Here is a 71,417-nt window from a genome sequence, read left to right on the forward strand (position 1 = left end):
AAAAGATTTCCAGACTTTCTCTTAATATAAACATGTTTTAGGACAACAGTTTTAAAAATTATGACTAATGAATAAATACGTTCAGAATGTTATTTATTTCTATTTATTTACTTATGTTTACATATCAAACATCACAACTTACTGCCAAATGCTAGCATCCTCCTTTGCCATGTTTTTTATAAGATGCATTAGATAGGAAGAACACACCAGTAAATGGAGGAGATACTTCCCAAATTGCCTGATGAGATAACTAAGTTGAATAACCAAGGAACTCCAAAAAACAAAAAACAAACAAACAAAAAAAACTCATCTCAACTTTGTTCCACACCTGCGGCAGCCACATAAAATGGGGCTTGTCAGTGCGTGGGGCACAGGAATGGGTTTGAGATAAGCTAAAGAAGGTGGTGGCTGTGGTGAAAATGGCACAGGATATGGAGCCAGGAAGACTGGGCTCCAAATCTTGACTCTACCTCACTGGCCATCTGCCTTCTGAGCCTCAGTTTACTCACCTGAAAAACCATCATCTTAACCCCAACGTCACAGAGTCGCGGGGAGCATTCTAATATATAGTAGATGCTCCGTAACTAGCATTCTTATGATGGGGATAATTTTGGGATATTTGCATACAGATATAATTAGACAGTGCTCGTAGTGTACGGATATCTAAAAGGCATGTTAGCAGTCCTTACTCCACAAGGTTGCTACATGGGTTGAGGGAAGGCTGACACATTCTCCTGTTCCATAAAACTTTCTGTGGTACCTACTCCAAATCACACTGGAGAGACCATCACTCTCTGGGCATACTCAACAGATGATCATTGCTAATGAAGAGTAGAGCACTCGACTAGTTGTAGGGAGACCTGTGATTTAGTCCTGACTCCATCTTGGAAGGGCTCTATGACCTTGGCTCAGTTGCCTCCTCTCTCTGGACCTCAGTTTCCTAGTTTTAAGATGAGGAAGTCATCTTGAAATCTTTTAGTTCTAAAACCGTATTAGGTATTCAGATCTCTGATTTTCTGACTCAGGCAGAGGTTCAAAGGGAAGAAAACCTGTAGACGTGACTAAGGTGCTGGGAGAGATTGACCCTTCATCTTGTGTCTGAAAAAGTGTGATAGTGACCTGATTTTTACATGCTCTCTTAACAGCTAAAGTTAAAGTAGATCAGATCAAGTTCCTTTCCTTGTGACCAAGAATGACAGGGAAATGTTGAAAACGTTTCTCTAGTCTTAGCAATAGAGGTATACTACATGCAGTGTACAATTTTGTCTGTTCACAGTCCTAACCAAGGCCTTACATACGGGTTGGGATTTGGGGTATAGTCTGTGGTCATGGATCCACGGAGGTCACCAATCACACACAGCCCCAAATATCTTTGGTAAGTGCATTCTCGCTGTGGTGAATCCCTTCCTATAACTGGACCAGAAAATAAATCCAAGTTTAAACTATTCCTCTTTTCAAGCTAACCAACCATGGAATTGTCCACCTTGGGAGTCAGAGAGATCCCAGCCTAGAGCTATCAAAGAAGGAGTTCAGCAAAGAAGGAGTTCAATGGACACTTTGTTAGACGTGTTATCTTGGAGACTCAAGTATGGAGTGACCTCTAAAGAACCTGAACTCCAGACTTTATGACTCTTCTGGTTCTGTTCCCTCTTACCAGGCTGATTCTGAGCTGATTCTGGGTTTTACCTTTATATCAAAAAAGAGAGAGAAATGAGTTGTTCAAACCTGTTGAGGAAGAGGAAAAAACCAACTCTGCACATGAGCTAGTTGAGTCTTTTAATGCTAAAGGCATCAGTATTCCAGGATTCCGAGCCATGGGGTTCTGGGTAATAAAGGTCAACTAAATATGGATGACGGCATTGTGAAAAAAAAGTTCAGCTGAGGTGACTGACATGCCCAAACCTGGACCTGGCAAACAGGAGGGAGCAAGATCACCTTGCCAGTATTTGTTATGGTACCTGACAATTACCTGCCTGCTTACTTCTCACTGGATCCTCTGAGAATTCAGAGACCCAGTTTATACCTAGCTCAGTGCCCATCGCTCGAAGCATTGTTCTATAATTTAATCCGGTCCTTCTCATTTTGGCATACCGCCTGCTCCAGCTCAGAAGTTAAAAGGTTGCACTTCCTTAAAATTTAGCATTTCCCAACTGAGCCTGCATCAATCAACCGATTAGTACAATTATACATGTACTGCTCAAGACTAAACACCAGCTAATGATCGCTAGCTTTGTCTTATACCAGGATGGTCTCTCTTGATCCAGCTGGGAACTGACCACTTGAAAGGAGGCACATGGGAAGATCTGAAATGCAACTGGGAGAACACCGTGTCAAGCTGTCATAGTCGTTCGAGGGGCAACCTTGGCAGCGTCTGGCCAGATCTGGTAAGTTGGAGGAATTTTGAACTGCGGGGTATGCATAGTGACTCAAGATTTAAAGAGTGGCGTAGTAAAGGAGCTAGTGAGGTTTCCCACCTTAACTCTCTTGCTGGGCACCCGCACCCCCTCACTTCTCTGATTCCCACCACTCACTGGGGGTTTGTGTTGATTTGCTGGCTGGGTTAAGGAGTAGTGCTATCCAAAGCTGGTAGACATAGCAGCTTGGTGTGTGTGGATCCGAAGGGTTAAGAATGTTTTCAGGACTCACCCTGGCTTCAGGGAGAAGAACCCAAGGCCCCGAGGGAGGGAGGCCCATCCCTAGAAGGATTGTACCTGAAAGGCCGGGTCCATGCTTTTGTTATTGCAGGGCAGGGTGTTAAGTCCTGGCTCATCCCAGCATTCTCTTTAAAGAACCACAAATGGGTGGTTACGCCATTAGTTGGAAAGCAAGGCTCATGTTTCTCCTCCTGTCTGCTCCTGTCTGAGATTGCTGTGACCTCCTTTGTTTGAAGAAAACTATTTGGCTCTACACTAAAATATAAGTCTCGTTAACCATGCTCCTTCCAAAGAGTACAGTCCTAGCCTTCTCTTTCTGCCCTCTCTCCTCTTCCTTCGCCTCTGTCTTCCTTGCGGTTGTTTAGGTAATGGTACATGTTCAAGCAGGGGATTTGAATGTTTAACATGGTCACCAGAGAAGCCCACACATAAGGGTTTTGAGTCTGTTCGTGAAAGAAGGGGAAGTGATCCTGGCCATTGGGTGGGTGGTGACATCAAAGAGAAGCCTGTGCTGTTCCCTACAGTGTGGCTGGGATTTTTCACTCCAAGAAGAGGATTAAACAAGAGAGCTTTCCAGGAAAAGAGTGATGTTTCTTTTTTTGCTTCTTCTCCCTTCTTTTCCAAATCCATTCAGAAATATAAGTATTTGATACCCAGAGACCAAATTCATTACGTAAAGAGGTCTAATGCTATTATGGAAAGCTAACACGAAAACCACACTTAATGAAAATAGCAATATCCAAATATTTTTTTAATGTTTGTTTGTCTGCTTGTTTGTTTGGAGCGAGCATGTATACAAGGGATGTGGGGACAAGCAGAGACGGAAGGAAAAAGTCTCAAGCAGACTCCTTGCTATCAGCTCAGAGCCCAACCTGGGGCTCAATCCCATGAAACCATGAGATCATGACCTGAGCTGAAATCAAGAGTCGGATGCTTAACTGACTGAGCCCCCAGGTGCCCCAATATCCAAACATTTTCATATCCACTGTGTTGATCCTATGAACAACACGGTAGGGTTTAAGAGGGCAAGTATGGACAATATCCCGGTTTTTCATGGAGAAAATCAAGGTCAGAAACGGAAATTCCTTCCTTGCCCAGGGTCATACACCTGATAGACAGAAGCACCCAAACAGAATCATTTTTCTGACTTTAGGCTCATCATGGTTTTCTTCCTTTTTTTTTTTTTTTTTTTTTTTTTTTTTTTTTTGTACACCTTGCTGCCTCTTCCCACACAAGAATCTTTTAAGATTAAGTCTTTAGACTCGAGAGTTGGGTTTATGGTGTTACTCAAAGGACTAATAAAATGAAACTTTGAGAAGATTATACTCTCATCTTTCTTTCTCTGCACAGTGTCTGAATATCAAGGAAAAGGATTATTTGTTAAGGCTGCTTTGAAAATTCGCTGGCCCACAATTACTTGACTAATGCCAGTAGTAAAATCCTGTATATCAAAACCACACTCTCTTTTTGTTTTTTCTTGGCTCATTACTTGTCTTAGCTGAATGGCCAGCTATATGTGAGTTGACTGGTAGGAAGGTTTTCTGGGAGCAACGACTGGCTAGGAGGTTTCTGTTGAGATCCAGGTAGTAACTTTAGGCAAGTGCATACCTGTTATCAATGAGAAGGTGAGATATGGAACACACAATAAGCCTGTTGGCTCTGCCCATAAGCTTTGTCCAGCAGAGTCTAGACTGATGACCACCTGGATCGCCTCTGGAATCCTGGGAGAAGAAATAGTGACCGTTGATCAGAAGCTAGGTCTACTACTGTTGAAAGTCCAGGATCTTAAAGAAAACCAACCAATTTGTTGTTTTCTAGTTCCTACCAAAAAGACTGAGATTTGAGGACCCCCTCTTCCCCTCTCTTCTCCTCTCTCACTCATTATTAGCATCATAAAATCAACCATGGATGAGACCTCAGAGAGATCAAGATATGGTAGAAGGCATACTTGTCTGGGATTGTGAAGTCTCTGCTTTTCTCCAGGCTCTGTGTGGTCTCAGATGAGAGAGTTGACTTTGTAAGTGTCAGCACCTCCATCTCTCAAAAGGGGAGTTGAACTGCATGGTCTGTGACACTTCCAGGCCTGACATTCTAGGATTCTCTCTAGACTATCAGATTCTGGTCTAAACCTGCTTAACCAAGAATGTCAAAGGATGCCCAAGCTTCTCGTCTTTAATTTGCCTCTCTCTTGGCAGGATGGTGCAAGCAGGGGAGTTGCCCCTCTTCCCCATGGTATTTAGAGGTCTCACTGCGATCACCTAGCATCCAACCCAATCCTTCCCTCTGCCAATGACCTTGAGCAGTGGCAAATGAAACACGCAGACACAACAGGAAACCCTTGATATGGAGGGCTCTTATTTTAGAGAGGAGAAAAGCGAGACGAGGAGTATAAAACCCAGTCAGTCCCTGAGATGGGCCAGGACTCCAGCCCAGTTGAGTGCCTGTTCCATAGCACTACCATGCTGGAGATGGAGATAGATAGATAGATAGATAGATGATAGATAGATATATAGATAGATAGATAGATATTCAAGCTCTCACTTGGTAATACCTTTTGTTCATGACTCTCAGAGTCCAGAGTCCAGAGGACTGAGTTTACTAACTCAAATCCAGTGATTATCTACCTTGTGTTCTTATTCTATGTCCATTCTAACTCCTTCCACCTTGTTTTTTAGTGGGCGGGGGGGGGGGGGGGGGGGGGGGGGGGCAGGGAAAGCTGTCAGGTAAAGTAAGAAAGAAATGAGAAATAGACATTAACAAATAATTTCTGATTTGAATATCAGTGTAGTGTACAAAATCAGAAAGCAAATAAGTGAAGGTAAAAATAAAACCTCTCGTGATCCCATCGTTCAGCAATATCCACTGTGAACATTTTGGTGAGTTTCCCTCCAGTCCTTTTTTGTATACATATGCGAGTATATTCACTATCAATATTTTTTCATTGGTATTTCAAAGGGGTTTTAGGACTTACCACTTTACACCTTTGGTCTTCTATCAGTTGTATACAATCTCATTCCTATAATTCCATATCATTATGGTGGTTATCCTTCCTAGTTGAACCCTGATTGATAAGAGTATGTTGTTGAAACTCCTAACACATGTCAGGCCTGAATTTTGGAACTGGCTTCCCCACCTGGACATACTCCAAAAAGGAATTTTGAGGCATTTGACAGTATGTTCCAAAACAGCTCCAGGGTTTTTTAAAAGTCACCCATTGACTATCACATTTAACATTGATTGAACATCAGCTATGCATGTCAGACATTGTGCTAAGTGATTTACAGATATTATGTTACTTAATCCTAACTCCCCGGGGATAAGTAGATTATTGTTTCCATATTACAGATGAGGGACGTGGGGCTTAGGGAAGGTACATCACTCAGAGTTGCAGAGCTAATAAATGGTAGAGTCATGCTTCAAACCCAGGCAGTTGGTTCCAGAGTCCATACTCTGGGCTCAACGTTAAATTGCTCACTAACACACCAAGCTGGAGAGGACTCACCTATTGGCAGGGGGGCAGGGTCTTGGGGCAGCCACTTACACTGTGCGTAAACATAACCTGGCGAGATGAGCTCCGCTGAGGAAGGCAGCAGATGTGCTGGAGTGAGCACTGGACTCAAACAGACATGGGCTCCAATCCTACTCTTCCAACATGCCAGCTATGTGACCCTGGACACGTCACTGTCCTGTCTGAGCATCATTGTTCTTTCTCCTCTATGAAAGAGAGATAATAGTATTAGTCTTAAAGGTTGTGTCGAGGATTAAGAATGACAACACGTAAAAGCACCCGGTGTGTTTCCAGGCAAATAGCAAATGCTAGTAGAATTTAAGAGAGTCTGAATCTGAGCAGAAAGTTTCAAGTTGAGACCTGGTTCTTAGTCTCGGAGCAAACACACTTGCTGTGTGATTTTGAGCAAAGATCCTGGGGCCTTTCTAGGCCCAAGTTCCTCATCTAAGAGGTGGCTGGACTAGATGATCTCTATGACCCTGTCTAGGAGCTGGGCCTTCACTGGTCTTTAGAGGAAGGAATGTGGCACACAGTGCCTTCCTTTCTCGTATAAGTCGGAAATGAGGCCGAGGTTCTCTGAGTACAATGGGCTTCTGGACCCCTCTGCCCTGTTCTCGACCAGAGCCAGGCACTTGGAGCTTTCTGACATGTCTGAGACCTGACGAAAGTCACAAATATTTCTTAGAAAGAAGGGGTGAGGTAGCGACTGCCAGGATGTCGTTGCTTTTATTAGCCCTTCTAGGGAAGGAGGGCCACAGCTTTATAATGTTCTGAATGACGAGAGAAAATAACTCCTTGACTTGCTCCAAGGAATACAGTTGGGAAATCACAAAGCCGGACGATTCCTGGAGTTTCTTACACTGAATCATACAACGATTCAGTGTAAGACAACCACTTGGGTTTTCACTGGCAGGCTCCTAGAAGCTAAGCCCTGTGGGGAGTAGAGAACTGACAGTCTCACGCTAAAGATGCCTCTCGTCGGCCTCCATCAAGGAAACATAAACCAAGAGTTGAAGAGCGTAGACAAGTCTTGTTAGGATCCCACAGAAAGGATAACTGAGGGTTTTTTTTCCCCATTTCCCTGACCATGCCTCATTCATCTCTCCTCCTCTCCCAGATCTCTAACTGAGGAGGGTCCCAAGGCTCAGCCATCGGACTTCTTGTTCTGCGCTCACTTCCCTGGGGTTCTTAATTTCAGTTCCACAGTTTTAATAAAATCTTACCGCTGACAACTCGTGGATTTCTATCTCTGGCTTAGATTTCTCTCTGGGACTCCAGACTCAGGAATCCAGCTCCTGACCAGACCCCATTTTCTGACTGTCTATTTGGCTGCTCTAACTGAACCATCCAAATTCGAGTTCCTCATGTGCCACGAACTCCTTCAAATCTGCTCCACCTGCGGTCTTTCCCTTTTCGGTAAATAACGATTCCATCTGTTATAGTTGTTCAGACCAAAAAAAAAAAAAAAAAAAAAAAAAAAAAAAAAAAATGAAGCCGGGCTTGCTTCCTTTTTCTCCACAACCCACAAACTACCAGAAAATTATATACAGAACATTACATACAGAATATTCCTCACCATTTCCTAGTCCAAGCCGTCATCACCTCCCTCCAAGATTATTATAATAGCTCCCTAAATGGTCTCTATGTTCCTACCTTGCCCGTCGGCACAGAGAGGCTAGAGGGATTCTGTGACAATAAACTTGGGCTCCTGCCCAAGCCGTCAATGGTTTTCCATCTCCTCCAGAGGAATAGAAAGAGCTTCCAGTGCCCAATGGGGTGTATATAACATACTCCCCTTTCTTCTCTGTCCTCTGTCAGTGCCCTGCCCTCCTTCACTCTGCTCTGGTGGCATCTTCAGGAGCAGCCAACGGGCATGCACTGGCTCGTGGCCTTGGTGCCTACAGTTCCCACTGTCTGGTACCTCTTACCCCAGATAGCCAAATAGTTCCCTCCTTCACCTCTCATCAGTCTTTGGTGTAAGCTATCTGGTGGCACCTTCCCCAGCACCCCATCTCACACTGCACCCTGCTGCCTCTCTGCCCTGCTTTCCCCCCTTTGTAGTATTTATTATCGTCAAAGCCATTTCGTACTTACTATCCAGGGTATTGTCTGTTTCTCCCTGCTAGAAGGAAACTCCAAAGGACAGTGGAGCATACTGATGGGCGTTCAGTAAATATTGGTTGAAGAAATGGGTGGGGTGGTTGGCCAAAGGCTTTATGGAGAAGCCCAAGTTTGAGTGACCCTCTGAATCACAGGAGGATCTGAGCGACCAGAGGCTGAGAAAGGAGTGCTCAGGATAGAAGGACACTGGGCAGAGGCCAAGTGGGGTCTTCATGGGATGGATGAAGGGTCAGACTAACTGACTTACTCTTCTTCAGCCTTTACTTACCTGGTTTTATTTCTTCCAGAGCACCCAGCGTCTCTCTTTAAGTATATAGCAAAAATCCCATGGCTGCTTGATATAATAGAAAGCTCATGGATGGAATTCAGAGCCATAGCCCTAAGTCTAGAAGTGTGCCCCGGGACTAGGTGCTTGACCTCTCTAACCCTCTGCTTGTTCATCTGTCAAAGAAGGAAAACAACACGGACTTGGGTTCTCATGGGGCTGTTGTAAAGATCAAATGAGGTAACGGGTGAGAAAGTGCTTCACACTTCGAAAGCTGGACCATGTAGTGGGGATTAGTAAAATGCAAGTGTGTGTCACTGAAATAGTCACTCTGACTCTCATATAGATTATCTAACTCAGTGGCAAGGAAAGGAGGGGAGGGAGTTCCAAACTGGTGACTAATTCAAGATACGCTTCATCTGGGCTTTTGAATACAGGAGGGGCATGGGAGGAGGGATTGGAAGATGTGCCTTCCTGAGGACATGGCTAGTATCCAAATGAAGTGTTATTTGTTCCCCATGCACCAGGTTCTGGAGATTACTTCTCCTTTCATCCTTATGTACATTTGTGGGTTGGGTGTTATTACTGCCTTCTTTAGACATAAGAAAGCCGAGGTTCTGAGAGGTTAAGTAACTTGCCCAGGGTCACACAGGTATTTGTGTTAGGGTCCAAAGAAACCAGCTTTGTTTTAAGAGTCTTTGTGTCCTGTCCATAAACTGCCTTTTCAGAGACCTTGTTGCAATGAATTGAGCAGCTGACAGTGCTGCCTGAGTGGCCTGAATTTGGGCAAGTAAATAAATAAAACATTCGGGAGCCCACACAGATTAACAGGCTCTAAGCTATTAAACATAAAAAAGGTGAAAAGGAAGGTCCATGTGCCAGGCAAGTGTGAATCCAAACCCTTTTTTAGGGCACTGCCTTGTGCTGTGAGTGGTTTTGTCACAGCAGCACATGGTAACAATTTAGAAGAAACCTGGATTTTGAGCTAAACTTCCAGTAAGAGCATAAGAAAATATAGCTAGGGAACAATGCCTACTGGTTTTCCTAAACATCAGATTTTTTTTTTTTAATGGAGTGGGGCGCCTGGGTGGCTCCATCCCTTAGGAATCCTATTTCGGCTTCGGTCATGAGCTCTAGGCTCATGAATTCAAGCCCCACATCGGGTTCTGTGCTGACAGCTCAGAGCCTGGAACCTGCTTCTGATTCTGTCTCCGTCTCTCTCCGCTCCTCACCCACTTGTGTTCTGTCTGTCTGTCTCTCTCTCTCAAGAATGAATGAATGAATAAATAAATAAAAATGTAAAAACATAAAAAAAAAACAGTGGCATAAGCAATGGCATGACTTTGGGGATGATTAGCATCCTAGTCTAGGTTTATTTAGTTGTTTGCTTGTTTGTTCGTTAGAGTATAGGGGACACGTAGAGTATAGTATTGTGTAACTAATGTTACATTCGTTTCAGGTGTAGGACACAGCGATTGGACAAGTCTACACTACAAGTGTGCTATGCTCACTACACGTGTGGCTACTATCTGTCACCAGACAGGGTTCTTATAGTACCACTGGCTGTATTCCCTATGCTGCATTTTTCATCCCCATGACTTATTTCGTAACTGGAAGTCTGTATCTCCATTCCCTTTCACCCGTTTTGCCCATCCCCCTACCCCCTCCCGTCTGGCAACCATCAGTTTCTTCTCTGTATTTATGGGTCTGTTCCTGTGTTTTGTTTGCTTCTTCATGTGTTTTGATTTTAGGTTTCACATATAAGTGAAGTCATAGGGTATTGGATTTTCTCTGTCTGACTTAGCATAATGCCCTCTAGGTCTGTACCCATGTTGCAAATGGCAAGATCTCAGCCTTTTATGGCTGAGAGTTATTCCATTGTGTGTGTGTGTGTACAGATACATATACATATACATATACATATACATATACATACACACACACACGCACACACACATGCACACACACACACACACACACACATATATATATCACATCTCCTTTACCTAGTCATCTATCAGTGGATACTTGGGCTGCTTCCGTATCTTGATTATTGTAAATAATGCTGCAATAAACATAGGGGTGCCCGTATCTTTTCAAATTAGTGTTTTCATTTTCTTTGGGTAAATACCCAGTGGTAGAATTACTGCATGGCATGTTTGTTTGTTTGTTTCATTTTTAAACATGCAATGTAATTAACAAACAGTGTCATATATTAGTTTCAGGTGTACAAAAGAATGATTCAACAATTCTGTACAGTACACAGTGCTCATCATGATAAGTGTATTCTTAATCCCCTTCTCCTATTTTACCCACCCCCCACCCCCCTCCTCTCTGGTAACCATCAGTTTGTTCTCTAGAGGTAAGAGTCTGGTTTTTTTCTGTTTGTCTCTTTTTTTCTTTGTTTATTTGTTTTGTTTCTTAAATTCCAAATATGAGTGAGATCATATGGTATTTGTCTTTCTCTCTCTGACTTATTTCACTTAGCATTATGTCTTCTAGATCCATCCATGTTATTGCAAATGGCAAGATTTCATTCTTTTTATGGCTGAGTAATATCCCATTATCTATCTATCTATCTATCTATCTATACATCTTTAGAATTAAGTTTTGAGGAACCTCCATACTGTTTTCTTCCATCAAGGCTGCACCACTTTTCATTCCCACCAATAGTGCATGAGTGTTCTTTTTTCTCCACATCCTTGCCAACACCTATTATGTTTTGTCTTTTTGACTCTAGCCGTCCTGACAGATGCGATTTCATTGTAGTTTTGAATTACATTTCCCTGAATATGAATGGTGTTGAGCATCTTTTCATGCGCCAGTGGCCATCTGTATGTCTTCTTTGGAAAGATGTCTATACAAATCCTCTGCCCATTTTTTAATTGGATTCTTTGGGTTTGGGGTTGTTGAATTGTATAGGTTCTTCATATATTTTGGATATTAATCCCATATTGGATATATCATTTGCAAATACCTTCTCTCATTCAGTAGGTTGTATTTCCATTTTGTTGATGGTTTCCTTCACTGTTCAAAAGCTTTTTTAGTTTTCCTGTAATCCCAATAGTTTATTTCTGCTTTTGTTCCCCTGCTTGAGGAGACATCTGAAAAATATTGCCAAAAACGGATGTCAAAGTGATTACGGCCTATGTTTTTTTTCTAGGAGTTTTATGGTCTCCTTCTCACATAGGTCTTTAATTCCTTTTGAGTTTATTTTGGTTATGGTGTAAGAAAGTGGTCCATTTTCATTCTTTTGCATGTAGCTCTTCAGTTTTCCCAACACCATTTATTGAAGAGACTCTTCTCCATTGTGTATTCTTGCCTCCTTTATTGTAGATTAATTGACCATACAAGCACGGGTTGATTTCTCCCAGACTAGATTCTAACTGGTGACATTTTGCAGCAACTCACTTGTTGTCTGTCACATAGTGGGGTTTAATCAACATTCACTGAAGATATGCAGGTATCTCTCTATATATGTATGTATAACATGTGTGGTAACAGGTATGGTTTTTGGTAATTATGTATGTAAATTTATTGGGATCATTGGTGGTATACAGGTGGATGGATACTGGGCCGATAGGTTGAAGTAATGCAAAAAAAAAAAGAAAAAAGAAAAAGAAAAAAAACCCCACCTATAATGGTGTATAGGATGCTGACAGAATACTTTCTTTAAAAATTTGTGTACCAGAGGGGCGCCTGGGTGGTTCAGTTGGTTAAGCGTCCACTCTTGGTCTTGACTCAGGTCATGGTCTCACGGTTCTTGAGTTCGAGCTTTAGGTCAGACTGTCATCCAGTGCACTTAGCCATCGACTGCAAGATCGAGCTGCATAAAGGAGGCTTACACTGTGATTCATAGACCTACTTAAACAACAAAAACAAAACCAAAAACAACCCCTTCTCTAGCCACCACTGTTCTTGGTAGGTGCTATGGAAACCCTGAAAAGAGGGTCTTTGCAAAGAAGCAGAAAACTTGGTGAGATGGTGTCAGGTCAAGAGCATGAGCTTTGGATTTAACCCAACCAGGACTTGAATCCCCCTCATCTGTTTATTAGCTCTATGATCTCAGGGAGGCTATTTCCATTCGGGACCTCTGGCTCTTGATTTAGGAGATGAAGGCACCTGCCCATGTCTCCTGTCAGTAGGAAATAAAATTACATTTAGGGGGCTCAGCAGAGTAGCTAGCTCACAGCGGTTGTCAGTAACTCCCTCCTTCCCGCACCGGCAAACTCTCCATCAGCCTCGAACCTGACACCCTTGGGCAAAGACACTTACTGCCTTCTCCCTTCCCATCCTCTACCCCACTTAGGTGTTGGGTCAGATGATCTCTAAGGTTCTGTTAAACGATATTAACGATATTAACTGTTTAGTTCTATTTTTTACCGTAAAGCTGGGATAGCAGGAGAGTGCATGATACACAGCCTACATTCTACACATTTTATATTAATGAGCCAGTCACTGAGCTTTATTACATTGAATCCTCAAGAGAATACCTGGAGGGGACGGTTGCTCTCCCTTTTTACAAGTGAGCAAACCAAGGCAAGAGGCATAGAGAGAAATCGTACTAGGACTCCGGTAGCCACTTGCAGAGAAGACTCTTTTGAAAGGTTTGACAACAGCAAAACAACAAAGCCCTTTATTATAACCCCGGCCTTGAAAGTGGAAATTTCCCAATTTTCACTCCATCCATTCTCCTTCTTCTTGCACCGAAAGCATCAGTCATCTTCCCTCTCTTCTTTGCTGTCCCTTTTAAATGCTGCCATTCTAGGCTGAGATCATGACCCTCCTAAGAGCCTTCATCAAACCCCGGAAGGCAACAGGGCTGAACACAGAGACTTCCATAGCTGGTGCTCGGACAGCACATGCACAAACAAAGCTGATGCCTGGGAATCCAGCCTCTGCTGCCTCAGGCTATGGCGCTGGCTATGAATTTTTACTGGCTTTCGACTAATTGTCTTTCTTTGGCATTTGACATACTTGTCAATGGATCCCTGGTAAAGCTGGTCTATTTCTCTAGCCACTGATTTATATTCCCCCCAGAGGGGCTAGATTATGCCCTATACGGTGGGCACACAGCGAGCTGGAGACGGCCAGTCCAGTCCCAGATTGCATCGAGCCTGTCAGGAATTGCACTGAATTGCTGACCAGCCTGGAGTGTCTGGTCAGCCTTGTTCCCAGCCTTTCCCTCCTAGACGCACAAAGCCCAGTTTCAACCAATTCTTAATAATGCAATTAAATTTTTGGAAACCAAAGCTGAGTTTCATATTTAAATGTTGACTTTCAGCACGCAGGAAAGGTTGGCCAAATGCAGGAGTGACTGGAAGATTTTGGCAAAGAGATTAATTGGGATTTTCCATTCTCAGCGAAGCTGTGTGTGTTAATGCACAGGTAATACTCTCCTCAGGGGTTCCCAGGGACCAAAGAGTAGGCAAAGCATGAAACTGAAAACCAACATGCCTCATAAGAAATCACTAGTGTTCTCAAAAAGAAAAAGAAAAAAAAAGTCAAGTAGAGGCTGCATTGAACTGTTTCCTCTTTTGAAATGTAACAACACCTACCTCTCAGGGCTGTTGTGGGAATGAAATTAGAACATATATGAACAGGCTAGCACAGGGCCTTGCTCAGAGTAGGAGCAATGAACATATTTACTTGCTAACAATTCAACCCGGGAAAAGGCACTTGTCTGAGGTTAAATGACCAGGTTTTGAACCTTAAGCTCCAGCTAACTAGCCCAGCTGGTGTCTTCCCACTCTGGGTTCCAATTGACTCGTCTTTCTAATTAGAATAATAATCGTGGCTTCACAGGGTCATGACTAAAAGCACATTAAGGAATGGCGGAAAAAGTTCTTTGCAAACTAGACAGCTTTCTAGACAGAGCATACGGCTAAGGTCAAAGACTTAAATCGCTGGGGTTGAAATCCCAACTCTGTTGTTTGTGAGCTGTTCGAGCTGCAGTAAGTTGCCTAACCTTTCTGTGCTTCAGCGTCCTGTCCGTAAAGTGGGGATGAAAATACCACTCATTTCATATGGTTGTTGTAAGGATTAAATACGTTCACAAGTGTAAAGTACTTAAAATAGCACGTGCTAAGTACCATATATATGTTAGCTGTTAATTATTTCAAAGCTATGCTTATTATTTTGATGTTTATTTCAAGAATACGTTCATTCTTTTACATTCTTCTGTTACTGTGTTCAAAGTCAACCCCTCCAAGAAACTTTCCTGGATCTCTTGGCTTGAAGCAATCACCCGAAATATTCCCATATTCACCCAAAATATACCAGTTGTAGCTCGGTGATAGCCATTGTCTTTGCTTATGTGTTTGTTGATATCTCTCGCCTGCACTAGCCCTAGAGCCCTGAGTGACAGGGGTTTCCTCTTGTACCTCTGTACGCATGGTTGATGCCCATTAAATATTCACTGAATCGGGTGGAAGGAATGCAAATACACACACATGAATGAACCTAAATATATTGGACAATAGCTAATATCAACCGCTGCGTAACTGCATTTTAAAGACTGAACACAACGGCAACCTTTAGCACCATACCTGATACAGAGTATGTGCTCAGTAAATATCTTTACTTGGAAGGATGGAAAGGTAACTAAAGGTATGTTGAGTCCAATGAAAGGCTTCAATTTATTGAGTCCCTCTTACTGAAAACGTGTATCAGATGGGTAAGCCCCTTGTCCTAGGTGCCAGGGCCGGCTCAAGATAGCGAGAAGAAAAGTAGCTCCTGACTTTAGGTACTCATATTCCAGAGGAGATACAGGCAGTCCAGTTGCTAAATAATTACAGGGGCCATAGGTGGTAAGCTGAGAAGGATGGAGTGTTACAGAAACGTGCCTTCAGCCCCTCCGTCACTGCTCTGAGGCTTGCACTGCCTCGATATTAAAATGCACAGATATGTTCATTTGGGATGGCTACACCTTATCTCAAGAAGTAGGGCATGAGGAGAGAAGGTCCTACATCGAATAAAGGAAGAGGGGAGCAAATCACTAACCGGGGTGTGGCCGATTACATGCAGCAGGTGAGACCCTAAGCTAAGGGAGGTGGCACCATGAGCCGTCTATAGAGTGACCTAGATTTCTTAGCCTCAACCATTTTTATGTCAAATGTTGACAAAACAGTATATAAAACAACCAACCAACCTGAAGACCTGATCTCTCACCAACTCTCCTTCCACCAATAGCTTCACTTCATGAGGTCCCAGTTTTGCTATCAGTTGAGAAATGAGTTTGGACTGGACTAGTTCCAAGGATCATTCTGCCTTTACTATTTTTTTTTTAATTCTATTTTTTAATGCCTGGCTTGATGGGAAAACCAATCCTTTCTCCTAGCTTCAAATACTATGTCTATTTTGCTGAAGCCCAATTTATATCTCCAAACCAGACCTATCTTTTGGGTTCAGGTCTTGCAGAGTCAACTGTCTACTTTGACATCGGAGACATCTCAGACACATCGTGCGCAAAGCCAAGTTCTTGACTGCCGGCATCTGCCCCTCCTACAAACTTCTACTTTGAAGTGTTTCTAACTCAGTAGGTGGAAACACATCTACCCAATTGCCCAAATCAGAAACTTGGGATTCATTCTTAATATCCTTCTCTCTTTCACCACCCACTCCCGATCAATCCAATCTTGCTTTCAATCTTGTCAATTCTACCATCAAAGTATGCCTTAAATCTTTGCACACCTCCCCACCTGCACTCCTAGCTCCCTTCATCTCTCACCAGGACTCCTACCAGAGCCTCTTAAAGAATTTACTCTTGCCCATTTCTAATTATCTTCCACGTGATAGCTGGGGTGCTTTTCTTCAAACAAAAATCAGATCATGTCATCACCCAGCCTAAAATATCCTAAATGATTTCTCAGTAAACTTAGAACAAACTCTAAATTCCTGTCCATAGGCTACAAAGGCCTCCATTGTCTGGCTCCTGATTCTCCCCCCAAATTCATCTACCACCAGTCTCTGCTTGTGCCATACCGACCTCTTTCAAGTCTCTGACCATGCCATGGGTTTACAGGGTTGTCTGGCCTCTGGTCCCTCTGCCCCGCCACACTTCACCCCTCACCCTTGGCCTGGCTAATCCATCCTCCATTTTCACATCTCAGCTTAAAGCTTACTTTCATGGAGGGGCCTGTATCCTAAGTAAATTACATCCTTCCCCCATTTCACAGTACCTTACTTATTTTCTGCAGCTCCATTAACATAATTTATAATAAATAATACTCCTCTATGGATGTACTTGTGTAATGTCTGTGTCCTCAACTAAACAATGGGCTCCTCCAGGGACAAGTCTGTAATTGTTCTTTGTATATGCAAAGTCTAGCCCAGTGCTTAGCATATAGTAGGTGCTTAATAGATAATTTTTGTGGCTGCAAAGTAGTCAGACCTGAAGATATCAACATATGTGTATCCCATACTAAAAAAGTCTAACCCAGTGGGTGACAAAATAATGAAATACAGTCGACTGTGCCGTTTCTCCAAACTTTTTCGTTCCTGACCTCTAGAATCTTCCAGCACTCCTCCATTTTCTTACTGACACTTCCCAGTTTTCAGAGTTGAGAAGGGACGTATCTTGGTGTTATGTTCCCTCGCTCTGCTCCCCTTGGACACATTTAGCTTTGTGCAGGAATGTGGCTTCCACAGGTGTGGTTGGGTGAGAGGTGTTGGGAACAGGAGGGGTGGAGAGGGAAAAAAAAAATAAAGGAACCATATGGGGGAGGTGGCTGCCCTTGCACAGCTTGGACATCGTCCCAGCTCACCCACGTCGGAGTTTTTTTTTACTGCCGTATACATCCAGTATTCTCTCCTTCCCACCTCTAGGAATCTAAAAATAAGTGAGCTGTTGATCAAGGGCTTGGTGATGGCAAACCTGGCAAGTATGGGCAGACAGGCTTCCAATTCTAGAAGTTTCCTCTTGCCACTACCGCCTGCTGTCCCTGGCCCCTGTTGAGACTGTTATGCACCCATCTACTAAGTTTGCTGGGTACTTTGTCCCATTTAGGTCCCTACTGTGATAGATTGCAGGAAGTAGGATACAGGCTCTTGGGTTGTTTTTAATGTCAACAAAGCTCTGTTGCTTCATCCGCTGAATTATCGCTTTGTCCTGTTATTAAAGGTCTTCTCTCTAGCACCCGTACTCCTATTTTCTCTCTTCCTCCCTGTCGAGAACAACTTGCCCTAAATCCCTTTTATATTTACCTCAATATTCATGGGGTCCACTCGGCTCTGGTTGCAGAGACAGAAGGGATAAATGCAGGAATTCTCTTAGGAGGACAGCACTGGCCCATGGCTTTTCCTGTCACTCAGGTCAGGCCTTTGGTAGAAAGTTATCCAACCTCATTTTAGTAACTCACCCAGCAACTCAGTTCCTGGAAAAATTTGTAGAAATCCACCTCGCTGATCCTAGAAAACAGCCCTGATAAATTTGGACTTTGTTTATACCATTTGCTAAGACTGAAGTTAATTCAAAACAAATGATTTTTTTTTCCTTTTGGGTGCAGGGGAGGGCTAGGGAGGGGCTAAGGTAGAAAGAGGAGGAAGAAAGAGGAAGAAGGTACCAAAAAGGAGGATCTAACACTGGATTTCAGTTCCCACTACTGGGAAAAGGTTCATTTCCAATTCTGCATTTCAAGAACAAAAAGACTTTCTGATGATCTTTTTTATTCTCTTTGGATCAGTATGAATCCTTAGCAGTTAATTTATGTCTTCCTGTATTTAAAAGGTTAAAATATTTCAGGAAGTGAAATTAATATATTTAAGGATGGTTACAAAGTCAAGACAGGGCAGTCTACATCACCGTTCCCCAGATACAACCTGAGTCACAGAATCTGTTAGGGAATAACCTGGAAGCTTTCCTTAACTATGATAGTTCACTCATTAGTTTGTGTGTTCATTTGGCGTTCAACAACTACTTTGAACTGCATATTATAATACCCAAAGTGCTTTCTCTTGCACTGTCCTTGATTCTCCTGAGAACACTGAGAGGTAGTCTTTTAACAGAAATTACCATTTTAGAGAACAAGAAACTGAGACCCACAGAAGTTAGTCAGTTGTGGAACTTTAACTGGAACCCAGATCATCAGATTTCACATCAAAGTCTCTTTCAGTTCTACCTAACTTTAATTTCACCAACATTTCCTAAGTGAGCATTGTGTTGGGCACAAGTCTAAGAAGACAAAAATGAAGCACTCTTCTCCTTGAGAAACATCTAGCCTATGGAAGAAAGACAGAAATTGAGGCAGGGCTGTGGGGCGGAGGTAAGTGCATGGGTCCTCGGAGTCTGGTGTAGAAAACTGTTGTAGAGAGTCAAGACTGAAAAGAGCGGGAGGGCCTTGTTTCTCCGTTCTCACTGCCACCAAGTCTTAACATGCTTTCCCAAAGGGTGGCTTTTATTAATGTCAGAATTCATCTTTCTCCGTCTCATTTTCTTCTGAGCATTTTGCTGGCATTTTAGCGCCAGGGCCTCCAAAGGATGAGGGTGTTCTCGGCAACTTAATGTTTACACATTGAAAGTTGCCGGACTAAGTAATTGTTAAGATTTCGGAAATCTTGTCTGGTGGTATTGAGCACGCATCATTATCTCCAGTCCACCCTCTTGGCCGCAGAGAGGAAATGGTTATAACTGCTGGCAGATAAACCCAACGCTAGGTAGGCTGGGCCTTGCTGACTACGGTACTATGGAAACTAGTCTGGATACAGGGCTGGCACCTGGAGATATCATCTGCCAGTTTATTACCCACAGTGCCCAGAGGGTTGAGGTGAACTTGGGCTTAGTTAAGTAGGCATCAAGCTCTATTAGGTGTGCAGTTCCTGCCAGGGATGGTCTTAGGTTCTGACATCCAGACTGCGGATGTTACTGGAGGCTGTGTGCTCTCGGAGAGCATGAGGCTGGGTGACCTGACTGTTCCCGGTAGAACCTGTCAGGTACAAGAAGGTACAAAACCCAGGTCCAGGCAAAGCCCCAGCCTGCAGACTGAGCTAGCCTGGTGATCGTGGCTGGGAAGAGAGCTGAGACTCGTGGGGATCTTCCTGCACTGGATGTTGGGTATTACTGGATGGTACCTCGAGACGGCTGGGTTATATCTTGTTCTAATTGAGACTGGATGAAAAATTCGGAGACCGAACCCGCCCAAGGAGGGTGCCAATGCCTCAGAGTGACGTCAGAGTGGGAGGTAGGACACAGCATCTGAGAAGAAGCCATGTAGTTTTGCTTGGCTCAGAATCAGAACATTTGGGGCCCAGTCTTGACTCAGGGACTCTCTTCTGCCTGACCTAAAGCTAGTTTTAGCACCTTTCTGGGCCTTTGTTTCCTCAGCAGTTTGTGTGCTACCTGGGATCAGGATCCCCTATTGTATTCATATTTGTTTCCCGTCATCTAGCATGATGGCATCTCTTTCATAAAAGACTTTCATTGAGCTGTGTGCTGTGTGAATGAGTGAATAGAGTGAGCTGAGTGTGAAGAATTACATTAGTGGTTTCAGGGAAGAGGGGCCTATCAGAACCATGGTCCTCACCCTGGATGCCTAGATTCTGATGTCTACCCCCAGGCCATTTTTCAAAATCCAGTGGTTCAAATAATAGTATACTCCCCAAAGTTCCTAACAGCCTGTGATTCTCAGAAGAAAAAAAAAATTTTGAGGTTTATTTTTTTTTCCTTAGCATTCACTAGCCAAACATGTTATAAGAAACAAAAAATTGGGGCGCCTTGGTGACTCAGTCAGTTAAGCGGCCGACTTCGGCTCAGGTCATGATCTCGCGGTCCGGGAGTTCGAGCCCCGCGTCGGGCTCTGTGCTGACAGCTCAGAGCCTGGAGCCTGTTTCAGATTCTGTGTCTCCCTCTTTCTCTGACCCTCCCCTGTTCATGCTCTCTCTCTCTCTGTCTCAAAAATAAATAAATGTTAAAAAAAAAAAAAAAAAAAAAAAAAAACAAAAAATTAATGTCCTCTAGTTCCAGAAGAATCCCAAAGGCAGTCCATCTACCAGGAAAACTCCTGGGTGGCCTCACAGAGACAGCAAAGTAACAAGGAAACCCTTGACATTTGCAAATGCTATAAAACACCAACAAACAAGATAAGCACACTAAGACCAAGGGGGCAGAGGTAGATTAAAGATTTACAGATCTACCTAATTTGGGTCAATGTGCTCAGAAAGGGTGATGTTTTGTTATTGTGAAAACAAGTGTCTCCCAGAATGAAAAGTCTTCTCCAAGAGCGAGTGGGCCACTCTCACTTTTGCTAGAAGGTCCTAAAGATGAGGGCAGCATAAATTTTAGGCCAAACATTCAGAATTGTGAATTAGGGGACTGACTGCACTTAAAAGACTTCACCTAGGGCTTTTCAGTGTCTTCAGCTGTGCTTGTGAGACAGATATAGACAGATAGATAGATACATAGATAGATAAACAGATATCAAACTAATATATACACATTTATATAATTTGGAAGATAAAGAAAAAAATCAAGGGAGGAAAAAAGCATCTGTAATCCTATTACCCAAAGCAGCCAAAATGTTTTCTGTGTATTGTATACTCTTGTTTATATCTAGTCTATTTTTTATGAAGAGTATTTTTAAACATAGTTGTTAATCTACCATATATATATATAAAACTTCTTTTCACTTTACCTGTTACCATAGGTGTTTTTCAATTCTATTTTTTTTTTTAAATTAGTCATATTATACTTGATCATTCTCCATCCAACACCTTTTCCCTCAACCCAGTGATGATGGAACCTCACTTTTTTTGTTGTTAGACATAACACTTAGACACATATATTCATTCAAAGATTTTTTTGCCCTATATGTTTGAGTTTTTTCCCTGTACATTGTATGCGCCTCAAAGATAGGTTCCTAGAAGTACTGACTCAAAGGGCATGACTGTGTTTGTGATTCTTGAGCCATGTGACCAAACAGATCACTGAAAGAGTCATGCTAACCAAAATGTAGTATGACAGGATTCAATTATTTAAATGTCAGCCTCCATAGTGAACAGAAGGATTGGTTCAAAGATTTTACAAGCACTTGGCAGAGACGTTGATAGATGTGGGAAAAGACAGAAAAAAGGAAGAGACACTTAAGATTCAAGTACAGCATGGGAACTAGACATCGTTGGTAACTGACAATTGGTTAGAAATTAATGAGGCCTTCCCGAATACACATCAAAGTAATAGCGGCTTTTGGTTTACCAAAGTGGATACTGCAGCAAAGTAAGTGATTCAGGGTGGCCTGGGTTGATGGGAAGCAACTCTACCGCTAATTTTGGGGGGTGGTCTTTGCAAACCATTTCCCTCTCTGGATCTTTCTCAACTGTAGAACTAATAGGTTGAAGGCTGAGGAGAGTTTAGATTATAGTGTCAAATCCAGACGATGAAGACAAATTCACAGAGTCATGGGGTCCGGTAAGCTATTTGTCTCTAAACACCCAGAGTTACAACTCTGATGAGACCCACAGTTCTATCAGAGTTGTACAATGAAATAGCAGACATTCTAGGAAGCTCTCGGGACTCCCCCAACCTCAATTATGAAGCCTCAAGATCTGTATGCCCCATATGGACTGATGGCAAAGATTTTTCTGGGCCTTGTCTCCACAGAGAATCTCCTCAGAGAAATGTTGAATCAGCAGCTTGATGAGGTGGCTTGAATCATCTACTGCTATAATGACATTTGGCCCTTTGGTGCCTCCTTAGTGTTCTCCTGACCATTCTCTATCTAAATGATGGCATATAGAAATTAGCTAAATTGCTTTCAATTTAGGAAACTAAAAGAATAAATGCAGGTTCTCTCATGTTCTGGACTCTATTTTGGGGGCATTGTTGAGTGAAAGGCAGGATCTCTTCAGATTTCAAGAGAAGCCTGGGTCACCTTTTGGAGGATCCTAGTATGGGAAAATGAGATAGAGAGATGGTTATATATATATATATATATATATATATATATATATATATATGTAATTTGTGTTGTTGTTTTTTTAATTTTTTTTTAACGTTTTTATTCATTTTTGAGACAGAGAGAGACAGAGCATGAATGGGGGAGGGTCAGAGAGAGGGAGACACAGAATCTGAAACAGGCTCCGGGCTCTGAGCTGTCAGCACAGGGGCCCGATGCGGGGCTCAAACTCATGGACCGTGAGATCGTGACCTGAGCCGAAGTCGGCGCTCAACCGACTGAGCCACCCAGGCGCCCCTAATTTGTGTTTTTTAACAGAAAAATTGAGAATATAATATGGAGAACAACCCTATACCCAATTTCACCCATTATTAACATTTCATCTTAGTATGGTACACTTGTAACAATGGAGGAAACAACATTCACACAATATTATTAACTAACATCCATCACGTGCTCAGATTTGTTTAGATTTACCTTCTCTCTTTTTCTGTTCAATACTTGTTGACATGAAGTTATCGTGTCTCCTTAGGCTTCTCCTGGCTGTGGCAACTTGTCAGACTTTGTTTTTGATAACCTTGAAGGTTTTGAGGAATACTGGGCAAGCATTTTGTAGGATGCCCTTCTACTGGAATGTGTCTGATGTTTTCCTCATAAATAGACTGGGAAATGGGAGCGAGACCACAGAGGTAAAGAACCATTTTTTCACCTTCTGTCAAAGGTTCATACAGTCAACATGGTTTATCATTGTTGATGCTGACCTTGATGTCCTGGCTGATGTAGTGTTCGTCTGGTCTCTCCATGTAAAATCACCTCCCCCACCCCCTTCCCATACCACATTCTTTGGAAGGAAGTCACTATGCCCAGCTTATACTTAAGGAGAAAGGAATTATATTCTCCCTCCTTGAGGATAGAGTATCTACATAAATTATTTGGAATTCTGCCAGGGAAATTGGGCTCTTCTCTTCCATTTATTAATTTTCCCCATAATTTATTTATATCTGTGTGAACTTTGGGTACTTACTTTATACTTCAGGTTATAATCTAATATGACTCTACCTTGTTGCTCAAATTTTCCAGCTTTGGCCATTGGGAGCACTTCAGTAGCTCCAGTGGCTCTGAAATATCCCCCATCAATGTAGAGACTTTTTTTTGTCTTGATTTCCCTCCTTCTCCTTCCCCTTCTTCTCCTTCTTTTAGCAAATCTTTATTTTATGGTACAATCTGAGCACTAGGTGTGATCATTGCTACTGTGGCATCATTGCTTCTAGGCCAAATATATTTAACACTTGATATTGTAAATACCAACATGCATGCAATCACGATGCAACTGCACTATCCTTAAGACAATTCTAGACTTAGTAACAATATGAAGTCACGGCACTGTGGGAGATTATGAGGCTCCTACCCTGCATCCTGCAGTGAGACCTGCACGCAAAGCTTGTGCAGGACAGTCTTCTTTCCATCCTGTCAGTGTGCCCCTAAGACTGAACAGAACCTCCGTGGAGAGCACATCAAATGTCCAAATCTTCAGCGTTCTCTCAAAGTAAGGCCACAGCAAATGGCTCTTTTGCAGGGCTGCCCACCCTATATTCGCTTTCCATGATAAGCTATGGGAAAAACAACAACAACAACAACAACAGTGGATTTAGAACCAGGGCATCAAGGTTCAAGATCTGGCTCTGTCAGCCATTCAGTGTATGTGGAAAATGCCTTCTGTCTGGGCCTCAGTTTCCATTTATGTAACACCGGTAGCATTGGATTAATTTGTTGCTAAGGACCCTTTCAGTTCTAGCATATTGTAACCCAGTAGTTTGACATTGAGAGACTCTAATGGGCTCCATGTCTGCTCATCCATGGGCAATAATATTGCAGAAAGTCTAAGCCAAAGGAGAAATGGTGGTAATGGGGAGCTCACTGCTAATAAGTAGGAGCTGCTTTATCACTTCCTGAGGATGCTGAAGACTGTTAAAGACCCTATTTCGTCTAGACAATCAGGCCTGAGAAACTTTAGACCTTTCTTTTTAAAGAATGGAGATCAAAAAAGTATAGGAAATACTGAGTGAAAGTATGTCTTTTATTGCCTTCAAGTTTGTTCTGGAAGATCAAGGCTTTTTTTTTTTTTTTTTTTTTTTTGTAAGGGCAAACTCCTCATCTGTTATTTCCTCTCACTTCAAATAATTACCTTTAAGGCAGTGATAGCTGAGCTACCTCTAAGTTTCTTACCAGGAATCTCTCTCTAGGTTTTTTTTTTTCCTTCCTTCTTGTGTGTGGGGTGTGTGTGTGTGTGTGTGTGTGTGTGAATGTTATGACATATTTTTCACATCCACATGGAGCCCAGTGGCTTAAAGACTGCCCAGTTTACAAGTGTCATCTCCTTCCTATCATTGACTGGGACAGTTTCCAAAAACAAACAGAAGGAAAAAAAAAAAAAAAGAACTACAGTACTGAAAATACACTTGAGAATTGTCACAGCTGATTATGAATGCTGGAGATCAAAGGTACAAGGTCTCAGAACCTGTCTCCTCCAACTCAACTTTAAAAATCTTCAATTGGTTTTTGAACCCACTCAGCATAACCCCAGACTTTGGTCTACAATTGGTTAAAAATTGATAGAGGGGAGGATTCTAGGACTGCCTTCTTTACTTAGAAGTTTAAATTTTAACCCCTTCCCCCACGCCAGGTACACACATAGATATAGCTCCTCTTCCGTTCCCCCATCTTAAAGTCATGTAAATATGTATCTGGATATAAAGGTATAGAATTTAGAAGAGATAGCTACCATGCAAATCACCCGGTTATTTCTTCACACGGTTGAGGAAACTGAGTCCTGACAAGTGGTTTTGCTCCAGGTTCTAGAACAGAGTTCCGGGCAGCACTGTAATTAGAAACCCAGGGTTTTTTGGCAACGAATCCAGGTTGTTGTTGTTTTTTTCTTCCTACCTCGCACCATGCCCCTGAGGAGGTAACGTGTTTTTGTGTGTGCGTCTGTATGTACATATGTTACACAGTCACAGACATGTAGAAAACATGCACCAAGCATCTGTAGTCTGACCTCAGGGAACAGTTTAATGACTCGAATTTCAGGCAGCTGAAAGGTTTCTGCGGGTGGAGGTTGAAATAAACAAGAAAAGCCACTGTGGAGATGTGAATGGAAAAGTACCGAAAGCACTCCCTCCCTCCGCACATTCTTCCGCTCTCCAGCTCTGCCTGCCATCAAGCCGGGCTTCAGATAGGCTTCTGCATAGCCAGGTGTACAGAGGGTGGTGTGGAGAAGAAGGGAAAAAAAAAAAAATGCAGGCACAACACGCAAATCAAGTTTTTCCACTTCTGGCCTTAGGTAGTAAAGACAGCTCAGCCGCAGGCAGGGTGGGCCAGCTACCCAGAGTTTACAAACACTCAAGTGCTTTCCTCTCTTCATCCCTTCCTGGTCCAGCTGCTGCTTTCCTTCATGCTAAAGTTTCATAGGAAGTGAAAACCCTGCTATTCAAAACAGTGATCCAGTGCAATCCAGTGCAATAAACAAATGATTAGGTGCCCCGCCCCACCATCACTTCTCTATTTTAAGCTCCCGATATTTATTTCCATTTTAAATAAGTGAGAAAAGTGTGGAAAATCAGTGTTGTTGGGGGGGGGGGGACTCTGAGCTAGGCTGAAAAGGTTTCTAAAGAAAAAAAAATCTCAGAATAAAACAGGCTGAAAGCAGGCAGCATATGGATCAAAATTAAACGTTGACACTTCTTTTTCAGAAGGTAGTAGCTGGAAATCATCTTCTGGTTTTTTTTTTAATGTCTCAAAACTTTCTACTCAATTTCTCTAAAACATACCAAGAAAACTCCTTTCTTTCTCCAAGAATACACGGAGCTCGTTTACAATAGGTCTAAATGAAGAATTTGAAAGAAAAGGAATAGGTAAAATGTTATGCATCAGGTGGAGAGTATCTCCCACACCCACCAGAAGTCACCTAGAATAGCACAGCGCCAGAGACAAACGTAACCAAACCCAATGCCCATCAAAATGCAGTATCGTCAGGACTTGGATTTCGTTCTGAGAAACAATTTACAGATTATAAGGAGCCCAAAGCAGTCTTGCTTTCCTCAATTCTGCCAGAAAACAGGATACTCTCCTCCAAAGCCAGGTAGTCAGATCACCCTCATTCTCCTGAAATGATGCAGGACCCTCAAAGGAATACCCATTTTCAGTTTTGTCCTGGCGTCATGCATGCCTCTGGTGAGGGCCACCTCCCCTCTTCAAAGAGTGAAACCTGGGGGGAGGTGAGTGATTGATCTGCAACGTTCCCTCCAGTTCTAAAATCTCTAATTCTGAGATGTGAAACCTTAGAGACCTACCAAGGTGTCAGAAGTTCCTGACAGGTGAAATCAACTTCCTGTTTGGAGCCTCCTTAAAAAGAGGACAAGAAGGTGTTTATTCCAAGGATAGCTTTCTTTTCAGCTATGACTGAATTGTGGGGAACTGGATGCAAAATCTGTTCGTTAATTAAATGTAATATTAGGACCAGGCTATTTGATTTGTAACAAACCTTATATTTACGCAGCAGTTGTGTTTAGGAACCTATTACTATGCCCATCCCCTGGGCAAAGGGCCTGACCTGGTCTTCTGAGTATTAATAGCCAGGGACAATTAAATGATAAGACTGGTGGATACTTAGTCCCTCCAAGTCGACAGGAATCACTCATAAGACCCCAGACATGGAATCTCTCCTTAGAGCTTCTTAAGGATGATTTAAAATAATTTGAATACATTCTTTCTTTAATCCTATATAACATAGCACTGCTGGAGTGAGGGAGCCCACACAGTGATGCCAACTGGCTACTGATGGGGAGAGATCAAGAATGCGGGAAAGAAGGACATTCTGGAAGAAATTCAACTGGTATAAAATCTGACAGTTACGCTCCCAGGAATTGAAAAGAGATTGAGGAGTGGGTGCACAATTTTCCTCATTGTTCACTCAGTAGAGAGAAAGGGATCTATCCGAACATAGTCTCTATCTTTAGAATATTTTCAATATTTTTTTTTCTTTTAATGGTGTCCTTCCGATCAATTTCTTTCAGTGTAAACACTGATTTGGCAAAAAAACAAAGCCAAAAACAAACCAAAACAAACAGAAAAACAAAACAGTCGTAGAAATGTGGGACTCTGGCACTTGGTCCCAGAAATAATGTGCTGAAAAGGTTCGAGGTCCCTTGTGGTGGGGTTAACTATCTATAAACCAGGCCTGGTAAGTTTTCCCTGTAAGGGCTCCCTGCAAAGAATTAAAAAGGGCTGAGGTACAAGAAGGGTGAATTCCTTCCCAGCCCCCATTTTGGCTGGTTCTATAGCCAGTGGGAGCAGATTTCCCTCTGCTCTGCAGCGCCCCCATGGGGCTAAGATTGGAGTGGCAAAGAGAACGCAGCAGGGACAAACGGTGTTTAAGGTTTGGGTTGGTCAGGGGCGCTGGCAGGGGACCAGTGACACAGGATGGCAACTTTGATTAGAAAAGCCATGAAAAATCATACAAGTAATGTCCATCATAGGATCAGTAATAGGGCAGAGGCGTACATCTCACATTCCAAACCATACAGATACACCTGGGAAACCCTGAAACTCTTGCTGCTCGTAAAGATAGAAAAAATATAACACATATAAATGCACAGAGAAAATCACTTCAGCAAAATCGGGGTATCATTTTGAATCCAGTGGAATTCATTTAAAACTCTGAAAAGGAAGGGGAAGGAGACAATAAAAAAGCAGATAGTCCGCCTTCTGGCAGAATGAATCTGCACTTGACAGTCTTTGGGGGTAAAATGTTCATTTCAACAACAGTGACAGGATTAGGCCTATGTATATTTTTCAAAAATCCTTTACAAGACAGGCTCTTCTGCAGAGGCTGCAGTAATCCATCTGTCAATAAGTATTAAAATATTCAGATTTCATAGAAACAGATACTTACATAGAAACAGATACCAACCCCTTTGGACCTCTCCTGGTTCTAAAATTCCCAACACAGCCTTTTAAAGGTGGTGGTGGGGCGGGGGTGCATTGACAACAGCATTTTCAGCAATAGATCTGAACTTCCCGTGGACTTTTCCTGGGAAAAGGAACCCAAATATCCCAGGAAACAGCCCGCAATCTTTCAGAGCTCTGCTCACTGCTCCATTATAAACTCAAATTTGAGGTTGGGAGAGGTAGATTATTTTGGGACATATCTTTTTTGGAAATTAACATGTGCAGAAATTTTGTGGAACCTTTAAGAACTCATCTGTAATTTAATGAGTCGCCTGAAGGACTCTCCTAGCCAAGGCTCAGAACAGCCTGACCTTTGAAAGCTGCTTCTGGTCCAAACATTTTGGGTTAATTCTTGAGGAATCTGAAATATTATTTTCCCCTCACACCCTTCTTTTAAGAGAGAGACATAAAAGAAACAAGAGTCTCCCTCATTCGGGGATGAGTAGGAGGGGAAAAAACCCCAACCAACATTTAAATAGGGAAACTGGCAGTTCTGAATAAACAAACCAAGGCCCACAGTGAAATGATTCTGCACTGCATTTGCCTTTAAAAAGAAAGGAAAAAAGAAAGAAAGAAAGAAAGATTTCCCCCTTCTCCTCCTCCTCCCAACTAGGCTAGAAAGCTAAGACTGTGCTGCGTGCAGAGCGCTGTAGTTGTAGCACAGTCTGTTCTAAATACACGCAGTATCTGTGATACTGGCACCGCAGGCCTTTAGAATTCCCTCCGGCTGATCTCTTAAACACAGACAGAAGAGATTTTTTACAACGACCTTGAAACAAGCCGGGGCGGGGGGGGGGGGGGGGATCAAGACCTTAAGAAAAAGGAAAACACAAACCTGTATTTGGTTCACATAATTTTGTAGGACACATGCATACACATACCCAAATACACACACGTTCCTTTCAACAAGAAATTTCCTAACAGTCAACAATAACAGAAAGAGTAAACCCACCACTTGCTGTCCTGGAAAGAAACAAACCAAACCAAAACAAATCCTTTGAACATGTCCCTCAAGCGCTGGAGTGCCTCCTCTCAGTAAAAGTCCAAGGGAAAGAAGAAAATTGCAGCCTCCCCCCCGCCCCGCGCCCGCCCCCCAAAAAGTGGGGGTTGGGTTTGTTACATGCGATCAAAGATTTAAGCTGCTTTCAATAGTATCAATATTAAAATAACACATCTTCTTTAAAACGCATGAGAGATTAGATGGGGAAAAAAAATCACACACACACACACACACACACACACACACACACACACCAAAATCAAACCGATGCGGGATCCTACTATTTACGTAACACCACAAACTTGAAAAAGGCAAAAATCAGAAGCAAAAAAATCCGAAAATCGTCAAAATACAACAACCAAAAAATCCCAAGCCACCACATCAACAAGGAAACAAAACAAAACAAAACCAAAAAAATCCGACCCAAATAAAATAAAGCAAATGAACCCACCGAAAACTGCTTGGCAAATATTTTTCTCGTGGTGCCTAATATTCTAGCTGGAAAGAGCTGTGGTGTTTATTGTTTTTTTCTCTTACTCGCCTCTAAAGCTACTATACAGAACAGACTTTTTCCAACGGGTCGAACCTCTCGCTCCCTTTTGTGTATTTAGCTCGAGGAGCCGAGTTTAAGGGTAAGAGACGAGGAATTAGCCCCAGACCCCGGGAAAGCAAAGCGCACTCCCCCTCTTATGTCACCGAATAGCAAATTAGTTCTCAGAATTCCAGAGGCCGAGCTTTGCTACAGCGAAGACGCCGACGTCACAGAGGGGGCGCCCACGTGACGCTGGCGGAGCAGGCTGTACCAACGCGCAGGGTCCGGGGAGGGAGGGACGCCGTCTGGCCCCTCCAGCCTCCAACAGGAACCCCCAAATCTGAGACGTCCAGACGCTGAAGAATTCGAAATCTTCCTGGAACTGGAAAAATACTGTGGCTTTGAGGGCTTTCCATGGGCCAGGAGAGGCAAAAGTCCCGGAGAGCTGACACCGAGTCCTCCCCTGCCACGTAGCAGTGGTAAAGTCCGCAGCTCAAATTCCGAGAATTGAGCTCTGTTGATTCTTAGAACTGGGGTTCTTAGAAGTGGTGATGCAAGAAGTTTCTAGGAAAGGCCGGACACCAGGTGATTATTGCTGTTGCTGCTGCCGCTGCTGCTGCTGCCGCCGCCGCCGCTGGTGCCGCTGGTGCCGCTGCCGCCGCCGCTGCTCATGATCATTATTTTACCTTTTAATTCTTTTTTTTCCGCTCTTGCCAAATGCTTTGGCTCCAAGTTTCCTATGTGTATCTATTGATATAAATGTATATATTTATTTATTCTAGCTGTCAGGTGTTAAAATAAATGCCGAAGATTAGTCCCACGTCTCTCCCACTCTAGGATATAGATTTTTATATATTTATTATTTTATTCTTGTTGTCTTTGAGTGAATCGGCCGGTTTGGGGAGGCTTTTGCCACCCTCCCTGGTGTTGTTTTGGTTTTGGAAAAGGAGGTGGAGGAGAGGAAGGAGGGGAATTAGGGGGCGGCCGGAGCCGAGAGGACGAGACAGTGTTTTGGGGGGGTGCTCCGGGCAAGTCTGGGGGCTGTCTGGCCCCAGACGACGGAGAGGACGCGCGCTCGCGCTCTCGCTCTTTCTGCTGCTGCTTGCGTACGGCTTGTGATCTCGCTGGATTCGGGCGGCTGTGTTTTTTCCCTCTTCTCTAGCTTGCAAACTGCCTTCCTCGCTCCCTCGCTCCTGCCTCCCCTTCCCTCCCTCCCTCCTCCTCTCCCTCGCCTCTCCTTCCTTCTCCGCTCCCGTCCTTCTGGGTGACTCCGGGAGACGGGGAGGGAGGCTGCCCGCTCGCTCGCCCCGCTGGCTCCCTTCCATCGGCCTCGCTCCTCTAGATTCCCTGCCTCCGAGCCGAGATCTGGGAGGAAAAATGCAAGCGAACTCCTCGGGTTTTGTTTTTCTCTCCCCCCACCTCCCCATAAACCCAGTTGAAGTATCGTTTCTACTATTTCCTTTTAGAGCCGCGATCTTCCTAACGAGATCCGAGTGTTTTGGTGTCCCCTTACCCTGTGTTTTGGGGGAGGTTTAGCTTGCCTGGGGGCGGGGATGTTGAATACTTTGAAAATTATTCTTTCATGTTGCAGTCGAGGGAGTCAGGAACCCCGCTCACTCCCTCTCCCCATCCCGAGGAGAGCGGCTGGTGGCGGGACAGGGATTTGGGGGGTGGGTGGCAAAGGGGTGCGCGTTTGCACCTGCGGTGCCGTTTAGCGTGCGGGGACTGCGGGAACCTTCACCGGACGGCCCAGACGAGCGGGAAGGTGGCGGGATTTCTGGCGGTCGCGGTGTTTGTGTTTTGGGCGCTGCGTGACTCGGTGTTAGCTCCCAATGGCTGTTCCCCGCCTCTCCTAAATTTTGTCTTATTTTTTCCCATCGTGCGAGCTTTGTAAAAAGACAACTGCCAGCCGGAGAGTAGCCGACATCAGGCTTCAGATTCTCGAGGTCCTTGCACTGGGCGAGGGGAAAAACAAACAGCCCCAGCCCGCGTTCCTACGTGCAAGACCCGGGAGGAGAGAAGGGCACTCTGTGGCTCTGGGTGGGGGGCCTGGCGCGGGAGAAGGGGGCGCGGGCGCGAAAGGGAGATCTTTGTGAGTGATTTTGCAAAAACGGATTGCGAGGTTGGTTGGATTTGCAACCTGTGGCTCTCCTGGAGGGAGTAGGAATGGGGGAAGGCGGCGGCGGCGGCGGCCCGGGGCGGGAGCGGGTGGGGAGTTGGAGCCTCGGAAATCGGCTGGGCTCTTGGGCAGCGGGAGCTAGGGGCCACCCCGCTGCGGGATGTAGTGACCGTGGTCAGTGTCTTGAGAACTGTGGATTGCGTTGCCTTTATGATGCTGTGTTATTGGAACTCTGGCGAAAAATGGAACTAGTGTTACAATAATGAGTTTTAAAACTCTCCCATGGAAAACAAAAACACAACCCAATAGATTTTAAAAAGAAAGAAAGAAAGAAAGAAAGAAAGAAAGAAAGAAAGAAAGAAAAGACCTTTCTATAGGGTGCCCCTTTTTGCAATGGTTAAGACTTGGTGGTGAGGGTCCAGACTGCTGAACAGGGAGAAAAACCCCAAACAGGATACCCAAAGTCCAGAGCTGTTACTGGGTCCCTCACAGATGATCACAGAAAGCTGGACATCCCCATCACCACCACCACCAGCTACAGGAAACTAATTTAATTTTTTAATGGATTTTTTTTTCCATTCAGGTTATAGTTTCCAGGAGGAAAATCTTGTCACTCTTTACTTTTTCTAAGTGTCAATACATGCATTTTTTTTCTGTCAAAAAAAAAAAAAAAAAAGTGGGGCAGGACAGAGGGAACCAGGGAAAGGGCTGTTTAGAAATACAGTTTGTGGCTCTGAGCGATGCCACTGGCTTCCTCTACAGAGACTGTCAGTTTCCCTTTTTCTTTGCAAGGTGTGTGTGGTTTTAATAAATAACTTTAAAAAATAAGAGGGGGGCCGGCAAGATCTGTCAGGAGACAGGTATCTATTTTGCTCACTATTTACTACCAAGAGCCTTTGGCACTGGAACAGAACCTCGTAAATCTGCAGCCCAAGTTGAAGTTCATCTGGCCCTAGTCCACACGCTATTCCTGGAGGTAGCAAACATGAGCTCAAAGGAATGAGGTGAAATCACATTCTTGCTTTAAAATATATACCTTTTTTTTCTTTTTAAGGAGAAAGGATATTGTCTCAGAGGGGAGGAGGAAATGGAAAGAGTGTGCCAGAAGATGGGCATTCCCTTGCTACATGGCTGCAGTTGAGTCCTCAGGCTGAAATAGAAACCTGTAGATGGGAAATATTTCCCCCTCCCCCCACTTATAAATAGAAGTTTCCAATATCCTATTTGGAAGACTCTCCAATACTGCAGGCCCAAGCACTGGCTGGTTTTAAGGGTCTGTTGATAGTGACAATAAGGCCAGAAGCTGTTGGTAAACGGGGCAGCTTGAAGGAGAAGGAAGCCAGAAGAGGGAATTCTCCAATTGGCCTTTTCGTCTGTGCTGTTCTGAAGGGTTTTACCCCATGCTTTCTTGAAAAGACTCTCCAATTTATTCTGGGTTTGGTGGACAGGAATGGGACTCAAAACTCTTAAGCTGTCGTTTGCTGAGCCCTGAAGAGTTCCAGTTATTGGTTGAGTAAAAGGGTAGCCAGGACTAGATGTCAAAATCCTTCCTTCCCTCTCTCCCCTGCCCGGTAGCCACACTCACAACCCACTTTATTGTGAAAAACTTAGAGATTCGGAGGTGGTGGTGCGGCAGCGCCACCCCTCGGTGGGTGAAACTCTATTTGCGAAAGTCAAATATTTGAAAAACATTGTGAAATGACCTTATGAGGATTTTTTTCTTTAGAAAAAGGAGATAAAACTACCTTTAAAAACAAAAAGGACTTTATAGTAGATCTCTCAAATGGGGAGGAAAAGAGTTGCTTTCCAGCTAGGATAGTGTCATAACAGGCAAAGAAGTTCCGAGTGTGTTGTGTGTGTGTGTGTGTGTGTGTGTGTGTGTGTGTACGCGCGCCCGCGGAGGGTCGCCTAGTTGGCTTTTAGGTGAGTTCTCCAGACGGAGGTAGCCTCCTTCCTCCTTGGACTTGACTTCTCAGAGCACCTGAATTCTGTTGCCAGTCTGACACTGACAGAAGGAGGAATGTGTTGGTGTAAAAACAAACCAGTGATTGGAAGTCCTGCAGTTTTGCTGGCAGTGATGGTGGTGGTGTATATGGGGGCTGGGCTGGGGACGCAGGTTTGTGGACGGCGTGGGGGCAATGGTAAGCCAGTCTAGCAGGGTTTGGAGCTCTCTGGGAGTTGAAATAGTGTGGCGCGTGCCGGTTTCCTGCACTGCGCAACAAGTGGGAATGCCGCCGCAGTGATCCGGCCGAGGGTGCCGTGTTGTGGTGAAGCTGGCCCTTTTCTCTTCTACCCACTCACTGGAAGCCAGGAATGGCTCTTCCCAGTCCTCCCAGCCTCCCAGCCTCCCAGCCTGTGACCAGCAGCCCCACCAAAAGACCATAATTCGGTGGGGTCTTTGGCCGAGAGCTGTAAGCCTGGGTGGAGCCCGGTCCTTGGCCTCCAGGGCCCCTTTTCTCCGTGGGGATCAGGAGTTGATTCCCGGGTCGACCAGTATTTGGCAAGAAACTCTACTAATACCTTCGAGTTCCACTCTGCTTTTTGAAGACAAGCGCTCCCTTTCCTCCCTTCTAATATATTCAGCCCTTCCGGCTGGAAAAAAATCACCGTATAATTTGTGAACGCAGCTCCAGATACCGTGTTGTGGCTGCTAGAGGAGTGCGCATCGGGAAGAACGGAATTACATCCAGTAAATTAAACGTTTTGCAGAGTTGCTTACAGAGGCAACTTCCTCCCCCTAACAGATCATAAAAGAAAGAAAGGAAAGGAAAGAAAGAAAGAAAAAAAAAAAAAGAAAAGAAAAGCCGGGGACAGTCGGTTGTGGAAGGCTGCGGAGGCGCGGTAATTTTCGAACGTACTGAGTCTGCCACCTAGTGGTAGATCGTAGCCGAGTTCCCCGTCTGGGGCGGCGGGCAGCCCCTGTCACCTTCGGGTCTCCCAAGTATCCCCATCAGGTACTAGGACTGACAGAGGAGGAGACCATCCAGTGAGGATGACATCCGGCCTCCAAAGTTTTGGTAAGATGGATGGAGATTAGGAATCCTCCAGATGCTTGTCCTGTCCACGGTCCCCCAGCGAGGGGCATCAGCCTCCACTAAGAGAACCTTAAGATAACCCGTATTGAATACACTATCTCTCTGTCTCCGTGGCTTCTCCCTGGGTGAAGTGTGGGGGGTGGCGGGAAGCCTTGGGGACTCTAGGACATAAAGCTCTTGACAACTGAGGAAACAGGCCTCATGAGGGTGGTCTGTTACCGGTGAGTTAGTACCCTAACTGGGACAGATTTTTTACTTTCTGAATTCCAGGTCAGTGACTTAAATAAAGTCAAAGACGAGTTTATCTCTGCTCCTTTGGAGTACCTAAGAGAAAGCAGCAGCAGTGAGATCCATGGTTTTAATGTCTCAGGTCAGCGTAGCTGGAAACAGTTACCCAGGTGCTTTGGAAGAGTTTCAGAAAGTATGGCATAAGATTTTCAGTGACAGGTACGGACAGCCTAATGTACTGATGAGGGTGGCGGTCTCAGATCTTGAGGAGGGTGCTTGTGTTAGCGGGTGATTAGGTCCCAGTCCCTAGACTTGCAGAGATGTACCTCGCTTCGCCCCAGGCTCGCATTTGGATGGATACTGAAATAACTGTCTTCCCCTTCCTTCCACGCTGCTTAGTGACTTGACCAGAAATCAGTTATGGAGGGGGGTGAGGAAGATGGCAGGGGGGTCATATGGACAAGCAGGGGGTAATCCCTGTAGAATTTTGGCCACAATAGTTTCTTCTTAAGCAAAGTTTTATTTTCTTGGAGCTGAAAACTTAAGATGGCAAAGCGCGCGTACGGGTGCCGGCGACCCCTAGCGACGGCCGCCGGCGACGCACACCCGCGGGAGGTGCTGCCGTTTCCACCTCCCTAGTCCTAGGAAATCGAGTTCAGCCTCTCCCACTGCGGGAACTGTCGGAGGCCGCGTCGGAGAAACGCGCCTCTGTTCGGGTTGGAAACGAATCTGGGGATGTGTTTGAAGAGCGGTCAAGTTTGACTCATCGCTTTCCAAGGACAGTTAGTGCCTTCCATCTTCATTAAGGTGAATAAAGACCTTGGCTGACTTCTGTCCAGATCGGATTTTTAAAGGCATTGTTTGCTTGGGGACATCATGCCGCTCCCCTCCCCCGGCAGCCTTTTTGCAAAGGCAGAGCCCAGTCCAGCCTGGATGACCGAGATATCTCTGCTTAGGGACGTAGTTTGTTGGCATTGTCTGCCGGCTCTTTCTGGAAGGCTGTCGCGAGCTGGGCGCATGGGGAGCGTCCCTTCTGCAGCTCCTCTTCAGATCTTGATGATAAAACACATCCCTCTATTTTATTGCATTTCCTAGAAGCTTGCAGGCTTCAAAGAGCGCTGTTGGCAGGAAACGTGATAGAAATAAAGTCAGGACATAATGTCCCCGAACACCTCGGTCATCCAAAGCGCCTGCCGAGGCTACCGCGTTATCAAATTCGCTTTCATTTATTGTCTACTCCACTCTCCCGCCCCCCCAGTCAAGAGAGCGAACAGTGTTTCTCCCTTAAAACGAAAACAAGCGCGCGGTTTAACCCCACCCCCTATCGCTGGACCACTGTGGCTAAACTGGAGCAGCCAGTTAGCTGAGAAGCTGCGCGGAAAGGGAGCGCTTGGGCAAGAGCCCTGATGCTGGTTTCACTACGGCAGCTCCAGCTTTAATTAAAATTCCTCGTCCCCCCCCCCCCCCGCCCCAAACAGTGCATTGCACTTCCAGATTCTCCTTTGGATTTCTCAGAGAGTTATTGGTGTTATTAGATTACCAATAATCCAAAGGCCGGCCGGGATAGAGAAAGGTGGGGGTGGGGTGGGGATGTGAAAGGCATTCTCCAAATCTGGAGCCTGTGTCTAAAGTAGGTCAATGGGAAGGAGAGGCGGGGCTACATGGATATTGTCGGTTTCTAGCCTTGATGGAGGGCTCTCTCTAGTGTCAAGCAGCGGTAAAACATGATTAGGTTTTAGCTCCCGGAACCACGGGACTCCTAATTTCCAATAAGTGCATGTACTTAATTTTAACTTCCCTTCCTAGATACTCACCCCACTCCATGTTAAATTTCAACCTTCGCTTTCACCTTTATTCCACCGGGCGAAGGGATGAGAAAGCCTCCAAGTAAGATTTTATGAGGCGGACGAGGCCCAGTCTTTACCTACCGCCCAGACCCCGCCTCCGCCGCTGATGGGATGCGCGACGCAGTGAGAGACCACCCGCGGGTTTTAGGAGAGGACTATGGCCTCAGGGGCTACGTCTTTCGTGCCCCTCGCCCCGGAAAATTATTCTCGGAGCCCACTACTAGGACCAGTTAGGAGAGGGCGCCCAGGGGTTATAATTCCGAGGAAGGCCATGAGAAAGCTAGGCAATCCAGGAGCGCGCCCATGCGCGCGCTGGGGTCAGCGCCCCGGTCCCTGCGCAATCCTAACCGCGTCTCTACGTGTTTCGGAGAAATCGGATTCCGAAATCCCGAAACCTAGCCAGGTTTGGCCTGGCAGCTCCTATTCTAAAGACTTTGGGCGGAAACCGAGCTGAGTAGGGTTCCCCTACTTGCCAACGTAGGCGGAAGGGGCTTTCGGTTTGGTTTTGCTCCAGGTAGGCTGGTGCGCACTGGCTGGAGACCCTCAGTCCTAGGGACTCCCATCTTTCTACTTTGACGCCTGGCCTATAACCAGCCCCTTAAGGGGAGTGGGGGGGTGGAGCAAGCAAAAAGAGAGAAAGGGAAAAAAAAAAAAAAAAAAGAGAGAAAAATAAATAAATAAATGACGCACCAGGCAAACAAACACCAGAATTAGGCAATTCTAAGTCCTGAAATGAGTTTCGGATTGGACCCGAATTCCTGGGTTCTGGACCGGCTCTGCTACTCACTTGTGCGACTTTTCCCATGTATAAAATTTTTGTGGGGGAAGGGTTGGACCGCGTGAACTCAGAATCCTGGATCGGGCGCCGGCGAGGGATTTAGGGGAAAGTGTGCCTATTCCCCGCGAGCCTCCCTGGGCGGCCCCCCCTCCCCGGGTGAATCCCCGGCGGCCCTCGCGCCGCAGGCAGCGATCCTGGCGGCCGTCGGGGGCCGGCAGCTTCCTGGAAAGTTACTTCTCGTTGGAGCCGGCGATAGGCAGAGAGTGTTCTGTGAAATCCGCTGAGCTGAGATCGACTACTTTCCGGGAATGAGAGGGCTGTGCCATTCCCCTCACTGCCCACTGCCTTGACGGCGTAACAGGAAAAAAAAAAAAAAAAAAAAAAAGGCACACACAATGTTAGCTACCGAAGTGTACGAAACGTTTTATTTGAATGTAACCAAATTAAAGGTTGCCACGATCTCACCACGGGGCCTCCGACGCGCCTGCGGGGGCTTCGAGGCAGATGGGCCGCGGCGCCCACAGAACGCCCGGGGGTGGGCGGTCCCTGGCGGGCAGGTACGGTAAGGTCGGGGTGGGCGCATCTGCCCGGGCTTGCTGTGGCGCGCAGGGCTCCGGTTTGTGCCCGTGTGAGCCTGTGAGAGGAAGCGCAGTGCCCGCCGAGCGGGAGAGACAGGGAAAGGGTGGATGGGGGCTTTCGTGTTGGCTCACTCTCTCTCTTAACCTGGCTCTCGTTCTTTTCTGCCCTCCTCTCTTGTCTCTCTGCCTTCTCCTTCGGCTGCCTTCTCTTCCCTCTCTGCCTTTTGTACAGGGAGAGGGTCCCTCGTTTTTCTTCTCCAGCTCCTCTAAAAGATCTGCCTTCTCAAGGTGCCGAATTGAAAATCCCGAGGGAAAAGGCAGAGGAGAGAAAGTGTGTGGGTGGAAAGACAATATTTAGGTCTCACTTCGTGGTTACTGCGGCTGGGGCGGGGTAGGGGTGGGGGGAGCCCACGTCTGGGCCCTTGCAGTTGTCAGTTTCCCTTTGACAGCCCTGTTCTTTTGGCGGTTGTTTCTGTGTAATGAGTATTGTGTGTGGCATCCATGGGATTCCGGCTGAAGCTTAGTAAGACAGAGTTTGTCCAGGACTTTGCTGGAGATTAGCTTTCAGTCTTGGGCAAGGCTTATCCCATGAAGCGTTGGTGGCCTCCCCAGTAAATCAGGGCTGTTATAAAGATCACATACGATGATGGATGGGGAAGGCCTGAGTGGTCTGTAGGAAACAAAGCAGCTGCTAGGGGTCCTTCCACACTTGTGGCAAATAGAGGGAGGCATTGCTTCCCACATCCACCGTAACACGCACTCACTAGCTGTGAGGCCCCCTAAGATAGACCCAGCTGAAGAAGAGGTGGGCTTAATAAGGATGTGAGCCTCAGTGTATGTGCGTTTGTTTTTGACCAAGCCAGGCAGAGGTTTAGGATGAAAAGTGCCCAGCCCCAGGGCCTGGCTGACAGACCCACCCCCACCCCCACCCCACCCGCAGGGGGCAGGAGGTGGGAACGTGTTGTTTGTTTGCTTCGATCTGCATATGGAGTGAGTCATTGCCACTTGTCAAGGTGAAATGGCAGATCTGGGCTTCCTGTGGTTCCAAAAATCTGTGAGTGGAAATCCACAAGCGAGCTGGTGGTTGAAGCTGGCTAAAGGAGAACCTTAGATATTCCAGAAGTGTTCGGATGTTTTGCACCGGGGGAAGAGAAGACGGTTTGTAAATGAACCTCTCACGTGTCTCCACTGTTCTTTTTCAACAGACACAATCCTTGAACTTTGGTTAGGACAGTTCAGCGTATTTCTCTTTGCCCGTCTTGAGTTAGGATGGGGAGAGGAGGAAATAGGTTCTTTCCTCTCCTTCTTTTCCTCTCCCTTCCCCCACTCCCTTCCCTTATCCTCACTCACTCACATGCACACACTAACCTTGAAGCCGATGGGATTGAGTGACTGGCACTTGGGACCACAGAGAAATGTCAGAGTGTTTGGTTACAGACTCAAGGAAACCTCTCATTTTAGAGTGCTCATTTGGTAAGATTCAGCAGCCTGGAATGGGGGCAAAGTGTTTGTGTGGGGGAAGGAACTTAAGAATGAGATTCACCCACATTAGGGTGCTGTCTTGCATGTTCTACAGCACGTAGGCTGATTTGGAAAAGGGACAGGAACTTGAGCCAGAAGACCTAGGGCCGGGCCACTAACCATCTACGTGGCCCAACATGACCTCCCTGGCCTCAGGCCCCTTTACCCGGAAAATAGCTCTAAAGGGCTATGATTTTGAAAGGGGGGGGGGGGGAGCTGAAAAGGATTCAGATACTGTTTTATTTTGCAGCCCACATGTGATCATAAATAAGAGTCCTACACCTGTGCTTTAAAATTATTTTGTTTCAGAGAAACCAGTTTGGAGCGGGTACATATTCCATGAGTCCTCCCTGGCCAGTTCTCAGTCAAAGCACACAATTAAATCTTTCACCAGCAGAGGGAGCACAAGCTTGGAAGTTTGTAGTACTATGGTCTCAGACCCAGGAGGGAAAGAAGACACTTTGAAAAAGACAAAGATTCTCAAGGAAAGCATAGCTAAGCCATCTCGGGGTGTATTCTGCAGATCCTGTGGTTATTAAGTGTTTCTTAATACCTTTTTTGTCCTAAGCAAACCACTTGAACTCCTGGGCCTCAGTTTTGTCAGCAGCGAAATGGGGATAAACGATATTGACCCAGTAGATGTTGAGAAATCATTTTAAGACTTGAAAGATAATATATTAGCAGGTTTTGAAAACTGTCCACATCTTTAAGGCCCCCCTGAAGGATCATTCTCATTGATATTGAAAGAACCACTTTTCTTGTATTTTTCTTTCGCATAAACTCGGGCGGGGGGGGCGGGCTTTGGTTGGTATACATTTTTTACTTTGAGACAGGAACGGTGTGTGTATATGTACGTGTATTTAATGTGTGCAATTGCGTTCCCGGTAGTCAGGATAAAAACATTATTATTGCATAGCTTTGGGTGCTTTGTTTCCGCAAGCGCAGACCTGGAAAAATGTTTGCTGGCTTGTGGTAAAACCGCTCCAGCTGGCAGGCTGCAGCTATCAAAGTAGAACCAAATACGTGTGTCCTAAAATAAGACTGTAGTGGACAATCTAACATTCATGAAATCAATTTCTCTTTGCTTTTTTCTCTTCCCTGCAGATTTTAAGCAACACTTTGGACTGTGAATCAAGGCATTGGGTAAGTAAATCTAATTATATGCTTTAAAACTTTGTGGACAAACTGTTTCTTTTGAAATTTGCCAATGCATGTGTTGCTGTGAACTTGGCCACTTTTCATTAGATGAGATAAAGAATAGCCAGTTCCCTTCTGCATCGTTCCCAGGCCTCACCCACTCACCCCCGTGTTAGACTGTCTTCACCGTTGTGTGATCATTCACACCCTCTCTCATTTCTTGGTTCGGATCCAATGTAGCCACCTACTATGCTCCAGCAGCACGCTGGGTGCTTGAAGTACATTCAGACAATTCTAAAGCCTAAAAGAGGAGAGAACAGATGGTGGCTGGGATAAGGAAATGAGATTCGGACAAGAATAGCTGTGATTTTTGAGAACCTACTATAGCCCAGGCACATATCTCTAAATTTTACAAACACATAGGTATTACTTCCCCCCATTTGGGGAAACCAAAGCCCAGAAACAATAAACAGTCTGCCCCATGTCACACAGCTAGCAAAAGGTAAAGCTGGCTTGCTAACCTTCCAAGTGTGGTTTCTCTCCCCTGTCACACACTTACTGCCTCTCAGTGCCCGGCCGAGTATTTGGTATGTGGGAAAAGCGCTCCACGGATATTCATTCACGTCCGCTTTCCCCGAAAGGCTTTTTTCTAGTCCCACTTGTTAGATAAACATGATTTTTCTCATCTTACAGATGCCCAGAGATGGGCCACAAATTGGTCGAAGACCAAACCCGAGGGACCTCGGTTTACATCCCACATGTTAGCAGGCCGAGGCTCCTGTTCTCACACTCCTGGCAAACAGGAGTCGGGTGCTGGGGAACCAACAAGGTTCTGACCCTTTGCTTTCCAGGTGAAGACAAAATGGCCTCGCCGGCTGACAGCTGTATCCAGTTCACTCGCCATGCCAGCGACGTTCTTCTCAACCTTAACCGCCTGCGGAGCCGTGACATCTTGACCGATGTTGTCATCGTGGTGAGCCGCGAGCAGTTCAGAGCCCATAAGACAGTCCTCATGGCCTGCAGGTGAGGGGTCTGGAGGGGAAAGACGGATGTATAAAGGGGAGCCGACAGGGTGGGCGGGCAGCGAGGCAGAACAGGCGGGCCTTTGGCTGTGTTCGGAATTACATGGCACTTGTCTCCAGACCTCAGCCCGTGGCCTGGCAGAGTAGGTTCCCAGGGAGTGAATGAATGCACGCGCTTCTGGGGAAGAAAGAGTTTCTGTTCTGTGGGAATAGAGGGAGAAGAAATCGTATACTATCCCAAGAAAGGATGTGTTTGGACAATAACATGGAGAATAACTCCAGTTAGAAGAAGTCAGAGGGGGGTTGACAATATTGTAAGCAAGTGAATTTGATATCTTTTGCCCTTTTATTCTGTAACTACGTGCGGTTAATCCTGTGGCTGTATTTCCATGGGTGTTTCAGGGTGTATATGTGTAAGTTAGGAAGAGTGAGCCGGCCGATTCTTCATATTTGCCAAGTATTTCACGTACACAGAACTATGTTTTTTAAGTTTATTTATTTATTTTGAGAGAGAGAGAGAGAGAGAGAGAGAGAGAGAGAGGAGGGCCCGAGAGAGAGGGAGATAGAGAATCCTAGGCAGTTTCCATCCACACTGTCAGCACAGAGCCTGACACAGGGCTTGAACTCACAAACTGTGAAATCATGACCTGAGCCAAAATCAAGAGTCAGACGCTTAACTGACGAAGCCACCCAGTGGCCCCCCAGAGCGATTCTATATTACATCTTCTCCCTGGATCTTTGCAGTGGCCTTCTGTGGTATGGAGGCATTACCTCCATTTTATAGACAGTGAAACAAAGACGCAGATAGGTGAGCCGATATAAAGTCAGGGATCTCTATTGCTAGCCGAGAGCTCACTCAACATCTACAGCAAACACCTGTTTTTGGTTTTTGTTGTTGTTTTTATTTTTAATGTTTAATTTTTGAGAGGGGGGGCAGAGAGAAGGAGACAGAGGATCTGAAGTGGGCTCTGCGCTGACAGCAGAGAGCCCGACGCGGGGCTCGAACCCACGAACCGTGAGGTCATGCCCTGAGCCGAAGGCAGACGCTTAACCGACTGAGCCATGCAGGCGTCCCAAGCACCTATTTTTTAACAGTGGCAAAACCAGAGATTTATAGAGAAATAAAAGTAATAGAAAATACTCACCAAGTGCTTACTGTGTGCCAGGCATCATTCTATGTACCCTTTATGTTTTCGTCCTTGCCGCAACCCTGTCGGGTAGACACTGTGGCTCCTGGTTTGCAGATAAGGAAAGCAGGGTGCAGAGAAGTTAAGTATCTCACCCAAGGTTGCACAGCTACTTCCTGGTAAAAGTCTGGCTCGCTTCCAGCAACCCATTAAGAAAGAGCAGAATCCAGACGACAGCCCAGAATCCTGACTTGTGATTGAGTACTCTTTCCTCCATCAGACAGCATGGTAGCTGGAGTCATGGCCTGAAGTTTCACTTGTGTCTTCGAGGACTATTGACCTTACGGAAGTCTATAGACTTTTAGCAGATCAGTAGACTGTACACGTAGGCATCATTTTATTTATTTCTCATCGACACGCAACTTGTTTCTAAAAACATACAATGGCATTTTAAAAATAAGGATCATAGGAAGAGAAATGTTTATCTCAAAGCTAGAGACTAAAAATGGTAACGGCAAATGAGCGCCGAATTTCACTCTGATGATCCATGCATTTAAGACCATAAGGAAAATAGCTTCTGTGACTTTGAGAAAATCATTTAACTTCTGATCTTTGTCCCCCCATTCGTAAAGGGGAGAATGATAATATCTACCTTGCAAGGTTGTGAGGAACACAGGATAATGTATGTAAAGTGCTTAATGACTGTCTGGCATTTAGTTAGCTCTCCATAAATGGCAGTTATTATTAATTGCCACAGAAATTCTGGAGCAAGGCCCAGGGGAGAGAGCGGAGCCCTGACACTGACTGTAACTGATGGCAAATTCTGTCTGTGATAGTGAGACGTTTGTTTGTTTTATAGCGGCCTGTTCTATAGCATCTTCACAGACCAGTTGAAATGTAACCTTAGCGTGATCAACCTGGATCCTGAGATCAACCCCGAGGGGTTCTGCATCCTCCTGGACTTCATGTACACGTCTCGGCTCAATCTGCGGGAGGGCAACATCATGGCCGTGATGGCTACGGCTATGTACCTGCAGATGGAGCACGTTGTGGACACTTGCCGGAAGTTTATCAAGGCCAGGTGAGCTGGCGCGGGGTTGGAGGCCTTCAGAGAGCCTTGGTAACGCTTGCATACAGGATCCTCTGTGATATGCACAACCTACATTTCCACAATTTTTGGCACACTTCCGCCTTCTTAATTCTTGGGCTCCAGGCAGGTGGTGCTCTCCAGAGAAGCCCTGTGCTTTCCCTCCTGCTTTCTTCTATTCGTTTGACATGTCCTCTCCTCCCGCCCGTCCTGTCAGGCTTAGCTTGGATGCCAGCCCCCACCCACGGATGTTTTTGCAATGGCTACTCTTCCTCCCCCAGCTCTTCCTCTGTGTTCCTAAGCCTTTGGCCTGTCCTTCAGACCTTCCTTCTGTTTTAACTATTTGCATATGTAGTTGAGTTCTCCTTTAGACTTCCGTCACAATGATTTACATAGGCGCCTTAGTTCCCCTACCAGACCGTGGGCTGCTTTACTCACCTTTTACCTTGCCGTTGCCGGGCTCCTACTGGAGAGGACCATTTACTGAATCACCCTGAGTTCACTGGGTCTAATCCCCTACCTGAGGGCCGGTCAGACATGACCGTCCTTTAAAGGTGAGGAACCTGAGAGCCAATCAAGTGAAGGGCTTGGCTAAGTGGAGCAGAGACTCAGGGCTTGACTTTTTTAGAAGCATTTGATTCAGCTGTTCTAGGGTGATTGCACCCCTTATCGCACAGAAGGGTTGCTAGCCTCTGTTTGAACACCTCCAGGAGCCAGGAACCCAGTGTTCTCAGAGCCACACGGTCTCCCCTGGCCGGTTAGAAAGCTCCGCTTTATGGCGAGCCGGAATGTGGCTCCCTTAACCTTTGCTCATTGGTTCTAGCTCTGTTAACTATGAGCATGTTGAGCTGGCCTATTTTTCGCCCACATAATGTCCCTTCAAGTACGGGCAGTGAGAGCTCATTGTCTCCTGTGGGTAATCATGGTCGCAGGAGCATCATTGCTGTCCTTTGCCAGTGCTTTCACTGGGTCAGGCCTCGTGCTCGGAGTGGTTAAATAACTCGCTCCAGCTCACGGAGCTGCTGAGTGGCACAGCAGAATTGGAAAGCAGGTCTGGCCGCTTCAGAGCCACGGCCTCCAGGACGGGCATCCGCCACCCGTCCTCCAAAGTCAACTTGCCCAGGACTCTAGCCAGCACAGAGGCTGAGGCCTGTCTTCAACAGGGCACCAGTTTTTCCCGGACCCTCAGAACACGTGGCACCAGGATTGCTTGAATCCTTCCCTCCCTGAGCCTCGGTTTCTGTGTGTGTAAAATGGGCACGATAATACCTTTCTCCCTTTGCAGGATTTTGCCTGGGTGAGACGAGATAAGGGCTGCCAAAGCTGCTTTCCCTTCTAGGATATCTGAGGACTTACAGATGCACACGCATGTATACTGGTGTGACTAGACATGAGATGTCACGCCTAAGCAGGCACAGACTGTGTGGCTAACTCGCTGCCCTTCTGTGGGTCTCGTCGCCCCCGCTGCGGGCTAGATTGCTGGGTTCCTAGCATAAAGGCCTTGTAACTGAAGTCCTTCCCCCCTCCAGAGCCACATCCCTTACGTCTAAGCTGCCCAAGCACAAATGGGGTTACAGACGCCGGGGTCACTGGGAAAGCCCTCTGTTCAACGGCTCTGATTTGGAGGCCCATGTCCCCTCTCTGTTTTCTCCTGCAGTGAAGCCGAGATGGTTCCTGCCATCAAGCCTCCCCGTGACGAGTTTCTGAATAGCCGGATGCTGATGCCCCAAGACATCATGGCCTATCGGGGTCGTGAGGTGATGGAGAATAACCTGCCTCTGAGGAACGCCCCTGGGTGTGAGAGCAGGGCGTTTGCCCCCAGCCTGTACAGCGGCCTGTCCACCCCGCCAGCCTCTTACCCCGTGTACAGCCACCTCCCAGTCAGCAGCTTCCTTTTCTCCGATGAGGAGCTGCGCGATGCCCGGATGCCCGTGGCCAACCCCTTCCCCAAGGAGCGGGCCCTCCCCTGTGATAGTGCCAGGCCCGTACCTGGCGAGTACAGCCGGCCGGCCATGGAGATGCCCCCCAGCGTGTGCCACAGCAGCATCTACTCGCCCAAGGAGGCCGCCCCGGAGGAGGCACGCAGTGACATGCACTACGGCGTGGCCGAGGGCCCCAAGCCGGCCGCCCCCTCGGCCCGGAATGCCCCATACTTCCCCTGTGACAAGGCCGGCAAGGAGGAAGAGAGGCCCTCCTCCGAGGATGAGATCGCCCTGCATTTCGAGCCCCCCAGTGCACCCCTGAACCGGAAGGGTCTGGTGAGTCCGCAGAGCCCGCAGAAGTCTGACTGCCAGCCCAACTCGCCCACGGAGTCCTGCAGCAGCAAGAACGCCTGCATTCTCCAGACCTCCGGTTCGCCGCCGGCCAAGAGCCCCACCGACCCCAAAGCCTGCAACTGGAAGAAGTACAAGTTCATTGTGCTCAACAGCCTCAACCAGAATGCCAAACCAGAGGGGCCCGAGCAGGCGGAGCTGGGCCGCCTTTCCCCTCGAGCCTACACCGCCCCGCCGGCCTGCCAGCCGCCCATGGAGCCCGAGAGCCTTGACCTCCAGTCCCCAACCAAGCTTAGCGCCAGCGGGGAGGACTCCACCATCCCACAGGCCAGCCGGCTCAATAACATCGTCAACAGGTGCTTTCCCAGGCAGTCCGGGCCTGGGGTCAGGGCTTCCCACGCGGTCACTTCTTCTGATGGAGGCGGGGCTGTGTTCTTTTCTTGCCTGAATACTGAGTATGTTAGAGGTGTGCAGTAAGCACCCACTGATTGAATTCGCCTAAGTAAGGAAGCATATTAAGCTTTGATCTATTTTGTCATAGCAAGAGTGGGAAAATCCCCTCGGCAGCAGAAGAGCATTTCATGAATCCCCAGGGCAGCTTCTATGGTCTTGGCAGGGCAGGGCGATCTCGCCCCCGCTTTGGACTGAGCTAGCCTGCAGACTGGGACTGGCCTGGGTCGGGGTGTTGGCCCACTGTGACCCTGTCAGGGATCTCAGGGCGTACGTTGTTTAGAGGTAGGCTTGAGGATAACTCTCGTGGCCCTGCATCCAGAGCGAGGCAGCCCAGCTCTGGGCTCACCTGAGCACAGGAAGGGAGGGGGCAGCGTCCAGGCCAAGTGGGGTGCTTTACGCTGCCCAGCTGCTGAGGCTCTCTTTCCTCCTGCTCACAGGTCCCTGACCGGCTCCCCCCGCAGCAGCAGCGAGAGCCACTCGCCTCTCTACTTGCATCCCCCCAAGTGCACATCCTGCGGCTCTCAGTCCCCGCAGCATGCAGAGATGTGCCTCCACACCGCCGGCCCCACATTCCCCGAGGAGATGGGAGAGACCCAGTCTGAGTACTCGGATTCCAGCTGTGGTGAGTCCCCTTCCCTCCTTCCCTTCCCTTGCTGGGAAGAAGGAAGGCCCCTGCCTCTGCCCGTGGGGTTCGCGTTTCCATTTCACGTATGCTGTTGTTACCGACTGGGAGAAGTCCCCGATTGGAAGGTCACTGGCACTTGACAATCACCAGTCCATCACCCCACTCTTGGCCTCTTGAACCAGGCAGACCGGAGCAATGGATAGGGTGTTTGAGTTCATCTGGGCTAGGAGAGAATGACCAAATAGCCTTTTCAGCTGCATTCCAGCTAAGGTAACCTGTGGGGCTGGCTATAGCTCCCAGAGCTTCCTCGGCTGCTGGGGACCCAACGGCCTGACCTGTGTTAGTTCCCCCCTGCTGGGCCGTGCATTCTGTAAGGACAAGCAGCCGACCGTAATCATTCCTGCGTCTCCCACAGATCCCAGAGAATTTCTAGCATGGAGTAGGCAACTCGGCTAATGTTAGCGGAATTAGATTAGTGGAACTGAATTATTAAATCGAAGTGTTGGATACTTTGTGATTGGCATCCCCAGTTTTTATCAGATAAAAGCCCATCTCTTCCCTCAAGCTCTGGCTGGAGTAGGATAGCCCAGTAATACCTACTCGGGGGTGAACCGCCTGCCATGACACGTCATTTTCAAAACGTTAGCACAAAAGGAAAAGAAATCAGTCCCTCACACTGAGGGATTTGGCACAGGGTCATGGATGTATAGCTGGGAGAGCAGGGGCTGTCCCCATCTGTCCCCCTGGCCACTTGCCTTTTCTCTGCATCCTGTCCCTTCTCTCTAGGCCGCTGTTTCTACTTCCCGTCCTTGTTGGCTCTCCCAATCTCACAGAAGTGTTTGGGGGACATGAAATCCAGAGAGAGATACAGGGTGACCCTATTCACCATTACTTCCTCATTTAATGACCTCCAAGTGTCATTGGATTTTATATCTTACATTCCTAGAATGCTTTGCGTGATACAGTATGCTCCTGTGAGATAGGCCAAGGGGGGTTGCTCTCCTGACTTTGGAGATGGAGACACAGACAGGCTCAGAGAGGTGAAGGGTTTTGCTCGAGGGCTCCTGTGTATGAATGTCAAGAAAACTATGCAGTGATAAGAAAAGTCAGTTGTCAGAGCTCTCTAGACAGGAAGAGCCCGCTGAGCTTTCCTGAAGCTGGCACAGGCCGTGTAGATACCCGTTGGTTTGTTTCCCTCCTGTACCTTAATACTCAAATCTGTCTCCTTTGTCCTCCACTACTGGGACTCTAAATGCTAAGAAAAAGAAAACGCCACAGGCCCCTGGCTCTGGGTTCTTGGGAGCGTCGGGTGGATGGAGGTTGGGAATCAATTTGAGTGCAGCCGCAGAGGGAAGAAGTGACCTCGGAGCCCTGCCTCCCTTCCTCATTGTGACTTTGGTGTCCCCGTCCCCGCCTCCCAACAGAGAATGGGGCCTTCTTCTGTAACGAGTGTGACTGCCGCTTCTCTGAGGAGGCCTCGCTCAAGAGACACACGCTGCAGACCCACAGCGACAAACCCTACAAGTGTGACCGCTGCCAGGCCTCTTTCCGCTACAAGGGCAACCTCGCCAGCCACAAGACTGTGCATACGGGTATGGCCCTGCCCCGCGCCCCCCCAACCCCACCTCGGCTGGTCAGGGTTACTGGGACCAGGATGGGGAGAGAACCGTAGAGAAAGCAGAGTGGGGCCCTGGTCCCCGGCGGGCTGAGGCAGGGAGCAGGCCCCGTCCTGACCCGAATGTGGGCCTAGACCTGTCACGTCTTTGCTTGGTGACTCATTCCACTCCCTGTATTGTTTGTCTTTTCTCTGAGAAGCTCTGTCCTGTGTCTCTCCCTTCACTGGAGTCAGAAAAGTTAATCCCAATGTACAAACGAAGAAACTAAGGCTGAGAGAGGCAAAGGAGGTTTGGCTTTTGTAAAGCCGGGAAAAAACTTAAAAAGCCTCGTGATTTCCTCCAAGGGCTTGTTCCTGATCGACTTCCATTCCTTTACCACGTAGCTTCCAGTGACCTGATTGTCGTCCAGAGTTGATTCTCCCTTGGTACTTTAAATGTGTCCGTCATCCCAGCAACTTCCCATGAAGGAAGGCTCAGCCCTTCTGTCGGCTTCCTCCACCTGAGCATCTACTCTGACTCAGGCCCCGGCCCTCTCGCACATGGAGTCCAGCTGTAGTTGCCATAAGCAGAAAAGCATGTCTTCTCCAAAAGACAAACTACAGCAGTCTGATTGTATCTTCCTGGCGAATGGTTTGGTTCCTGTATCCGTCTTAGCCAAGGCGAGAGCTAGAAGAGCCTTCCTACATCGTCTAAATTCACCCCTCAGGTTCCAGAGAGGGAAACTGAGGTCCAGAGGAGGAGAGTGACTCCTCTGAGTCGGCAGTTAGATAATCCTCATGACATGGCCGGTTTCAAGGCCTCCCAGGAGGAACCCCCTCCCTCCCTCCCTCTCCCACCGCCTGTGTTGTTTCTGCTCTGTCCCTGCCTGCTTCTTGACCCTGGCCGCCCGCAGCCTGTGCCGGTGTGTGTGCGCGTGTTGGGGATGGTGGCCAGGAAGCAGGCCCCTGGATCCTCTCTCAGACATCTCCAAGTGAGATAACGCTGAGGGTGGCCCCCGGAAGGGCAGTTTGCTTTGAGATCCAGGGACCCGGGACTGCGGGGACCTCTGTCCAATATGGCTTTCTTTATCCCCTTCCTTTCGGTAATAGGTGAGAAACCCTATCGCTGTAACATCTGTGGAGCCCAGTTCAACCGGCCAGCCAACCTGAAAACCCATACTCGAATCCACTCTGGAGAGAAGCCCTACAAATGCGAAACCTGTGGAGCCAGATTCGTACAAGTGAGCAGGGCCATGGGGAAAGGACCCCTCCGCCTCCGCGTGCTGACGAGGGGCTCCCGGGGGCAGGGGCCGCGGCCCGCCCCAGCGGAGCCTTTCATGCTTTGCCCTTCCGTTCAGGTGGCCCACCTCCGTGCCCACGTGCTCATCCACACTGGAGAGAAGCCCTATCCCTGTGAAATCTGTGGCACCCGTTTCCGGCACCTTCAGACTCTGAAGAGCCACTTACGAATCCACACGGGAGAGAAACCTTACCATGTATGTGAGCCTCTTGTCACCCCCGTGGGCTGGCCTGGGAGGGGTTGAGGGTAAAGGTGCAGCCAGCAGAGCTGTTAGTGTCAATCTCAGGCACACGGTGGGATGACCACTGAACTAAAGGTCACGAGACCTGGTTTGGGCCTAACTGTCAAAGACACCCTGCTTGACATTGGCTATGTCTCAGTTTGCTTGTCTTTAAAGTGAGGGTAATGGGCTAGGTGATCTGGGCCTTAGGACAGAGGTCCAGACTAGAGATCCATTGATTTTGGAGTCATTCATTCATTCCATGCTAACTGGCTTCTTACAATTTGCGTCTATGTTGGGCTGGCTACCTGTCTACCTAAGAGGACCTAAGGTGTTTGAGAAAGAACAGCTATAGGAGTGAGAAGAGAATCAGAAAAGTGTGGTGATGGGGCCCCTGGGTGGCTCAGTCGGTTAAGCATCCGACTCTTGATTTCGGCTCAGGTCATGATCTCACTCACGGTTTGTGGGTTTGAGCCCCGCTTCAGGCTCTGTGCTGACAGTGCAGAGCCTGCTGGTGATTCCCTCTCTCTCTCTCTGCCCCTCCTCTGTTTGCGCTGTCCCTCTCTCAAAAGAAACAAATAAACAAACAAACAAAAAAAATGTGGTGACAGAAGGAAAAAAAAAAAGAGAAAAGGCCACTTTAAGAAAGAGCAGGTGGCCAGCTACACAACACGATGCCGTGAACGGGCCACTGGAATCATAGTGTTCTGGAGCAAGGTTTCAGCCAACCATGGCTTGCGGGCTTATTACTGAACATTTCGTGAGCTAAAAATGGTTTTAATATTTTCAAATGGCTAAAAAATTAAGAAATAATATTTTGTGGCCCGTGCAAATTATATAAAATTTAATTTTCAACGTCCATAAAGAAAGTGTTACTGGGACACGGCCGTGCTCCTTTGTTTACGTACTGTCCTTGGGTACTTTCCTACTACAGGGGCAGTCTTGTCATCGCGATGTATTTACCATCTGGCTCTTCACCAGTTAGAAATCATTTTGCCAATCTCTGCCACCGACGGGGGAGATACTGGCTGGGCAGCTGGGGTGTCTGGTTCTTATTCTGACTTTGACACCAACCTTTTTGGGGCCATAGGCAAGCCCAGACCCTCGCTATGGACCACAATTTTCTTTCCTGAGAAGGATGCTGTAGATGAGCAGTTTCCAAAGCATCCCCTTACAACACTGAGGTTCTTGAATCCTGCCGTCCCTTTTGCCTTTTGAGTTTCTATTTAATTTGAAAAGAGAGTCCCACGGCTTACAAGTGTGGAAACTACTCCGATAGGTGATGCTGACTTTGGTGGCTTTGTGGCGTCACTGTAGGTAGGGCTGGGCACAAGAACGAACCAATGAGTGCTTAACCCGAGTCACAAATGTGAGCCGGCAACATGTGGTTATTTTCACCCACTGTTTATCAGTCCCAGAGTGAGAATCTTCTTACTTGCATTTTGTTCTTGGGCAAATTAGTTCATCCTCTCGGTGCCTCTGGTTCCTCATCTGCAAAATGAGCCTGGACGTAGCTGTGTTCCTGGGGCTGTTGTGCTCAGTTACCAGATCCACTCAAGGGTCGGGATGGTGCTGGTACACAGGAAGAATACAATAAATATGTGCTAGCAGTTTAGATGCACAGATGTCGAGGTAACAGTGACCTTCAGAGTGCACTGCCTCAGTCCTTTACAGAAACGATGTGCTTGGGTGGGGAAAAGCGCGCGCGGCATCGGAACACGTTAGAAGACAGGGAAGGGCCATTTGCACAAAGCTTATGTGTCCCTTAGCTGGAGCCAGAATTCTCCACCTGGCCTTGGAGGGGGATGAGCTACCCAGATCTCTCAGAGGGAGACCCTCCTTCTCTGGGTCTCTGAGCAATGACACGTTCCCTGGGTTGATGACAGCTAACAGTCTGCCTCCGGTTTTCCTTCAGTGCGAGAAGTGTAACCTGCATTTCCGTCACAAAAGCCAGCTGCGTCTTCACTTGCGCCAGAAGCACGGCGCCATCACCAACACCAAGGTGCAGTACCGTGTGTCCGCCACTGACCTGCCCCCGGAGCTCCCCAAGGCCTGCTGAAGCATGGAGTGTTGATGCTTTCCATTCGAGTCCCTTCTCAGAAATCTACCCAAAGGATACTGTAACACTTTACGATGTTCATCCCATGATGTAGTGCCTCTTTCATCCACTAGTGCAAATCATAGCTGGGCTGGGGTGGGGGGGGAGGGGCGGGGGGACCGGGAGCCAAGGCAGCTCCCCTTCCCCTACTGCCATAAAACATTAAGAAAATAATATTGCTTCTTCTCCTATGTGTAAGGCAAACCACGTCAGCAAAAGGCGAAATCATTTTATATATCAGAGCGGGGGGAGTATGCAAAAGTTCTGACTTGACTTGGTCTGCAAAATGAGGAATGTATATGTTTTGTGGGAACAGATGTTTCTTTTGTATGTAAATGTGCATTCTTTTAAAAGAAGAGACTTCGGTATGTTATCAAAGAGAGGGCTTTAATTTTTTTAACCAAAGGTGAAGGAATATATGGCAGAGTTGTAAATATATAAATATATATATATATAAAATAAATATATATAAACCTAAAAAAGATATATTAAAAATATAAAACTGTGTTAAAGGCTCGATTTTGTATCTGCAGGCAGACACGGATCTGAGAATCTTTATTGAGAAAGAGCACTTAAGAGAATATTTTAAGTATTGCATCTGTATAAGTAAGAAAATATTTTGTCTAAAATGCCTCAGTGTATTTGTATTTTTTTGCAAGTGAAGGTTTACAATTTACAAAGTGTGTATTAAAAAAAAAAAAAACAACAAAAAGAACAAAAAAAGCTACCGAAGGAAAAATGTGTAGTTTTGTTCTAGTTCTCGGTTTGTATATACCTGTACAACGTGTCCTACGGTGCCTTTTTTCATGGAAGTTTTCAGTGATGGACGAGCACGCCATCCCTTCTGAAGTGTAGGCAGACACAGGGACTTGAAGTCGTCGCTAACTAAGCTCTCTTTGGGAATGTTTGTCTCATCACATTCTGCGTCATGCTTGTGTTAGAACTACTCCGGAGACAGGGTTTGGCTGTGTCTAAACTGCATTACCGCGTTGTAAAATATAGCTGTACAAATACAAGAATAAAACGTTGAAAAGTCAAGTTGGCTCCGTTCCGGAGGTCTTTCCTTGTGTTGGAATCAGGACTCAGGACTCAAATGGGTCTGGTGTCCTCAGCTCGTAACCTAGTGGGAGATGCTCAAGGACAGGAGTGGCTGCTGGCCATGGGGGGCCTCAGAGGGGCCGAGGCTGGGGCTGGTTCCTGGAAGCTGGGCCCGGAGCCGCTGTTGGCCCCCAGACCAGGATGGACTGAGGACCGCAGGCTCCAGACCCGGGCCGTGAGGAGCTCAGGCAGGGGAGGTGAGATGGGTCTCTCACCTCTCTTTCTGGCTGGTTCTCTTGTGTTTCTTCACTCAGCCCTCTAGGCCGAGTTCTAATGACTTCAGTTCTAGCCCTGCTGACACAAAGGTACGGGCGTCCCTGCTTTCCCTGTGTCTTAGAGAATTTGCCCATCCTGTGAAGGCTCATCTTGCCTCCAGGCTTCATAAGCAATTTCTCTTCGCTGGGATCCAGGGGAAGTATGAAGGCAGGTCTGACCCCATCATACATTTCTCAGCCTTGGTGCCTTTAGAGTCTTTCTGGTACCTGCTGGGTGATTGACAGGTATCTACAGACTCAGAAGGTTTGTGAACGGCTTCCGGCCATGTAAACCTCCTACCCTGGAGAAGGGCTCTTTGTCCAGAGAACTCTGGTGGAAGGCCCCCATTTCCTCCTGCGTGACCTGGGACAACCATTTCCCCTCTGGCTCCCTTTCCCAACCTGTCCGTGAGAGGATTAGATTAACTAGATCATTTATGATTCCATGATTCAGACATAAGTTCACCCTGGCTTGCTTTGGCACCTAGTTTTATTTCACCTCAAAAAACCCCAAGGATCAAGTTCGATGGATGAGGTCTAAGAACAGTGAGGACAAGTGCGGTCCTGGCCCCTGGCCCAGAGGAGAAAGGCCGCCCTTGCCCCCTTCCAGGTCCTGGGTGGCCGTGGGGCGGGGCTGTGGAGTGGAGCCCCTCCCCGGGCCCTCAGGCCAGGGGTTGGACAGAAGCGGCCTCTGGCAGGGTCTTACGGCAGGCCCTGGGCACGTGTTGAGAAGCGTGTGGGGGCTGACCACCCAAAGCCCCAGAGAGAGCCTCACAAAGTGACACCACCCTCTGCCAGCCACATGGCCTTTTGGTTCAGGTTTCCTTTGAAAATGACTTTAGAGGACTTGCCAGCTCGAGGCCTCAGCTCACCCTGCTCTTTGAAAAGGGAGAAAATGATCCCTCTGCTCCCATAGAAACTTGGCAAAAGAACTTACAAAACAGACAGCTTCAGAAATGAGAATTCACAGGCCCGAGGGAGGCTGGCCCAGGGCCCCTCTGCTCCCCGAGGGCCTCCGAGTTTGTTTATGTGTCATTACTGTTTAATAGAGAGACCACGGGCCGAGGGCAGACAGTGTGGGTGGCGTTCAAGTTCAAACAACATGGAAGATCAAAGAGTAACCAGAGCCAATTGACAATCAATAATGAGTAAAAAGCAAACATCTCTAAACGGATAAGCCAGGACAAAGGGAATGCAGAATTTTTATTACAAAAACAAGTATGCCGTGAATGCCAAGTTTTATAAACACGTAACTTGCAAGACAGGGGGCTCACGATGTCCTTTTCCCTACTGTTGGAACTTTAGAGGAAATGTTTCTGGGGACCAGGTTGGTGGTTGGGGGATAAATCCGGAGAGGCAGGGAACTTAGAATCAAGAACCACTAAGGATCTGGAAGGGATGAGATGGTAAGGATCACCCAGCTCAAATCTGTCACCGACTCCTGAAGGGACAGAGGCAGGAGACATGAGCAAAGTTGCCTACCATCACTTCTTTTTGTGCCGACGGTGGTTTTCAAGGCACCTTCGTACCAAAGATCCCATTCAGTTCCCACAACCACCACCCCGAGGAGAGTTTACAGGGAGACAGAAACCACACGCCCACCTTGGAAACTCCCCGACAGTGGCCGTGCCCCCCAGAGCTACAGCTGAACCAGAGGTCCATAATAACACATCAGGCTGCACCTGCCCACAGAATTTTCCCAAAGAAACTGCTTTATCCTCAGCCCCTGCTTAAGAGCCAGAACTTGGGCACCCAAATCCCACATTGTGAAACCCTACCTCCCTGACCACTGATTTGTCTAAGGGTGGACACTGGATCCAAGGGCAGCCCACTTGCAAAGGGCCTGTGGCCCATTACAAAGTGTTAGTTATGTAAATTGGGGCTGCTAATGAGTTGAGACACTCAAGTGCTGTGTCCTGGGAATTTATAGTGAAATGTGGACACAGGCAGCCAATCCAGTGTTTCTCAGACTTCAGTCATTTGTGGTCCACCTCCATGACTTTTGCCATAGCATCATGCCCTGATTATTTATGTGCTCTTTTTCTTTACTGTTTATTTATTTTTGAGAGAGACGATGCCTTCTGAGCAGAGGGATGCCTACAAGTGGATCGGGGAGAGTAGTGGGGTCGCATTAATGGCAGAGCCTTGGAGTGAGGTCCCCAGAAGAAGCTTGGAAGCAAAATAACCTTCTAGTAGCTGGTTCTACGAAGCTTGTCATTGAGTAGTCATTTCTGGTCTTAGATTTCTAAAAGACTCCATCCCTCTTATAACCACTTTTTAATAAGGTCCCTGCTTCTACTGCTACACTACCCATCATTACTTGGGCTGGTCTGTGTGCGTCCCTGTTTCCAAGAACCAAAAGAGGACAATATACCCTGGTTCCCAGGCATCTGGGGTATCTGCCACTGGGAAGATCCTTAAATACTCTTAGATTGGGTGCAAGCTTCTCACAAGTGGAGGCTGAGGCAGGCTGTGATCCCTCAGAAGGAAGTCAAAATACTGGAACCGCTTGGAAAGACAGTGTTGTTCCTCCAAGCCCCCAAAGAGGAGGAAGCATCAGCAATCGCTAAGAAAGAGGCCTTATAGACAGGCAGGTGCCGAAGCAAGAGGCCCTGCGGTCTAGGAAGGGAACCTGGTGGGGCCGGGAGTCCCTGCACTACAATATTGCCCCCCTAAGCCCTTGGGGTCTAGCCCTCTCATTAAATGAATCTGACACATTTAACCCCCAAATGCTTGGCTTCTCAGCACATCTCAAGATGAGTTTCCTGAGTCTCCCTTCCTTCTGCATCCCAAGCAAGCAGGTTGGTTAAAGAACTAGGATGCTTCCTTAGAGTGAGAATCGCAGAATAGTGGGGCTAGATGGAGCCTTAGAGATGGCGTTCCTATTTGACAGGTGAAGGAGCTAGGCGCAGAGGGGGAAAGGGACAACCCCTAAGGTCACACCAAGAATTTTTATCAAAGATGGCTCCTGACTCCCACTTGGGTTTATAACAACATCCCAGCCTTCAAGGAGTGGGTGGTCGAGTTGGGAAAACAAAACATGGACAAATATGCAGGTAAGATCACAAAGAAACACAAAGAGATAGAACACGGTGGCTAATGAGTGACAGTCCTGTCACTCAGGGGCTTGAGCGGAGTTACGTTCAGAACGGCACGTTGCTCCTTCAGGGCCATAGGAGGCAGGCAGCCTGCTGAGCTGGAGGCCAAGCAGGAGCTTTTTCTGGGCTTCCTCTCTCCTTTCTGTAGGACTGCAGTGCCTCCTTCTGTCTGGAAAGAGCTATCCTCCCTGATGTCACCAATAGAAGACATCTCTGGAGGTGGCTTGGTTTCTTAAGGAGCGCCACAAACCAAGTGGCCCAGACACCAGAAGGGTGTTGTCTCACAGATCTGGAGGATGGAAGTCTGAGATCAAGATGTTGTGAGGATGGGTTTCTTCTGAGGGCTGGTTGGGGGAATCTTACTCCAGTGTTTCCTCCTAGCTCCTGGCATTTGCTGGCACTCTTTGGCACTCCTTTGCTGGGGGAAGCACCACCTTCACATGGCCTTCTCCCTGCGTCCATGTCCCTGTGTCCCACTTTCCCGTTTTTATATGGACGTCAATAAAATTGCTGTAAGACCCACCCCAATGACCTCATCTTCACTAATTATGTGTGCAATGACCCCATTTCCAACTGAGGTCGCCTTCTGAGGTTCTGGGGGTTAGAATTTCAACATAGGAATTCTGAGGGGGCACGATTCTTTTTCTTTTAATATAATTTCTTGTCAAATTGGCTTATATACAACACCCAGGGCTCATCCCAACCAGGGTCCTCCTCAATGCCCATCGCCCATTTTCCTTCTCTCCCCCCTCCCCACAGCCACCCCCCAGTTTGCTCTCTGTATTTAAGGGTTTCTCATGGTTAGCCTCCCTCCTTCTCTGTTTGTAACTTTTTTCCCCCCTTCCCTTCTCTTGAGGGCACACAACTGAACCCATGGCAGGGAAAGGTCTCTTGGCCAAGGTCAGGCCATGCTTCTCCTCTTTCTCTGCTACCCAACTGTGTCCTTCATATCATTGATGTGTCTCACCTTAGGAGAGCATGAGGGGACAAAGCAACCACATTTTGGCTAAACAGAAGGGAGAAGAATCTAGGTCCACGCAGGTCCCTATGGAATAGAGATCACCAAGAATGTGGATACCAGGCCATTACAGGTTTGATAGAAGCCTCTTAACGAGAACTGGAGACTATTCTAGTTAACGGTATTTTCAAAACTCGTGGAGTTTTGGAGCTTACCCCGGAGGTAGTCTAACCCAGCAGCTCTCGCCATGGAGGACATTTAAATGGCTGCTGACTGCTCCCCAGGTGACACTCGCATGCAGCCAGGGGTAGGAACCTCGAATCCTATCCAATCCAATCCTCCAGTATGGAGGTTCCTCAAAAAACTAAAAATAGAACTACCCTAGGACCCAGCAATCCCACTATTAGGCATTTATCCATGGGATACAGGTGTGCTGTTTCGAAGGGACACATGCACCCCCATGTTTATAGCAGCACTATCAACAATAGCCAAAGTATGGAAAGAGTCCAAATGTCCATCGATGGATGAATGGGTAAAGAAGATGTGGTATATATATATATATATATATATATATACAATGGAGCATTACTCGGCAATCAAAAAGAATGAAATCTTGCTATTTGCAACTATGTGGATGGAACTGGAAGGTGACTTCATTCATATGAGGATTTTAAGACACAAAACCGATGAGCACAAGGGAAGGGAAGCAAAAATAATATAAAAACAGGGAGGGACAAAAACATAAGACACTCTTAAATATGGAGAACAAACAGAGGGTCACTGGAGGGATTGTGGGAAGGGGGATGGACTAAATGGGTAAGGGGCACTAAGGAATCTACTCTTGAAATCATTGTTGCACTGTATGCTAACTAACTTGGCTGTAAGTTAAAAAAAATAAAGTAAAATAAATAAAAATAAAAAACTAAAATATTGAGTGTCACAGAAATAAAAAAAATGCAGGGCAAGTTAACAGTGATGTCAATGTGGGGAAAGGGTTCCCCTTTCAAGCTTGAGATTCTCTCAGGTCCTATCCCGTTTAGAAACTGGTTTGGGGGCGCCTGGGTGGCTCAGTCGGTGGAGCATCCGACTTTGGCTCAGGTCATGTTCTTGCAGATCATGAGTTCGAGACCCACATCAGGCTTGCTGCTCTCAGTGCATAGCCCGCTGCAGATCTTCTGTCTCCCTCTCTCTCTCTGTCCCTCCCCAGCTTGCACTCTCTCTCCCTCAAAAATAAATAAAGCATTACGAAAATTAGATTAAATTAAAAAACTAAACTGATTTTGACCATGGGAAGATATTGGAAGTACGGGTCAGCTATGACTCTCGAGAAAGAAGGGCATAATTACACAAGTCTGGGACCACTTTGTGCATGTAGGTGGGACAGCTCGTGTATCCCTGAACTGAGCCACATTCCGGGGGGAGGCGGGGGTTTGGGCACACCCTGGCTTGGGGTGTCACACACATCATTTCCTGATAGTGGAACTGTGCCTCATCTGTCACTATTCCGCCCTCTCTTTCAGTCACATGGAGAAACGTGTGATTTCCCAGACATACCAGGCTTCGGTTTTTGTATGCACCATGCCCTTCATTGAGCATGTCTTTTTCCTAACTTCTATTCTCGCCACCCCCACCCCCCACCCAGGGAATTCCTTCAGGACCAGCCACCCATGAATTTCCTCAGCCTAAAAAAAAGTCACGTGCACCTGTCCGGGTTTGTTAAATGATGGAGTGGGAGAGTGAGGTGTGATTAAGGGTTCCAGTTGGCTTTATAGCTCTTCCAGGGCCTGCATTTCTGAAGCAGTCTAGCGGACAGCCACCAGGTGGCAGAGTACGCCAAGCAGTGACGGACACAGGTGCCACTTTCTCTGGCTTCCAGGGAGGTGGGAGCGTGTAAACGGGGTTAGTGCTATTTTTTCTACTTGGCTTCCTGTGCTTTGTACCTGCTCCCTTCCTATAACCCTCTTCTTCATCTCTGCAAAGCCATCCAATGGAATTGGCTCGTGGCCCGGGGAATGTGATTTGAGGTCTTCTGGCCCCCAGATCTCTCTTTCAGAGACCTATTTGGGCGTGTGAATTTCCACTCTGAGAGCCATTCCTTTGTTTCGGGTTTGCAGCTCTCCTTGGACGGAAAGAGGTCATGTCCCAGTCCTCAGGCAAAAGCAGGCCATCCCTTACAGAACCCTGGAAGGAGGCAGGGGCTCATGAGATGACACTAACAACACATATAATTGAATTGGCAGGTGCCCGGGGGCTTTCATTTCCAAGAGCTCACTGAACCCTTACCACCATCTTGTCACTTAAGGAAGAAAAAAATCCCCATCTGGCGGATGAAGAAACTGAGGTTCAGGGAGGATGGCGAGTAAGGGCAAGGCAGGGGATGGAACATTCGCCTTCTGACTAGCGCCAATGGAACTAGTGTGTCGGCTGTTGAATTAACAAAAAGGTGCCCCTTTCTTCATGCACCCTAGTGTGTGGCTTTTCTAACTGCACAACATAGTCTAAGGAGAGGGTGTAGATGCTTAGAACTGGAAACTCTGAAGGTTAGAGAGGAGGCCACCAGGGCATGTCATGTAGCTCAATATCTGTGTCACAGTGTTGTGACAGTGTCCTGGGCTCTGGATGCCTGGTACTGATACGGATTGGCCATACCCTGAGCACCTGGTCACTGCCCTTTAGTGCCGAGGGGCTGGGGCTTGCCTCTTCAGCTTTCCTCTCTCCATCATACTCAGTGACCTTCCGTACATAAGAGGGGAAGGGCATCATCCAATCCCTGCTGGCCTGGGCCCCCAGCAGTGAGATCTGAGGCAAGCAGCTCTGGCCTTGATTCAAGGTCACTTGCTTGGTCAGTCAGCCCCTTCTCCCTGGCCCTTTGTTCCTGACGGTAAATGAAAACACTGCACAGGATAATCTCCAAGGATCCTTCTGGAAACCCTGACCCTGACTTGTCCAGCCTAAGGTACACTGGGAGATAGACATTGCTCTTGCTGGGGGTGGCCTGGGAATAGAAATCACTCATGGAGATCATAGAGTTCTAGTTGCCGGAGGCCAGCCCTTTCTCATCCATTGTTCCCAGTGTTTCTGCATTCACTAGACCCAAATTCACAGATCCTGGATTTGGGGCTTCCCTATATGTGCCTTCCGGCATTTTCACAATTCAAAAGGGGCTTTTGAAGGTTGGGGTTGTCATAAAGGCCAACCTACTTAACACTTCACAAGGGGCTCAAAGTTCCTCTGTACTTAACAATTTATCCCTTTGCCAAGGCAAAAATGTTTTCTTTGTAAAAAGCGCATTTAATTTCAAAATTAATGTACGTTAAATGCATAAAAACTTGAAAAACTGCTATGACAAAATTAATAACACGAAATAGCATTTCTTGAACATCGCGATGTTCCAGGATGTTTAAAAAATATATTTTTTTATTTTTACATTATAAATTCACAAGAAGTTACAAAAGCAGTACAGAGAAGTCTTATGGACCCTTCTCCCAGTTTCCCCCAGTGGTAACACCTTACATAACCACAACACAGTATCAAAGCCGACAAGTTGACGTAGTGGGTACAATCTACAGATCTTAATCAGATTTCACCAGTTGTACATGGACTCATGTGTATATGTGTAGTTCTATGTGATTTTATCTCGTGTGTACATTCATGGATCCGTGCTACCCTTTCACCTCCATTCCCTTCCCCTCCATGCACCCCCTAACCCTTGGCAACCACTGTGCTTCATCTGTATAATTTTGTCATTTAAGAATGTTCTGGGGCCTCTGAGTGGCTCAGTCAGTTAAGCGTCCGACTTCAGCTCAGGTCATGATCTCGTGGTTTGTGAGTTTGAGCCCCGCGTCAGGCTCTGTGCCGACAGCTTGGAGCCTGGAGCCTGTTTCAGATTCTGTGACTCTCTCTCTCTTTCTCTCTTTCTCACTCTCTCTTCCTCCCCTGCTCACACTGTCTCTCTCTCAAAAATAAAGATTAAAAAAGTTTTTTCAAAGAAAGTTGTATACATGGCATATAATAATAGCAATATAAAACGGTGGCATAATAATAACAAACAACATGTATTGAGTGTCCAGTATATGTTGGGAATTATTTCTAGCTCTGTACAACTGGGAGCTCATTGGTTCCCTTCAAAAACCCATTACAATGATCTCTACTATCACCCCCCTTCACAGATGTGGAGACTGAGATAATCGCCTAATTTTATTCAGATAGTAACTGGCAGAGCTGAGATTAAAATCCGTATCTTTCTCACGAGTACGAACCTTTATTTATAATATTATGCTATCTTTCTAAATAAGTTCAATATATTTTTTTCAAAACTAAACGCAGAAAACCATCATTCAACGGTAGCTTCAGAAAATGTCCCATGATTCCTACCATATACACCCCATTTTCTCAAGACAATGCAATTAAGGGAAAAATTAATAATAAAAAGGAGCTGGAAAATGTGATTTGTCTGTAAATTACAAACACAATTTTACCTCTAAACAACTTGCGGGTCAGGGAAGAAGAGGACAGGAGTTGACTCTAGCAAGGGAGCAAGGGTTCACGGTCAGGATGTCGGGAGATGCAGGGGCAAATGTCTCAGGGCTGTGAACAAAGGAGATACTTTGCTGCCCCAGACTGAGCCCAGAAGGGCAGGCACCGTGTTTCTGTCATCCCACTCGCGTCAGAGCCTCACCTGACACTCTGCGCTAACAGAGTCAATAACTATTTAGTAATGGACTAAGAGATAGACCCCAGAGTGGATACTGCGTCCCTTTTCCCAGATCCCATGTCAAAAACTCAGCAATGTTTACAAAGGCTTTCTGGTTTTTACTGGAGTCACACTGAGAGATCATGACAGGTGGCCAAGCTATGTTCTCACATCACAAATTAACTGCTTTTCCCATTTTTAACAGTTTCCGCCTTCTCCTGATGAAGGATGGCTTTCCTGCAGAGGCCGTATCGTGGCGGTGTCATCAGGCACTATCTTGCAGGAGCGCAGGTGAGCCCGGATGTGAGGCAGCTGGTGACGTGTGGGGCTGGCCTCAGCTCGGTGCCCAGTACTCACACAGGCTCGCAGTAAGGCTCTGGGGCCCATTGGTCACCATGTACTGAACTGGAAAAGATAGTGATGCGAGGTAGCACTTAAAATGATGCACACCAGGGGTGCCTGAGTGGATCAGTCGGTTAAGCGACCAACTTCGGCTTGGGTCAGGATCTCGCGGTTTGTGAGTTCGAGCCCTGCATCGGGTGGGCTCTGTGCCCAACAGCTCAAAGCCTGGAGCTGCTTCGGATTCTGCGTCTCCCTATCTCTCTGCCCCTCGCCTGCTCCTCATGTTCTGTCTGTCTCTTAATAACAAATAAACGTTAATTTTTAAAAAAAAAATCAAACCAAAACATTATGATCCATTTTTAATGAAATATGTTCTGTAATCAAACCAATTCTAACTTTTTATCCATAATAACTTGACACAAAAATGAAAGGCAGGGAGAAGTGGGGAAAAGAGAATGTGGAACTTTTGTTTGTTAATGTATTTTTTTATCACTTGAAATTTTACAATGAGTTTATTACTTTAAATTTTTTTAAATGTTTGTTTATTTTTGAGAAAGAGAGAGAGACAGAGTGTGAGTGGGGGAGGGGCAGAAAGAGAGGGAGACACAGAATCCGAAGCAGGCTCCAGGCTCTGAGCTGTCAGAACAGAGCCCGATGTGGGGCTCGAACCCACAAACCTTGAGATCATGACCTGAGCTGAAGTCGGATGCTTAACCGACTGAGTCACCCAGGAGTCCCTCTACTGGATAACTCTGAACAATATACCTTCTGTGCCTTAGTTTCCTCATCCATAAATTGGGGATTTTATTACTTTTAAAACTGGATATAGGGAAAAGCTTAATGGGTAAATGCATGTAGTCAGTGAGCCACATTGCTTGGGTCCAAATCCGGGCACTGTCACTTAGTAACTATGTGACCACCAGTAAATGACTTAGCCTTTCTGTGTCTCAGTTTCCTGTGAAGGGATAGGAATTACAGTATGGACCTCATAGAGTTCTTGTGTGCATTAATATAGGTAAAGTACTTAGAAATATTTACGATGCAAAGGCAGCATTCTATCACTATTCTTTACTATGATTTTCTTCCCAGTTAATTTTTAGGATGAGGAAGTAATCTGCTGTTTCTTTGCCCCGTTTCTGCGGCCTCAAGAAGTGGGTTGTAGCTTCTGCTATTTCTTGCATCATATCGCCTCTGGGAAGAATGGCCTGCACTCCCATGTGGAAACTGCAGCTTGGTGTTGGACTCTGACCAGTTTCCATCAGTAAGTCCTCTTGGACATTGAAACCACTCTGGACTGAATCTCAGAGTTCCATTGCCCTCTTGGATTTTGCTTAATTGCCTTTGCAAAGAGCAACACAGATTAAGTAACTGTTATGTCTCTTGCAACTGCATTTTCTACTGTATCATAGAATGTACTCTCTAGTATATCATGTATTAAGTTCTTTTTAAACTTCCTCTTTCTCCCATCTACTGGCATAAATTCACAGGAAGAGTTTCCTGTCCCTCTGCATCATCTTTTTAAAACTAGGTAGGAGATTTAAGACAATTTGATGGTTATATCCTGAGGGTGTCCCGTGTCCATTTGACAAATACAGACTATTCATTGCTTGTTCATATCAACTTCATTGGGGGAAAATGGTCCATAGAAGCTTTACTGATAATATAAACTCATTAAAAAAACATTTAATATTCAAATTCTGAGTATTAGTTGCTTTCTAATATAAGCACTATAAACTATTTATTTCTCCATTTGCTCAACACTTAATCCAGTAGGTCTCAATTAGTTGTACACAACAGAACGCTCTATGGAGTTGTTTTGTGTGATAGAATGAAGGTTCTTCCCACCCTCCTGCAGAGAGGTCTGGGTTTGCAAGAAGCTAAGTAGATCAGAACCACCCAGGGCTAGAATGTTAAGAGAACAGCATTGGAAACACTAGCCAGTTTATGGGGAAAAGGGAGAGAGAACATTGGCTTTAAATGGCCCATTACCAATATGCAAATCTGATCACATACCTCAGTCTTAAAACAATTCAGTGATTCCACATCTAAGACAAAATCTTAAGTCTTGAATGGTGTTTAAAGATCTTTCCACTAACTGGAAAAGATACGTACATCCCTATGTCTATAGCAACATTACTTACAATAGCTAAGACATGGAAATAACCTGTGTTTATCAATGGATGAATGGATAAAGAAGTTGTGATATATATATATATATATATATATATATATATATATGTGTGTATACATATGTGTATGTATATGTATATACATGTATATATGTATATGTATATGTGCATATGTACATATGTATATGTACATATGTACATATGTATATGTACATGTACATATGTACATATGTATATGTGTATATATGTATACATATGTATATATACATGTATACATATATATATATATATATATATATATATATATACACATATATATATATACGGAAATTGTCCCATTTGGAACAACTTGGATGGACCTTGAGAGGATTATGCTAAGTGAGGTAAGTCAGACAGAGAAAGACAAATATTGTACGATCTCGCTTATATGTGGATCCCCCCAAAAATAAAACAAAAAATCCCCCAACAAATGCAACTAATACAGAAAAGCAAAGTCATAGAAAAAGGTATCAGATTTGTGGCTACCAGAGGCAGGGGGTCGGGGGAGGGGGAACTAGGAGGAAAAGGGTCAACAGGTACAAATTTGCAGTGAGAAGATAAACAAGGACTAAGGAGAGAATGTAAAACTTGATGACTATAGCTAACGCTGCCGTATGATATATAGAAAAGTTGTTAGGGGTGAATCTTAAGGGTTCTCATCACAAGGAAAAAAATGGTCTTTTCTTTTTTTGCTCTCTTTTTTTATGGTGTCTCCATGAGACGATGGCTGCCGAGTGCAATGACACCAGTAATCATTTCACAATATATGTGAGCCAGATGGTCACACTGCCCACCTGGACTTATACCTGAAAAAAAACTGAGAAAGAAATAAAATTAATAAAATAATAAAAAAAAATCCTTCGTAATCCAGCTCCCACATATCTCTCAGGCCTCTTTATCACTGCTCCCTGTGACGCTGATATACTAAATGATACAGAGTTTCCAAAATGATGCTAGATTATTTTGTCCTTGAAATATTTGTTGCTCGTTCCCCCTGCTTACAATACACTTATCCCCCTGATTTGGTTAGCCAGTCAATTGCTGATTCATCAAGGGTCATGCATGCGTCACCCCTTCTGGAAGCCTCTTTTAAATATGTGTGGTACACATATTCATCCGAATACACTCTGTGCTCAGAGGGAAAACTTGGTAGTGCCACAAAGGAGAAGAGATAAATGTAAAAGCTTTCATATTAAGGCAAGATGAAAAAGGATTTCATAAATCTGAGGTTGAGTTGGATACATCCAAAAGGGGGTGTTTCGAGAACATATATGTCTTGCATTTTAACATTGAGGTCAGTGGGTAGTTTGCCCCAAATTTAAAACCAAGAGCTCTGGGTGCTACCTCTGCAAGATTTTCTTTTCTTTTTTTTTTTTTTTAATTTTTTTTTTAACGTTTATTTATTTTTGAGACAGAGAGAGACAAAGCATGAATGAGGGAGGGTCAGAGAGAGAGGGAGACACAGAATCTGAAACAGGCTCCAGGCTCTGAGCTGTCAGCACAGAGCCCGACGCGGGGCTCGAACTCCCGGACCGCGAGATCATGACCTGAGCCGAAGTCGGACACCCAACCGACTGAGCCACCCAGGTGCCCCCATCTGCAAGATTTTCAATGGCAATACCCGAAATTCTAGGTCCACTGTGTACAATGAACCAGGTGGGGTTTATCTAGTAAGGACTCCCATAGATAAAGCTTGAACATGTCAACGTACATCGAGTCACTGCAGACAAGGAGTGTAAAAGGCTCGTACATCACTATGCAGATGGACTGCCTGTATTTTCTAAACATCTTTCCTTACCCTCCAGTAACCGAATGCTGAATTCTTACTGAGTGAGAAGCAATAACTGGAAGCTGTTGCCGTGTAAGAATTACAAGTTAAAATTGTGCAGCTTTTATAGTACAATAACTTAGACAATGAAACTACATGTGAATATCAACTTGACATTTCAGCTTGGATTTCTCAGATTTTAACATCTTCCACACTGTGCTGCTGATCTCCCCACCAGCCTCCTCCTCCTTTTTCCTACCTCTCTGATGGCCACCCAGGTGCTCAGGTCAAACACCCAGGGGGCGATTTCTACTTTTCTGTCTCACACATACTCCACATTCAACCTTTTGGTACATCCTGTCAAAATATGTCTAGCATGGGGGCACCCGGGTGGCTCAGTGTGTTAAGTGATAGACTTTCTCTCAGGTCAGGATCTCGTGGTTGGTGGGTTCGAGCCCCACATCGGGCTCTGACAGCATGGAGCCTGCTTGGGATTCTCTCTCTCTCTCCCTGTCTGCCCCTCCCCAACTTGCATTCTCTCTCTTTCTCTCTCTCTCAAAATAAACTTTTTAAAAAAATGTATGTATAGACTCTCTGGCCACATCACCAGAGTCTGACCCCATCTGTCTGTCATCTTGCAGTGACACAATCTTCTCTTATGTTGGCAAAGCATCCTAACTTCTCTCCCTGTATCCTTGCTTGTCTCCCACAGTGTACTCCTAAATTGGCACGCTGGTGATTCTATTCGAATTTAAGTTACAGCATGATGCTCTGCTGATCGAAATCTTCTTACCAGCTCATGTGAATGGCCGAGCAGGCCGTGTGCAGTCTGGCTCTCGTGCAGTGTTCTATCTCCTCTAGTCCTACGCTGGCTTGGGAGAAGCCACTCTGCCACGCTGGCCGGCTCACTATTCCCTGGACACGCAGGTGCACTCCCACTGGAGGGGCTGGGCTGGGCTGAATCATGGCCCCCAAAGATAGCCACATCCTACCCTTGGAACCTGGGAATGTTACCACGCATAGCAAAAAGGTCTTTGCAGATGTCGTTAAGAGCCTTGAAATGGGGAGGTTTTCCTGGATTATCTGGGTGGGCCCTAAATGCAATCACATATATAAGAGGGAGGCAGAAAGAAATTCTACCACACACAGAGAAGACAATGAATGGGAAGACAGACCAGAGGGAGACCCCAGGATGCTGGCCTTGAAAATCGGAATGATGAGGTCACAGGCCAGGGATCGATTCTTGTCTAGGGCTTCCAGACAGAGTGTGGCCCTGCACCTTGGTTTTGGCCCAGTGATACTGATTTTAGACTTTTGGCCTCCAGAACTGTGTGAGAATACATTTCTGTTATTTTCAGCCACCAAGTCTGCAGTAATTTGTTCCGGTGACCTCAGGAAATGAGCACAGGGACTTTGCACTTGCTGTTTGCCCCACCTGGAATGCTGGTGCTCCCATTGGCAGGACGCCCCTCCTCGTCTCTTTCATGCTTTTCTCAAATATCACTTTCATTTGAGAACTCTTCTCCCCACACTGTCTAAACTGTGACCCTCCCTAACCCTTTCCATCCATCCATTCTCTATCTCCCTCTTCTGTTGATTTAAAACAAAACAATACAAAACAAAACTAAACAAAAACCTATGTCCTATTAGCATCCACCACAGCATTATTTTGTTGTTTATCTCTCTCAGTAGAATGTAGCACCATGAAGGAAGGGATTTTTAACTTATTTGCACTATGCTATTCCCAGCACCTCGAAAAGAACCAGACATAACAAGAACTCGAGACATATTTATTGAATGTTGAATGAATAAATACAACTAAAGCATACAATATGTCATATAGGTGATTAAGTCATCAAGGCATCAGTAATGTGTTACTCTTCACTTGAAATAAACTAATTTGAGTGTGCATATCCAATGGGATGTACAAAAAATTAATGATTTAATCTAATTATTAATTGTCTAGTGCTTTGACAGGGCTAACAGTAGTATTGTCATTTTGAACTTTGGGATGACAGACAAAACAATTATTGATATTAGTTTAATTCATTTATAACATCATTTTATATGAAGAAAGGCTGAAATTACTGGAGTAAAAATACAGTTGCAATAATGTTAAAGCTCCATTGGAAAATATCAGCATGGACTTATGATTTAATGAAATATGTCTCTTCAGGCTCATCTGTTTAAGCGGTTTACGAATAGCATCACCCCCAGCACACGACTGGTCTGCAGCCCTAGCATACAGATTATGGTCTCTGATATTTCTTAAAACGGTGACCAACGTGTCTGATATGTCCGAGTGAAGTAAGAAGTCTATTTAAAAATTAGGTATCCTCCTTGAGGGTAGGTAGATTTAGGGTCCCCCCCTACTTTTGGATAAATGGCATTGTTAAGATTATAGTGCCAGGAAAAATGATATTCTAGAACTATAACTATAAAAGTCATTCCAAGAAGCTATGAGTATTCAAATTCCCCTTCAATCCCAGCGTTTGAGGGGTACCTTCATGGGCAGGTCATGTATGTATGTGTCCCTCTCTGCACTACTGTTCATCCAAGCACGTCTTGGATATTACATGAATCTTTGTTGCTATGAACTGAATGAAATTCACACCTATTGTACTTCTATAATGGGCAAATCTATACACAATGGGGTCTGTGGAGATTTATTATATGGTTCTTGTCTTACTGGAATTCACAGTAAGTCTAAATTGTAAAGGATACACACAGTAAAGCCTTGCCGCTATTCATTCATTAAACAAGATAATACTCAGTGCCTACTATGAGTTTGAGGTTTTGTTACTCACTGGAGAAAACATAAAAGATGAAGAAGACAGTCTTGCGGAGGGATGTAATGACAGCATGGCAGGTGCTATAGAAGATGTGTGTCCAAGGTCCTAGAACATTTACCGACAGCTTACTATTGCCAGATGCTGTCTCTCATACTTTTCTTCTTTCACCTTCTTTGCTCATCTGCCTAATACCTTTCTCAGGGTAGGGGCATGATGGTTTCTCTAGGCCTCTTTCAGTTTACGATCTATGACCATCTTAATGAAAATGTTCAGAAGGCCTATTGCTAGATTTGGTACTTTGGGACAATCTAAGCAATGGGGAAAGGCAGGGATTATACCCATTTTGTTTTACATTGTGTAATAGATCATACATACAGAAGAGTACAGAAAACATACATATACAATTTAAAGAATTATGCAATGCAATGGAAAACTGCATAACACATACCTAGTCAGAAAAATCTTTGCCAGCCCTCCTATCCATAATATGTAATAATCTCCTATCACCTCTCCCCCCTCCCCACAGAGATAACTACTATCTTGACATTAGGACAATCATTTTCTTGGTTTTTAAAAAATATATGTCATGGAGCCCCTGGGTGGTTCAGTCAGTTGGGCAGCCGAGACTCTTGATTTCGGCTCAGGTCGTGATCTCAAGGTCGTGAGATTGAGCCCTACAGGGGGCTCTGCACTGACAGCAGAGAGCCTGCTTGGGATTTTCTCTCCCTCTGTCTCTGCCTCTCCTTCTCCCCCACTCGCTCTTTCTCTCTATAAACAAACAAAATATATGTCATATATATAACTACCCTGTACCATAGAAGCTGTTCAACTCCATTGTTCCAGGCAGTGCCCATTCATTGTCCAGGTGGGTGCTGTGATGGATTTTATTGTTGTTTATAAGAGTCAGTTGTGGGGGATAAGCTTAGGAATTCCCCAGGCTTACACCAATGGGTTAATAAGGCATAAAGAAACACAAAGTCATAAAATGCTCACACCCGAGTTTGGGTAACCAGATTGGCACTCCAAGAATAAGAAGGCACAAAGGTGCCAAGAATAGGGAGGTGCAAAGGCACCCCAAAATAGGGAGGGGGTGCTGAAACCCCCAAAATAGAGAGAGGCAAAGGCCTGAAATCGAATTGGCACAAAGGTGCCATACACATAGGAATAACAGGATTAGATATTCAGGGTGAAAGCACCCCAAGTTTAGTACTACAGCAGAAAGCTGCTCTCAT

At 46.0% G+C, this 71,417-nt stretch overlaps 1 protein-coding gene and 1 long non-coding RNA gene across 3 annotated transcripts; one reads left to right on the top strand and one right to left on the bottom strand.

Moving 5' to 3' along the window:
* Positions 1-24,672: 24,672 nt before the first annotated feature.
* Positions 24,673-30,274, bottom strand: LOC125921847 (uncharacterized). Its single transcript, XR_007457518.1, has 2 exons — positions 29,892-30,274; positions 24,673-25,312 (listed from the first exon to the last, which is right to left on the bottom strand). It is a non-coding gene; the product is annotated as an uncharacterized LOC125921847 (long non-coding RNA).
* A 245-nt stretch (positions 30,275-30,519) lies between these two features.
* BCL6 (BCL6 transcription repressor) lies at positions 30,520-56,262 on the top strand. 2 transcript variants are annotated; one of them, XM_049629509.1, is made up of 10 exons: positions 30,520-30,557; positions 41,183-41,221; positions 42,067-42,238; positions 44,224-44,445; positions 46,109-47,080; positions 47,615-47,799; positions 49,227-49,394; positions 50,507-50,637; positions 50,755-50,892; positions 52,832-56,262. In XM_049629509.1, exons 3-10 carry the CDS (start codon positions 42,078-42,080, stop codon positions 52,973-52,975), a joined length of 2,121 nt encoding a protein of 706 aa, XP_049485466.1. In that variant the 5' UTR covers positions 30,520-30,557; positions 41,183-41,221; positions 42,067-42,077; the 3' UTR covers positions 52,976-56,262. The 2 variants fall into 2 exon arrangements, with proteins under 2 accessions (XP_049485466.1, XP_049485467.1); XM_049629510.1 differs by lacking the exon at positions 30,520-30,557 and adding an exon at positions 39,002-40,030.
* Positions 56,263-71,417: the final 15,155 nt, after the last annotated feature.

The sequence above is a fragment of the Panthera uncia genome, chromosome C2 (genome assembly GCF_023721935.1).
Source record: "Panthera uncia isolate 11264 chromosome C2, Puncia_PCG_1.0, whole genome shotgun sequence".
In the NCBI taxonomy this organism is placed as follows: Eukaryota; Metazoa; Chordata; class Mammalia; order Carnivora; family Felidae; genus Panthera; species Panthera uncia.

Excerpts from the sequence above, each read along its gene's own strand:
- BCL6 (XM_049629509.1), top strand. The coding sequence starts at position 42,078 with ATGGCCTCGCCGGCTGACAGCTGTATCCAGTTCACTCGCCATGCCAGC. Across the intron at positions 49,395-50,506 it reads CCACAAGACTGTGCATACGG|GTGAGAAACCCTATCGCTGT; the intron begins GTATGGCCCTGC and ends TTTCGGTAATAG. Across the intron at positions 50,638-50,754 it reads GTGGAGCCAGATTCGTACAA|GTGGCCCACCTCCGTGCCCA; the intron begins GTGAGCAGGGCC and ends CCTTCCGTTCAG.